Source organism: Lepidothrix coronata, unplaced genomic scaffold, assembly GCF_001604755.1.
Source record: "Lepidothrix coronata isolate B3197 unplaced genomic scaffold, Lepidothrix_coronata-1.0 Scaffold8, whole genome shotgun sequence".
Classification (NCBI taxonomy): Eukaryota; Metazoa; Chordata; class Aves; order Passeriformes; family Pipridae; genus Lepidothrix; species Lepidothrix coronata.
Genome location: NW_016690188.1, coordinates 11,078,961 through 11,151,049, shown reverse-complemented (window position 1 = coordinate 11,151,049; position 72,089 = coordinate 11,078,961). Strand labels below are relative to the sequence as shown.

Below are 72,089 nucleotides of genomic sequence, written 5' to 3'. Positions count from 1 at the left end.
GAGTTATAGGAGGTTCAGTGAATTATCCATAATACGTTTGTCATATTTTAGATTTTCAGACATGAATCAACAGAAAACCAAACTGGGTTTTAAACTCTTACTATCAGTTACTTAAAAGTAGAGTCTAACAAGCAAAAGCATAAGAGCACTACTGTAGGTACTACAGAATCTTCTTTGTCCCTTTTAGGCCTTTCTGCCATTCCTTGAAAATAACAGTTAAGAGGTGGTGAATTTATAACTAAAACAAGATTTTACTTCTGAGGGAGAAAGTAATTAGCCACTGGGTGTGGAAGTATTTTCCATTAGCAATTTTTTAAACTCAGACTGGAATGCAACTATGCCTGTAGGGACTGCTTGACTGGGAGAAACCACAAGTCTTCACTACAGAGAGATTTCTATAATCAGCTGCTGTAAGACTCATTTCTTAGTCAAGGAAATACAGGAAACAAGGACCGCTGATGCAATTAAGGAGTCAGAAATTTCTATGTGCTTTCTCAGGGTGCTGTGTGCTGTTCTGCTTTGCAGCAGGGCCAGGCAAAAGGTAGGGCTGCTTCTATACAGCAGGACTAAAGTTACTAAACCTGAGCCATGGCAGGTAGGTACATGAGATGGCAGTGATATTGGAAATTGATTTCTCTCCATTAATACTTCATTACAGCAGGACTGTTCAAGAATAGCTTCCCTCTAAGGAATCTTTTTTAGAGAAGAATTAAAGTAATCCCACTTACTGAACTACTTCGAAACAAGAATTGTTGCTGGGGGCCCCTGCAGTTTTTTCTAGATTTTGGGAAACCAAAGAGAGTTTGGCTTTACAGATACATTTTGAAATTCATTGTTGATTTTTTTTTCATTCTTTTACCTTCATCTGTTTTTTTTTTTTTTAATTGGGAGAAAAATTATGAGCTACAATTAACAGACAAGAAATAGAACAATATTGAGAAGGCAAATGGATCAGGAAAAGAGTCATAACTAAAATATGGGCTTTTTAGATTGGAAGTTAATGTTCAGCTGATCAGTCCTGCTACCCTCCTGCATTATGGCTTGAATTCCTTACAGTAGCCTCAAAGGTGCAAATTTTCCCACTAGTTATAAAATAAATAACAAGCAGAATGTTCAGATGGCCTTTCAAGTTCATAGCAAAATTGTGGTCCCAGATGTCTTTGCAACTCAGGCAGTGCAAAAGAGCTGCCAGCTATTAGATTACTAAGTCTGGCTAAGTTGGATACCAGAAGTAGTGGACATTCAATAGCATGGGCTGCACAACAAACTGAACAAGGCTGGTTGATGAGTGAGGAAATGCATCGTATCGTGAAGGATAGCGAAGGAGAGAAGGAATGTTCTGTAAGTGACAGAGGTTTGTGCTTCCAATCCTATAGTCACTTCCTATTCATGTGTGTGTAAGCAGGGCTTGTCATGGGCATGCATGACAATGAATGCTGATGGGAGGGAGAAAAGAAGAGTAATTTGATTCTGGATCAGATGACAAGGTCTTACAATGTCCACCTTGCATTTTAAATGTTGGTTGTTTCTGTGGACCTGTCAAAGCGAGATGTTTATGGGAGGAAGAGAAACTATTATTCCATCAGAAAATGAAGCATTGGAAATACAATGATACTGGTTTTGTCATTGACCCAGCTGAGGGAAAAGAGAAGTTCCCAGAAGAAGAGAAGGTATTTGTAATAACTGTAGAGATCACTTTTGTTGATGTAGGAAAAAAACAATGGAGAGAAAGCCCAGGCTGGAATTGTAGTTCCACTCTCCTTCTTAGGAAGAAGAATTGGGACCATGTAATCATGAAGTGATGAGTGGTTTCTCTGTGTTCTGTCTGCAGCCATGAACTTCTCAAAAGATATATACAACTCTTACAGATAACTCATACCTTAAAATGAATTCCAGTTCTAGATTGGAAGCTATTTTGGTAGGCCAGGAGAACACAACACTGCAGTGTGCAGGGCACAAGACTAACCAGGGTTACCTGCCGAGTCACAGGAATAATGCATGAGCTAATTCCTGAGCTGAATCACTCTATGACTGTAGTCAGTTTGTCAGGGCACCAACAAGTAAGGCCAAACTGTGTTTGTTCCTCTGCATGCCCTTGGCTGCTGTGTACACTGTAGGGACCAATGTGCAATCCCAGCTACACAGGCTGGGACAAACAGGCTTTGCTATTTTTATGGACAAAAATCTCTGAAGTACAATCTCACTTGTGAGAGCTGGTGCAATGGAAACCAGTTGCCGTACTTCCCTATGAGCAAGGTTGCAGAAATAAGGCACTAGGCCAGAGGTTCATTGATACTGGTCAGGATTCACTTTCCCAGATCAGGGATTTGTTCACCATAAGACCAAGTCATTTTGCATCCATGTGTACTTCAGTGTCTGTAAAAAAGCCCATAAATAATGCTCTCAGAAGAAAAATTATTTGAAGCCCTCCATGAAAGGTGCTATGCAAGCCCAAACTTGCCATAGTCAAGCCAGCCCCAACAATACCTCATGGAATGTGTGCCTTTCACATTTGTTCTGAGGCTATGGGGAACAATGCCCTTTCAGGACAAGAGATGTCTGCAATTCATGGTGAATTTCCCTCCCTTCTCTCATTAAAATCCATTCATTTTCAGTTCAGCCTCTTCATTCTCAAAAATACATCTTGGATATTTGTCAACTTCTATTCATCTTACTTAGTCTGTGCATCTAATCTCTTTGAGACTAAACATTCCCTCCAATGGCAGACCCTTAGGAGTGTTATTCTGCCAATTGGGACACATAAGGAGAGCCTCTTGGCAAGCTGGCTTATTCTTGGGGAACAGAGAGACATTTTTGATTAGTGAGACCTCAGGCATTTATGCTGTGCAGGACACCACAATGCTCAGCACTCAGTGAAATCAGAAGAGAACCACTGCCTTGAAAAGCAAAATGCTTACTGGCAAATGTTTTTTCAAAATGGGTATTGGAAAGCTGGCTTCAGTGCCCAGTTTAGTTCACTACTCCCTGTGCAGTTTCAGGCAGGCCACTTCATCTGAGCCTGTAGCCTGGAAAGCAGTAACACAAACTTCCTTCTTCTGCGTGTTATTCTATCTGCTTCATGCTCTGACATGAGGAGAGCAGAACTGTGATGGTGTTATTCCCTAGTAGTAAGTGAAGGGAGATTGACTCCTATCAGATTAAACTGATCCAACTGTGAAATCATAGCAGCTTCGGCTCACTAGCAATTTAGAAGTGTTTCATCCGCTGACAAAGAAAGACTGTCCTCAGCTCCTTACATTTGCTGGTTTACCCTGTCCTCTTTAAAAGGGAAAGAAACTGTCCATGACTGCCTCTCAAGCAGGGCGCTTCTACTGCCATTCTACTGCCCTACCTCGAGAGATTCTTGAGAGCTTAGTGACATCTGGTGGAAACTGGAAGGATCACAAGACTTTTGTGATCACTGAAGTAATTTATAAAAACAAATTTTCAGAATAGTCCCCGAAAAACAAACAACAAAAATGTATTGATTTTATTCTCAGAACCACAAGAGTAAAAAATCAAAGCACGATGTTATAATGATACATACCAAATATTGTATAGTTTGGAGATCAAAGTGGGTGAAATGCTGATGGGACAGAACAGAACTGAAATATGAAAAATTTGGCAGTGGATTTTTGCAGGCATGTAAATTATCAGCCTGATCAAAATACCAGTATAAAAACCAAATTATGCGGGTCACATTTGCTCATCATGCAGTGCCAGGCCCCTGTGATATAACCAGTCTCCATCATGTTTAAACTTTGCACAAAGCACGTGTGTGCCTTCGCCTGGAATGTACCATTGTGGGTTTGTTCCACAACCCACTTGTGAGCAGTTAGATTTGTGTGCCCAGAGTTAGGATGAGATGTGGGTCTGTCAATGGACCTAGTTAATGTTATGTTGAGGCTAATTCTGATAAGGAAAGAGAAAAGGTGTTGTATGAAGTTCATATGAATTATCTCATTTGATCTACACGCATATGCATGTGAATGGGTTTTTCCATTTTTTTCTAGATCTTTTAAATCTTATAAACATAACCACTATTGCTTTTCCTCTCATTTTTGTAAGTGCACTTTTTGGATCTGGCTGTGCACAGCATTTTTGCAGCTTCACAAGATGGAGCAAGTATTAACCAACAAGATTTTCTCCCAGTGTCTTTTAGATATTGAAAGATGTACTCTTCCAGTACATCCCCTGGAAGAGAGAGCATTCCCTGTATTTGCCAAAGGTTTTGTGAGGCCTTTGATAAAGGGGAAAAATCTGAAATATTACTAATCATCTCCTTTTCCCCTTCACCCCTTTTTAGAATTTGTAGTGGAAAAGAATGAATTTAGAAGGAGGAAATCAGTAAAATGATGGTCAATCTTTTCAGAAGCGACTGTGAAGGCTACAGCACAGATCCAGCTGCTGCTGAGAATCCAGAATGTGGATACACACTGAAGAGTGCTGAACTGGGATCTTAATGCTGCTGGTAAGTTTAACAATCACAGCCTGGTGCTACAACTTACCTTCTCATTCTCTGGTAAGAAAGAATTAGGTTAGAGGACAAAGGAGGGTGGATTTTCAGCCTACCAAGTCCAAAGTGGATACCCTCTTTGCTACTTAGGAGAAAATTTTTCAGTCTAAGGATTCATGTTGTCTGCCCCGAGCTCCTCAGACCTCTGCCTCCCTTCACATGCAAGCTCATCTCTGCAGTGGTGTCATGATGTATGGTATCACTGCTGGTAACCTTATTAGCAGAGCCAATTGTCCAAAGACCTTCATGGATGAGGCTGCTTGCTATTGTATGAGCTCTAACCCTATTGTTCATGACAGCACTAGGTGACCTAATTCACTCCAGTGGGTCCATCACACATATCCTCACACCCTCTGACAGTCCGTTGTCGCCATCCGTCCTGTTAGTGCTCTGCAAGCCCTCGCTTCATGTTCGTACAAGCACAAAGCTACACACAGATGGGGCCCTTACCAAAAGGCATACCAGTCAGTGGGGATTTACATGGGCACAGGACATGAGCCTAAAGCTGCTTGGGCATACCTTAGGCCTTTAACATAGCAGACTATATGGAGTCTTTGGAGTTTTGAGTAAGCCCATTATTTTAGCTTCCCTGACCAGCACTGGAGGAGGATAGAGTTCTGCTGATACTGAGGAACTCGTGGAACTAATATGAAAGAGTAATAAGCCATTAAGTCCATACACACAGAGAAAACCATGTTCAGCACCACACTATACACATGCCATCTTCTGAGGCAGAAAGATTGTCCTATACAGACAAGAATGAAGATAAATTCCCCACTTACAAAGTCTCTGGTAGCTGTAAAAGGTTGAATGTTTTTGATTCTTTTCTGTAGAGAGCAGTGTTACGTACATGCAGTCACACACAAGCACACACGTTGTAGCTTGCTTTTGTGTAGATTAGTCTCTGATTGGGCAGAAGGTGAGAACAAAGGAAAAAGAACATTATTACAAGAAGTTAAAGAAAGGTGGGAATTCTCTCTGCTTGCCCCATTTCCTGTATGATTTGTTGGCAGCCTGCATCCATCATCATCCTGTGTCTAGTGAATGCATCCACACTGATACAGATGCCCTTCCCAATCTTGCCAGTTTTCTCACAGACCAGTAGAGATCATGTATGTTTGCGATATGAGATCGATTGGGAATGAGTATATTCTCTCTCTTCCAGAAGCCAAGACAATTGCAATGCACAGGCTTGGCCCTGCCTGAGCTGTTGAAGAAGTAGTTGAGAGTTAAAAGCAGATCAGTCACATCCCAGTCAGTGTTCAAAGACCAGCCTGACAGGAAGAGAAGTGCTAACATTTTGGAGGAAACCACAAAGGGAATTGAATATGTGTATGCCCTGTGGCTGAAAGCTGTGGAGAGGACAGGATGTCCTCCCTTTGGTGGGCAGAAGGGCAGCCAGAATGTATCTCACAAACACATTAGTTACAGATCATTTTGGTGTAAATGGTGGAAAAGAAGAGATGGGGGTGTGATTAAGGTTTACCAACATTACATTGGTAAGAAGCAGACAAGTGAACAATACCAAATGTGCTTTGATTATGGGCCAGCCTCATCTATCAGAGCAGAGTGGTAAAAGTGAGGTGTGCAAACCTGTTGCTCTATTGACTGTGGAGCTGAGAGGGGAGAAATGTTGACAAAGGGGAACTAAAAAAGTTTTATGGAATGAATATTTTTAACATGTTTACTTGTTGTTTGTGCTCCCAGTTTAATCTGCGTCCTTCTCAGAACTCCAAGGAAGTAAGTGAGTTTCATCAGATGCTTTGATAGAGCTCAAAATAGTGTTGTGTAAGTCCCCAGAAGGACTCTGTGTAATTGAACCTGGCCTTTTGAGTCACTGACAAAGTCTAGCAGAAGAACATAACTCAGCAGCCACCCAGCTCTTAGCTAGGGATCTAAGTGAATGTTGATGAGAAGGGGAGTAGGTGGAGAAGTCTCTAGGAGATTGAAAATCTCAGCAGGAGCTGGCATGGAATGCTTTGGAAGGAGATGCTCTTGCCTAGAGCAATATTGCTCCGAAGGAGCCGGGCATTTGTATTGAGCTGAGTGGTGTGGTCATCCCAGTGCTGCTGGCATTCCAGGCTTTGTCTGGGCTCTGACTATGGGAACAGTTTTCAAACTTTTGATCTAAAATTGCTGTCAAGCAAAAGGAATGATGCTCACCCTGTGCTAAGTGACTCAAGTTAGGTGATGCTAGCAGAATTTCTATCTGTCAAATAACTGCTTTGTCCCTACTCACTTTTCCAGTGATACATTAGCAGAATCCTACTCTTTCCCCTAGTGAAATGTTTCCCTCAATGATGCAGCAATAATTTCCTAATAATAGAGATAGATATATGCTACATGTATCCTAATTCATGCGCAGAGGTGAAGGGGAATGTGTGGTAGCTGAAAAGTGCAAGAATGAAGAATATTTTATGCTTTATATTGTCTTTTCCTTGAGTACTCACTGGACACTTTGCAAGCATTGCCTGTGACTCATGCGTCTTCTTTAAGACAGCAAAGCAGCAGACAAGGAAATACTGTCAAGAAACTTATCTTACAATAAATTATCCATATGGTGAAGAGAGGAACCCAGGAGTTCTGGAGGAATATGTGGAATGCTATTACAAGTTAAATAAACTAACATTTTATTTCTTAGATCTACTGAAAGTCAAAATTCCCCAAGAGTCATTCAATTATTTCATTTTAAGATTAAAAAAAAAAAGGTCAGAAAGCATTGTCCATGCTCCTGTTGAATACTCAGCTACAATTTTTGCCTGGTTTCAGTGGATAAAAAAAGGATGAAGGCAGTATAGTTTAATGAGAGACCAAGGCTCATTTCCTGCTTCTGGAACAATGCCAGCCTCTTGAGCACCATGAGAATGTTACCAGGATGGTTCCTTTGACGACATAGTGCTAAACCTGCAGTAAAGTCAGGAGCAGTAAAACCAAGACCTGACTGAGGTTTGAGATTTTCTTACAAAGACTCAGTTTTGATCCGTTGTTTCACCCGACATTTCTGAAAGTGTGTGAGCTAAGTTTCTGTCTGCTACAGGTGCACTTTTGTTACCTTTTGTGGCAAGACTGCAGGCCTGGCATGCTTTCTCCTGATGCTGTAGCCCAAGCTCCTGCTTTATCAGCACTTTTACATACACAATAACAGCAGTTTCCTTGCACTCTTAGTGGGGATTTGCTTTGTGAATACTAGTGTTGCTATAGCTACATTTCCCTAATGTTCATTATTTCTCATAGTGTCCTTGTCACTCATCCAAAGATGCCGGCATTAAGCAAGCTCACAGCAGTTGTTTCTGCCTTGGGAGCTATTGGTAGGTGTACTGAATGAGCCAAGAGGTACTATAGCTCGTGCTTTGCCTGGGATAAATCTGCTTCAGTCATGAAGGAAGTGGTAATGGGAGTAGTTAGGAGCTTTTTTACAGCAGTGTGATTGGAAAGGAAAGCCTACAATCACTGGCACGCCTTTCAAAGAGGGTTGAACAGGAAGGAGGAGAAGGAATTGTCATCCCTCAAGAGAACAAATGCAGGGAGGGGAGGGAGCACAGGCAACTTCAGTTAATTGCTCAGTTGTGTAATGAGCTGGGGTGCTGGACAGCTACTGTATAGTCGCTATTGTGTCTGTCGCCTGGTTGGGGGTGTACTGCTCTCAGGCATTTTAGCTGCTTTTTGTTTTTTTGGTTTTGAATGGTTCAATGAGCAAGCTAAATAACACTGTAATTCAGAGCAGGATTGCAAAAAGTTCACTGTCCCTCAGGCGTGCATGTGTAGCTGCTGCTGTGCAGAAAAGGCGATGAATTCTGAACAGCCACCTACTTCATATGGGAGGACGCTGAAGAGTTAAGACTAACCAAAAAAGTAGAGATGATCATTGGCAGATCTTGCAGACTGGCATCCAAGAGATGATCAATACTCTGCGTCTTCACTTAAACTCTCATATTGATCAGTCCTTAAGTGCTATGAAAACAGCAAAAAGCTCTCAGATGTAAATTAGGCACCAAAAAACTATATCTCCTAATTTCAGTAGACATGCAGTTGTTGAATGGAATCTTATCCTCTCCCTATACAAGTACTGGCATATTAAGGCCACTGTGATGATTAAGAAATTGGAATGTCTGTCATATAAGGAGAAGTTGAGACAATTGTGTTTGTGTAGTTTGGAGAAGAGAATGCTCAGAGGGAACTTATCAGTAGATACAAATTCCTAAAAGGCAGGGAGTAAATAAGAAGGAGGAAAGAGAGTCCTCTTAGTGGTGTCCAGAGACAGGATAAGTTGCAATGGGTGCAAACTGAAATCCAGGAGGATGGTCAAATATCAGAACAGGTTGCCTAGACAGGTGATGGAGCCTCCACCTTGAGGTATCCAAAACTTACCTGAACATAGTCTTGAGCTCTAGGTGACACTGCTGTGAGTTTAAGGGTTTAGACTAGATGCTTCCCAGAGGTTCCTTCCAATCTCAACTATTTTCTGTCATGGTTCTTATTAGTTTTTGGTTGTTCCATCTATTGGGTCTGGAGATGCAGGAATGAAGTATGAGGTTCTGTTATTCCTGGTATGCACAAAGTAAGTAAACAAGGAAAAAAAAAACTTATGTCTGTATGGCACTAGAGAACACTCTTCTGGTTTCACAAGCTTATTTCTAAACCTGCAAGCTACATCAGTGCAAGATTATGTGCAAATCATAAAACTTTACTGTTACACATATCTTTATAAGTGCTGTGCCCTTCCATCACACACATTGCTGGACATTTAAAGATTCATCAGATATTGGACTGTAACCCTCAATATGCTTAGCCTGTAAGGGAGACCTCTCTTTTCAGTATAAAGATCTCAACTGACATCTATTTTTTGTAGTATTACAATGTATTTGGTCATCTTTGCAAGCAATAGGTAGGCAATCTTCATTTTGAGTCAGCTTTGTGATTTAACAGCTCTGAGAAATACCGTTGTCCTTCACTGGAGTGTTTAACATCTGGAGTTGCTGTTCCAATGTAATTTCAGTAAGTCAGGCACTCAGATTATGCTAAGTATCATTTAAAGTGCTATTAATTAGCCCTAACACTGTAAACGGAGAGACGATAGTATAGATAAACTTACATCCTCAAATGCTGAGAACTCTTCGAGTTGTGGAGCATCAAACAGGCATCTGGTCTGGGTGCAGCACACTGTGCAGACACTATGGAAGAATCACCTTGTTTTGGTCATTTGAACTATTGTATTATTTCCCAGAATGAAACAATTCCGTTGAGTATTACTACTGTCCACTAGAAAGAATGTTCATATGATGACTTCTTGCTGCGCTTTTAGGCAAAGGCAAGAACTCATGGTGACTTAATTTTGAGTAGCAAGTGAGAGCTGCCTACAAGCCCTCTGTTACACTTAACAGGCTATGTTTATTCTGAAGCTAAGAGATATTCACAGCACAGCACAGGCTTGGGCCTGCTCAGGTTAAGCCTCATGGGGATCACAGTAGTATGCAATGATCGGGGTTATCACACCACGGTGTGTGATGTTACCTCTAGCCCTCATTCTGGAGATGAATTTGCAATATACTGGAAAAAGAAACCAGTTTACAGAGATTATCTCACACTAAATAAACTCCAACTGAATTAGAATCAGACACTCACAGTGTTCTATAAAACCAGTTTTTGTAAAACTCTGGGAGGATTTCCCATTACTCACAATTTTCAATAAGAAAGAACGTGCTTCATTCCAAAAGCACTCCTGCTTTAAGGTCAAGAGCAAGGTTATTCATAATTTAGCCTCTTATCAGATTTAGACAGATCTTCTCCTGAGGCTGTCTGAGCACTTCATTATCATTACTTTAGGTATGGGTGTATAGTTGTCAGAAGCATGCAGCACCTGCCTGGCCAGGCAGGAATTCACCAGGCTGGAGCAAGAGCACTGCGTCCTGCCAAGCCTGTCTTGGTAACACTTTTGAGTGAACTTCACTGAAAGTTCATGGAATGGTTCTGTGCAAAGGGCACGAGCGACTAATTGCGATTAATGCTGTCACAGTGACAGTCACGATTCGCCCCTAGATGGCAGTGATTGCTGCTCTTTGGCAGTACGAGCCGTGTTTGCACGTATTTTTTCCATCACAGAAGGGCCTGTTCAGTAAAAAATCCTCATCTCTTGCATATTAGGATGTGTGCAAATTCCAGTCAGAGCACTTTATATGCTAAATAATATCTCATCAGAAATTGGCCAGAGCAGTATGATCCTATTTTCTGACTGAGGAAAGATAGTTTTATGTGTAGACAAAGAATCAGAGCTTTCATCAACTAGGTTTAGTTCCTAAGTTTTTCAAAGCTCTGTAGACCTTCACCAAATCACCAACCATTGCTTCACTTCCCTATGACTGAAATAGGACAGTAGGTTTTCCTTTCTTTCCAGTTTATCCTGATTTGTCAAGTCCTTTGAGCTCTTTAAAGAGTGGATTACCTTTTGTTCCAAATGAATGCATATCAGTGAGCCTTGATCTCCACAGGAGTTCTACGTGAATGAAGAAAGAAGGAGTGGAACTCTGATTTCTGCTGTGTAGGGGGGGAAATGCTTATCAGCTGCTGGATGTAGCCAGAATCCCCTATACTTAAATGGTTAGGTCTTCTAACTGTTCTCAGTTTATCTACACTTTGAGCTCAGTAGTCCTATCTACAAAGGATGTGAGTGTACCCCAGTAGTAGAGTGGAAAAGAAGAAAACTGTTAGGTGCAGATAATCCTGCTTAAGTGGTTTGGCCTCTTCAGGAAGTCTGCAGCAAAGCTGGAAGATGAATCCCTGAATCGTGCCTTTAAAGAGGGAGCTGACAACATATGGTTCCTTACCATCTCCAAGAGACCATATATAGCAATCACATCTGCCAAGCACTTTCTGGTGATGACTCATTGTTTATTTCTCCAAACATGGTGTCTATTGTAGGATGAAGCTGTGTCTATCATTTCAGTCCTTCCATCTCCCAAATTATCTGCTGTCTAGGCTTACTGTCAGCATGGAGATCAGGAGCAGACCTGGACTGAGGGGACCGCCTTTAGCTTCAAACATGTACAGAACCCTTGCAAAACTGCAGTTTTCTTAAAATATTTTCAGACCGTGGATTGAGAGACTTGCTCTGTAGGATTGCCCCAGAACTGTGACAGATGTAGGGCTTGTCACCCAGCATGTGGTAAATTGTGTTCATTTGGCTCTGCCTAAAGTTGGTCTCAGAGCCTAGGAGATTTTCTGTGAGTGAGAGTTTCTTTGTTATGAAACAGATTACAGAATATCTGGAAGGACAATTCTGTTTTATCTTACTCTGCAGCAGCCTTAGAGGACCAGACCTGTATAAAAGTGTATGTCTCATCCAAACCCAAGTCCAGTTTGAGGGAGTATGTCATTATGGGGATCATAACCATAGTATCTTTATCTGTATAAAGGTATTTAATTGTCACGTTCCCAAAGAATAAGATCATGACATATGGCAAAATTTCTTAGAGGTCAGTAATAAGGGCTTCAGAGGAATGTACAAAAGGTACCATCATCACAAAATCTACCTTTAGAGGAATTTTAAATATAAGCTCCAATTAATAAAATATTTTTCCCTAGAGCTCTTATTAGTTAGTAGTTAAGTATTGCAGCTGCTTTTTTATAAAACAAAATTGAAATTAAACAGATTGTTTTCAGAAATCTTTTTAATATCCCTGTAAAACAGGAAAAACTTATGTCAAACAGCAAACACATCTGTCAAACAGCTGCAAAGATGATGCACAAATGTGGAGAAACAAATAATGCTGTGAGGATTGTCTTCTAAATCCAGAATGCTTGTTCTAAACTACAGGAAAAAACACCTTTGCATCAAGTACAGGAATATTTTCAGAGATGCTTATTAAAATTGTTGTGGTACAAAAAGTCAATTGTGCATTCATGCGCAGTGTAGTGCATTCATTGCCTAGTACTTGTGCAGTAATTAAAGTCAAAGTGAAAGGCCAAATACCAAATGAAAGTAACAAAGGTATGAAAAAAATTTGGCTGATGACATTTGAAAAAATTGTGCGAACAGTCCCTTAAATGCAACATGAAGATAGTAAATGCAGAATGTATGGAAAGTAATGCTGAAAGAAAGGAACAAATGCAATGAATTTAAGACAAAACATTGAATTCTGCTTATATTTATACCACTATAAATCCAGGGTTACTCCTGGATTTATTTAGCATTATTCTGAAACTTTATCAATATGTTTGAAATTAACATCTGGCTCAAATAACAAACTGCATTTCTGTCTTTTGCTGCCTTCTAGCTGACTATTGGAGGCCAGAAAGAAAAAATGGGCCTTGGCCTTAATTATGGTTATATTACAGTGGATTTTTCTAAAAGTCATACTTTTAATTAGCATTTAATCCCCTGTTCTTTCTGAAAAATAAGCCTCTTATTCATAATGAAAATAGACAGGCATTTTATTGTCTTGCTTCTACTTCAGTTTTATATCCAATGCCTCTTAATATTTTTTTCTTTTCCTGAAATCAAAGAATTTTTAAAAATATGTACAATTCAGTCAGATTGCTAAAGTTTCCTGTGTTTAAAAGTTATTCTTCCAATGGACATGTAATCACTTCCATATACATCACCTTCTAGATAAAGGACTTAAAAGTAGTACTATAGAAACAAGTGCAATCTTACAACTTTAACAGCATATTTGTGCTCAAATCCATTCACATGAACAGAAACACTTTTTACAAGAGAAATAAACTGTACAGAGAGTTCTTTACTCTAATTTAAAGATTTGATTCAGCCCCTACTGAAATCAGTGGGACTTTCCATAGATCAGTTCAAATCCTAGGTAAGAATTACAAGATAGTTAATCAGTGGAAAGGATCAGGGGAAGATGAAATGTATGCATGTGCCACAACGCACATACAGTCATTTCACCTGGCTTAGTGTTGCATTCCTTTTTACACGGATGTAGAATGAAAGAATACTGTTCATCTACATCTGTGCATATTGCTGGGCTCTTCCTTTGAAGAGAACCAATGAGAGTTTAAAGGCATTCTATTTTTACTGTTAGTTTCTTGATTTAAGATGACTATTGAAGGTGGTATAAAACCCTAGGCTGGAGTGATGACTGGAAATGGTTCTACATTGTTCAAGCAACCAAAGGTAATCAAATTGAGTCCTTCCACACAAGAGCATAACTACTCTAATAAATACTGCTTTGCAGTCCAGAAGCCAATAGTGCATAACAATAGATGAGGAACAACTAATCTTCCACAAACACCAGCAAAACCTTAGATCTTTATAGTTGCTGTCTGGAAAGTAAAGCTAATATCCTTGACACAGTCCCAAAATATTTTCATAACAATTAATATATTATTACACAGAATGTAAAAATTGTCCATGGCAATTTAAAGCAGCAGTGTTGCAGTGCTGGCTGGCTGCTTCTCCAAACTTTGAGCCAAGATTTAAATGACTTACCCAGGATGCGTTAAGCAAGGTTTTGAAATGCCTTAGAAATCAGAGTAATCTAAAAAAACACATAATAACACTCATCTGTCCTGGCTTAACATCTCTTTAAAGTAACTGCTGAGTGGTCCCTGGAGTCCAAGGGGAAAGCAACAGGGAAGAGTCATATTGTAGTCAGTAGGAATCCATTGTTCGGAGCATCTGAAGGACTTCCAGCACAACTTCATAACAGAATAAATACTCATCCTGTATGAAGAGACACCAGTGTGAAACACCTGGTAACATTCAACATAAATTCTAGGCAAAGAAGGACAGACTAGTTGAATCGCTGTTTATAACATCATCATCTTTGTAATATGGATACAAACCCTTACATATTACAGAGAATCCTTGTTCTTTTTTTCCATCACTTGTAGAAGTTCAGGAACGCTGTATTTTAAGCATGTGTTCAACTCTCATTTAGGTCAGTGAAGGTTATCTATCTACTTAATTTTAGTCACATGCTCAATCATTACACTGAATAAAAATGTATCAAAGCATGTGCTAAAATGGAAGGAAGAACTTATCCTAGTCTTCTCTTGCTTTTATTCCCACCACCTGTTTTCTCTGAATTGAGTTAGCTGCATCTTGTCTTTTCCTGTGTGAAAAGTCTTTTTGAGAGTTGTTTTAACTCAGCAGTAGAAGGGTTTACTTGGTGATGATAACTCAGCAATAGCAAGAATTCAGCTGAAAGCTGCAATTTTGCAGGGTAGAGTTTATAGTATCTCACTGTTTTTATGAGCCTTGCTTTTCTTCTTGCTTTAGAAACAGAAAGAGGTGTATGTTTTATCTGTACTATACTACTGCTTGGCTTTTATTTCAATTATTTAGTGAGGGACAGACTTCTATATTTTAAACTAGACACCACTTGCCTGGAAGGCTGTTATTTTCCACAAATGAGAGCACTAAAATTATATTTTAAGCCCCAGATTTATCAAAGCATGTGGATATGTACCACTAATTGTGGCTTTTAAAAATCATAGTCTAGTTGAATATTGAGAACTTACCTTAGTTTGGATCATGCCAAAACGCTGATCTCTCAAATCCCTCACTATCTCCTTGATGTTGAACTATAGGAAGAGAACAATTTTTTTTGGTTGACATGCAAATTATAAAGAAAGATTTAAGCATATTCAGGTGGGGAAGCTGTGACACTTCTTTCAGAGACAGTATATTAACTTATCAACTTTGTTGTTTGAAACAAAAGCTGGGTTTATTCACCTGTTTTGTTAGGGTGAATTCTAAGAGGAATTACTCTGTTCTAAGATGCCCCCACCATGCTATTGACATCCATACCAGTTTGCAATACTTAACAATGATCTGTTTGATACTTACACATAAATCTTTTTCTATATAGCTGAGCAGAATTTCAATACACAGCAAAACTCCACTTCTTCCAATGCCAGTGCTGCAGTGAGCAACAATAGGTCCTGTACTGTGAGCTTTTCTCATGTGACAAATAAATTTTACAAGCTGCTCGGCCAGTTTGGGAATATTGTGGTCTGGCCAAGTGGTGAATTGCAAATGACTTATAAAGCGCTTCTCTTCTGTCTGGAAGAGAGAGACCAAAAAGGTTAAAAATTATCGGTCCTAAAACCAATTTTCAAGGAATTCCACTAAAAATTTTCCTTTAGCCTCATTCTTAGTCAATTGTTTGTGTACCCTGAAATTCTTCAGCTTTTTATATTTGGCTCTAATAAGATTTCTTTAGGTTTCCAGTAATGCACTCAGAAGACACAAGCCTAGGAAATTTACTTTGCATGATTTTGATGTGACACTGAAGTTATTCTGTTGCCTCAAAAGGATGTAGTTATCTCATTTGTTGTTTAGAAAGGAAAAAAAACCCCAAAAACATTTGTTAAATTGGAACATTACAGTACTGTTTGCTAAAACTGTTATTTTAGCTGAATTAAGCCTTACTAATAGAAGGGTAGTAATATGAATGCCATGATATTAAGATCATAACAGCTATTCTGGCTATCAGACATAAAAGAATAACTTCTGATTAGATACCCAACAGGAAAACTAACTAAAAAATGCTTACAATACTAAATAAAATGTAGATTAAATAAAGACTGATATTATTGAATGGTCCTGGGTCAATTCTTCTTGTTGCCAGCTCCTTAATGATAAAGAACTACCTGGATTTTTACTGTCAGAAGAATTTGAATGCAAATATGGATTTCTGCTGAAACAAACCCATAGCTTTCTGTAGTAGTTTGATATTGGTCCACTACAAACATAACAAACTTAAAATTGTCATTTAAACAATCACATATAACATACCATCTTCCCATCTTAAGAGTCTTTTGGAAAGATTCTCATCAAATGCTTTACTATGCTTCACACTCGATAGCATATGGTGAACTGTCTTTTCCTCAAATAGAAAAATTATCTTGATAGAAAAGACACCAAGTTAGTCTGGCACAGGTACAAGTCTTTTTGTTATTCCACTAAATATGTGTCCTGTAGAAAATTTTACAGAGTTACTATTGAGGCAAGACTGAGAGACTTATAGTTGCCCTGATTTCCCTGTTCTTACACCTGGATTCTGTATTTGCTAAGTTTCTAAAAATTTGCTGCTAGATTCATAATTTCACATGTATTCATGTCTTTTGATGAATGAAAAAAGTATCATTTGATCTAAATTCTAGGATGAAAACCACCTTCTTCCCCTCTTTCCATCCAGCCACCATTAGAGGATATGAATCTACTCTGGCACAGATGTGATTTGATGAGAACCATAAGCAATTCTGCAAAACACTAAACACACCAGCTCTGTGACTGTTAGAGTCACTTGTTCTTGTCTAAAAGTCTGTAATATCAGATCCATTGCTTGTGGAATGAGCAAAGAAATATTATCTCATTAACCCTAAATTCATGCCTGTTATTCAGATTTTTACATTCCTAAAAAATCCAAGCACATGGTATGGAAGAATCAAGCAGTACTACTGGTATCTACTAATTTTAAATATATAATCAATTTCATCATATATAAAAGTATTAAGTCTACTCAACTTACCTGCTTGTTGATCACTTCTATTTTTCTAATTACGAAGTATTCCAGAATCTGGTAATTGTCTAGCCTGAGATGGAAATTTGCCAGGTCTTTAGAATCATTGGGAGGCTCAGGCCAGTATCGATGACATTTGACTTCCCCTAACTCCACTTCTTTTGTCATCATGGCAATCACATTTGATTCACTCTCCCAGACCATTTGCCAGAAATCGGCCATAGTGGATGGCAGAGGCCCTTGGGTTATGATATAAAAATGTTCCTCTTCTCCAACTTTCATTCTAATATAACTTGCGTTAATGTAGCCATTCTTTTCTCCCAGAGGAACTCGTGTCTTATCATCTGTACAGAAACAGAAAGATCCTTTTGAGCTGAGAATCTGAAATGGAGTTCTACCATCTCCAGCACTCATGAGATAGGGAACCTCAGTCTCTCCATCAAAGTACGGCTCTGGATTCTAGAATAGAATTTGAGTAGTAGCACTGATATTAATCACTGCTTATAGGAATTTCCACAGATAAATTGTATTGTTCACTACAGCTTTATTTCTCTTAAGATCCTTATGTAATACTCTGACAAGACTTCTAATTACCGTGGAATTGTTTGGCAGTGATTCAACATAGTGTATCCAGTGCTGCTTTTAATACATTGCATAGGAATATTGACACTGGATTTTGGTGTTCTAAATCAGGAAAACTTTTAAGAATATATATACTGCATTCACTGATAAATAGAGGTGCTGCAAATTTTTGCATGTGTTGTCCTGCTGCTGCAGTTTACAAAGACATCAAGTGTTCAGAAAGTGTTTTCTTTCTGTCATGATACCTCTCAGGGAATCATTGAGCAGTACATTATTTTTTCTTGGATCCTTGCTAATAGCAGTCATTCAGAGCTTGGACCCAAATCTTCTTTCTAAAATGACTTCTCATCAGCGATGAAATTTGTTTCTGACTCTGACCAGAGCTGAGCAGCTGAAGGGTCTGGTTGGATAATATGTTTTCAAATACTTTTGGAAGAATCTTTATCTTTTGAAGAGTTACATAACTTCATGATTTCCACTGTACTTTTCAGAATTCCACTGTGTCACAAGCAGTAGATGTAGCTGTACATTTAAATAGGTTTAAAGAAATGGTATAATTCAATGTCCACAGAAATGTAGATCAATAACTCTGAGAACAAGGGAAGGAAACACCAAGACAACTAGTCCCCTACCAGACCAAGTCCTGCCTTGTGGAAGATGATACTTTGAATAGTTACATATTGTACAATGCAGACATACTTATGTGAACTCTATCTCTTTTGGAAAAATCTCATTAATCATAATGAATAAATCCATTATTAGCAAAGCTCTCTGTGACTATGGATGTGGTGAGATTTGCACCTCCTACGTCTCTGTTATAACTGTTTTTCTGTTTTCTGATGTCTTTGCTCACCCAGTGTATGTTTTTGTTACTGTGCATACTTACATGGAAGAATGTCTTGGTATCTGTTTTTATGCCGGTTTTCTGGTGCTTTGCCAGTTCTGCACTCATCTATTGGTTTCACATGTTCTAAAGCCTAGATCAAAAAGAAATAGTCAATCCATGATGTTCACATCCTCTATAGATAACTTTCACAGTGTCAGTGTGAGCAAACTTTACTACAGTATATGACCCAAGACTGGCAAATAGACTTCTTACAGAAGAGAATCAGTACACCATTCTCTAAACTCCTAGGCAAGGAATTCAAGTTGCTTTATATTTTCTTCAGCCTGAATAACATTTCTAGGCTTTTCAAGTGAGATTTCCAACCTTCATCCTCAGCCTCTGTCATTACAAATCCCTGTTGTATATTGCTGTATGATAGATGTTTGGAATAGTGTCTCGGCCAAATGTCAGCATTTATAATGGATAACCTACTGACTAAAGCACTATGTTGCACTATTAGCAGTGCAATAATGACAGTGAGTACTTTTCAGTGATAAAGTGATTAATATAGAGAACACCATCAATGGTACTGAGTGCAAATCATATGGTTGTTAAGTACTTCATAGTAGATTTAGGGGAACATAATGCAGTGTTGTTGGAAGCAGAAGTGTGGAAGTTCATTTCATTTACAGTTTTGAGTTACCTTGACTCTTTTTTACTCTTGTACCTATTTGATATGCATTGCATAATGCTCAGCCATCACATTATGCTGCTATCCAGCCTATATGAACTGAAATACATGTTACAATTCTTGAACACCTTCATCAGTTACTAGAGGTTTTACTCAGATAAAATATCCATTGGCTTTAGTAACCAGTTCCTTATTAGATCTTTAAGTGCAGACATATGACTCAGCTCATAGTATGCTATACCTACATCAGCAATGGAATAGAATGGAATGAATGGAAATTAATACGTGCCCTTGAGCCTTCAGGGAAAGTCAGCAAATCCTGTACACTTGAGCCTGTTGGATTTTTTACCCAGAAAGTCAGAGATATAAAGGCAAGTGAAAGAAACTGATAATGTTGCAATTACTGTGGAAAAGTGGCAGCAATCCATTTCACTGCTACATCCTTTTCACTGGTGCATCCTTCAAGGGAAAATTCAGCACTGTGTTGAAGAGTTATGAATCTATTCTTTGGGAATTTGATGATAACTGAGTACTCTATTTATGCCCTGAAACAAGCGATTTTATATGCCTTCCTAATTTTACATTTTTTCATTATTTAAATGCCATCAGATGTAATTATGTGTTTTCATTACCTTTCATTACTTTCATTACTTTTTATTTTAATTTCACAAAATTCCTGACTTTTTTAGCACCTTGTGGCAATGAGTTCCGTGGATAACTGTTGCATTGCGTGAAACATTTTCCTTTCAACTGAGTGTTTCTACATTAGTGAATCCCTGGAAGCATGGATTTCTTGCTTAGTGCAGCCCTTGGGATAGTTCTTAGGCAGATGTTCAGCAGAGCTGAGGGGGTAATGGGAAATCAGTCTAGGAAAAAGTGATTCATTACACATGGGCAGTATCTTTGGACAGAGAACAGTGTAAGCCTGACCTACATGGAAAGAGGAAGAAACAAATACTGCAGTATCTGCCAAACAGCAGAATAGAAACCCCATTCTGGCTGGAATAATTCTCAGGGAAAGTGGATTGAATACAAGTTGATCTCCCATACAGTATGCAGAAAGCTATTAAAAACCACTTTCTTATCTGTGCTAAACAGTTAGATCTTAAAAAGGAATCACACTTTACCATAAACTCCTTTAACACCTCTTGATTCTCAATCCGCAACTGAAGGCCTTGAATAAGACCTGTGATGCCAGTCCTTGGATCTAGTCCAGACCGTGATGGTTTCAAGTTAATTAACTGAGTCAGTTCATCTCCAGAAGCAAAGGTTCTGTCTATATATCAACAACAACAACAAAAACCACAAAACCAAAACACAGCAACAAAAAAAACAAACAAGAAGTTTTTAATTATCATTGTTCATAGTGCAAGGTCCTGGCCTAAAAAAACTAGGGAGCTGGAGTATGTATATACATTTTGATGCTTGTATTGTGGAAGCAAAATGTGAGAAAATGTGAGAAAATATTTTTGGGTTACTTATGTTCACAGCAGAAAGAAGAATAAGTCAGCACCATGGATACAACCAGCACTACATTTCATGTTATTTGGAAGTAGATCCAACTGTTGCAACTTATTGCCTCATACAGTTTCTAAATACAGTCTGTTCTAAATAAACCGTTCTTGCTGAATTGTAAACTTTAATGGTACTTTATACTGGTAGAGGAGACTGGCCACATCTTCACAGGGAATCATCTTCATGTTTCCAACACTTCCCTGAAAATTAGTATTGCCACATCCCACTGCTAGGAATAATCACTGCACATTCTTCTTTCCTGAAGTTAGAAAATATTTTTTCTTCTCATCTTATCTCACACTCCACTTCACAAAAAAGGTGTGAACTACCTTTCATGCACCAAAGTCAGGTTTCAGTTTTACTAAGTTGCTCATCCTGAAGTACATATTCTGATCCAATACTTGACAGATTAAGAAAATGGATAAACATTATCTCTCCGGAAATATCACTGCTCTACTGGAAAAACTTTTGTTACCATGTTGAGTAAGAACAGTAGCTTATTTGGTAAAAATTAATGGTTTGAGGTGGGGGAATTATGGAATTTGTCTTTTTTATTCATAGCCTACTGTTGGCAAAGAATAACATGCCAGCTGTCTCAAAGAAAACCTGATTATATGTTTCACGGGTTTGTTATAGGCTGAAGACAAGGAGCAATGCTGTGTTCTCCTCTTGTAAGATATCATCACTACTTTTCACTATTCTCTGTTAGAAAAGTGTTGTGCTTGCTATGTTTCTGTCTGGGCTACAACTTTCCTCTGCCTTTCCTGAGCTTCTAAGACACTTTCTGCTCACTTTCTGTTCTCTGACTCTCACAAGTGTGAGGGTGTTCCTATTAGCTATTCAAGAGTGCCAGTGAAGAGAGATCCTCACTCCAGACAGAGGACACTATTTCCCATATATCTCTCTTTCCTTCCAGATCAAATGGAATTTAAAACTCCTGAACTCTGAGCAGGTAGTAGATGATAGATCAGTTATAATTTTCTGTTTGCTCTCCGCATGGCTTGGTAGTGTGAGGGAGATAACTGTGGTTTGCTTCTCATAAGAGTTATCAGCAATTCATTGTTTCCACAGGGCAAAAAGAAGCAGAGAGAGAGAGACCTGCATTTCAGATAATCTATGGGATACTGCAGCATCCTGAGTGTGATTCCTTTCACAAATTATTCTCATCTGGGGCAGAAAGAGTTTAATTTCCATAAAGGAACAATTAGGCGGATTCTTTCTGTAAACTCTTCTGGTGTCGAAGAGGCTTTGGCACCTGAGCTGTAAAAGTGCTTCAGTATGTGCTTAAGCACATCAGTTCTAGAGGTTTTAATGAAGTTGTCATGTGAAGTGAAATTCAGTGATTCTGGGAACAAAGTCTTGAGATATAATTTGGCCCTTCATTGTGCGTTTTTGTTTAATTTACTTTTCTGAAAAGTTGTATGAGAGCAGTAAGGGAGATAGAAGAGAGCTCCTGCTGTATGTCTTCTTTTGGAGATGCCTTCATATGTGCAAGTGGTAAAAATTGTGTCTTGAGTGCCCTGGTTTTTGAGACTCAAAGAGCAAATCCTTAGCTTGTACACAAGGGACTACTGTTGTTCTCAGTGTACATATATGGAGGAGCTGGGCTATAATGTTAAAGAAACAAAAGAAGTTTTTGCATGGTTACTTCTAGGTAGAACAGGAATCCTGTGGGGCATAACATCATCTTCATTGTTCCAGCTGTCTGACTCAGACTGATGATTTTCTCTTCCGCAGCCTTCACATTCTGAATATTTCTGTGACCTGTAAAACAGTGTTAGTTGAAGTGGCAGAAGCTTTGATACTCTGAACTGTATAAAGATTCTAGGTTTAATATATTTTTGATCACTTTCAACTTTCTTGAGCAACTACTTGCAAGAATTAATCTGAACTCTAAAGAACATAAGTTCAAGGAATAGTAGGAGCATTTTGTCTGGAGTATTGTTCACAATTATAGCTAGTGAAAACCACTATTATTTGTATTGTATGTGGTGATTGTTGGGTTTTTTTCTCAGAGATAAGAGCATACTTAGAATAAAAAGCTGCTCAAAGTTGACTGGAAGTAACATTTCCCACAGTCATAGACAATTTTTCATGTATGACCTATTTCAGTTGTTAGGCAATTATAGCTTAATTGACTTTGAGTGTTAATTTTTCCTAAAATATTTAGAACATTTTAGGGCACTGTAATATGTTTTAGGTCGAAGCTAATTCTGCAATCCAGAATATAGCTATAACATGTGCAGCATGGTTTAAATATCCCTCTACTGACTAACTCAGATACCCTTTAGTAGGCTTAAGCATATCACAGTCTTACACTATCCTGTCCTATATGTGATCATAATGTTATAAACAGTAAAAAGGTACACTTAATAGTGAGGGGCATCGAGTCTGTGTTCACATGGATGTTCTCAATTGCAGATACTCTCAGAACTTTAAAAACTTATCTCTGCAAGCAGATAGGGAAGATTTTCATCGCTAATTGACTGACCAAATAATGTTTTACCAAATTTTGTTTTAAACGTGAATATTTGTCCTTTTTTCATTTATTTGGGTTATAAATGCTAAAAAAGATCATATTTCATATATTTGGCATAATTGTAATAAAACTGTCCACGTATTACCAATACTCAATTATTTTTAGATTTCCCATTATCCTAAAGATTTAAAATTTGAAGTAAAATTCTTCCCTTCTTGTACTATGTACTTGCTTTGGAGTAACATCCTCTAATTCTCTGGATTCTTGTATGTCTGGACTTCAACATCTGTATCGTTACAGCCATAGTACCGCAGGGTCCAGCCCAGGCTGCAAGATCTGCTTGGAACTCTTAGTAAAACCCATGGGGACCCTGCCCACCAAGGTGGCAGTGCTACCACTGTTCTCTCCCCTCCTCAGCTGGAAAGGCCAAAGCTGGTTTAGGCAATTCCTCATGAGCTGTTACACCTGGAAGCTTACATTCCATTTGTCTTAGTAATTGTGTGGAAGCTGTTTAGCAGCTCTTGCTGCAGATGGAGCTGCATTCCAATAGAACTGTATTTCTGTCATTTGGGACACGAGTGCATTTGCATACCATTATTAGGACAGCTCTGGAAATATAAGCATAAATTATCCATACTATTTATTTTAGTAGTTTTACTTCATTTGAAAGACTTACCTGTCTGAAATGTTACTGATGATATCCCTATAGTCTTGTCCAGCCAGCTGACCTTGAAGAGAATTGTGTGTACTTTCTGGATCCTGCAGCTGTGAAAAAATCAGTACACAGAAACATCAAGAATATAGTTACTTTCATCAGCATTCTTTCTTATTTCTGACAAAAATGTGTCCTTCACTCAAGAAGGAAAATAGTTTCCTCTTTCAGAAGAAAGTATGTATTGCAATATTTGCTGGGAGTAAAAGGCCCTTTCAGCTGCATTTGTGAGTTTCAAAACAATACAGTCTTCAGACATCTCTACAGCTTAGCATGCATGACTGAACTTTGAAAAGGTTCATATTTGTTATATCCTCTTTGACCTCATAAAGAGAATTCAATCACAGGAATCAGGAGTCACACTCCTCAACAGCTCTTGGCAGCAGAAAGCACGTGTTCAGTGTCTGAGATGGAACTGTTGGCAATAATTTACTTTTTTTATCTCAGACACAAAGATGCCAGTGGAAGAAGTAGGATGCAGCTGCTCTGCTGGAGAAATGCTCAACTAGCAGAGAAGACAGACTCTTGATCACCCTCCATATGCAGTAGAAGCAATAGTATTGGTGGTTGGTTTTCCATCCTAGAGAGTAATTCTAGGTCCTGCATTTAAATAATGATGCAGGACATCTGCTGTTGGTATGTGAAAGAAGTTCCTTTTCAGCTGTAACAGTGATAGAAAATTATTTAAATATTAGTTCAAAGTGGTGTTTCTTCTTTCCTTGCTTGATATTCCAGATGCACTCAGAAACTGCCCTGGCACACTACACAGTATAAAGTAGTGAATGCCCCACAGAATCTTAATGGTAGCCACCACTTATACATATTTTCTTAGTTTTGTGCATGTTTTTCCACACTAGAATGGGGACATTCATAGCTGCCTATTTAACCATGAATTCATCTACCCAGTTTCTGCACCTTCTGACTATATAGATTGGAGACTGTTAGATTGATTTTTGGTTTTAATTTGCAAAGGAAAGGTATTTTACCGCTTCTCTTTTTTTTGCATATATATTTTTTCAGTAGTTTGTCATTTTCAAAGTCTACATCTTTGGAGTAGATGATAGTTGTGCTCTACAAAGTAAAGCATAAATAGTTTCTATTCATAGGAGACAGATAAAGGTAAACTGGAAATAATGAAGAAGAGAGAGTTAATGGAACCAATTCAGCAAAAACACTTAGCATGTGCTTTAGGTTAGGCATGTGCTATGCTGAACTAGACAGACTTAACCCTATCTACTTTAAAACCACTTTAAAACTAAATTTGTGCCCTAATACCTTATAACTCAGGGATCTGATAAGGAACCTGTAACCCTACCGCTATCTCCTACTTCCGATATTATTTCTTGGGTGTACTTTTTTGTCAGATCTTAGACATGACCTTGTTTTGATATTAAATTTCACCTATCTCTAAAAGTTTGGTTCCAACACCCATTCCAACACTGTATTTAAAACCTCCTCAAAGAAATTCCTCTTCAAGGTTTTTTCAGCTTATTCATATCAAGGATTTCTATCACTTTTTCTAGTTTGATTATATTGGTTGAATCAGGGTTTAGTTTTTTTATTTGAGAAGACCTAAATTTCTCATATTTTCTGAGGGGCTTTACAGTTGTAAACTTAGAAATATTGTGAAATTTGATGTGGAATGTTTTTGTGGACTTATTAAGATTCAAAACATAACCATGTTTGAAGAAGTTTAGATGCCTTGGACTCATGAATATTAGTGGAAGACAATTGAATAGAAATCTTTTAATGTATATACTTTAGAAATACTGAAAGGATAGTAAAATTAATAAATTATTTATTTCAGTATTATAAAGAATCAGAACAAGACTTGCATATGCAACCTTCCTTCCCCCCCACCCATTTTGCATATGTATTATATTAATAATATGCTCTTATTTCAGTCATGTCAGCAGCTCCAGTCATTGCAGCACATTTCCCTCACATTAATCTTTTTTCAGCAAGAAGGTGTGGTTCTTGCCCACATTGCAGCAAACCCATTTTGTAAACAAACATATGAGTACATTGCCCAATAACTTCTGATAACTTCTCCAATTTTACCTTACTGCACATCTGGTTGGAGCCTTCTTTCTTGAAACTGAAAACAGGTTGAGCTCGCAGACTTTCCTCAGCACTAGCTGAATACCAGAAAGCAAAATCAAAACAAAATGTGTGAAAATATAGATCCATTTCTTCTCTGACAGCTACATCAAAGGACTTTGACCTTGGAAGAGGCAGTGAGATAAGTGCAAGAAACTGGCGTGGAATATCCCTTTCATGGATGGTCTGAGAGGGTTAGTACAGCACAAATGCCATGTATCACCACTGAAGAAGCCAGCATAATTCAGACTTGAATGATACACTGAAGTACAGCCCTGTATAAACAGCAGTTTATAAATAAAAAAACTGAAACAGACTTTAAATCTGCCCTCCCTAACCCAGCCCATTCCTTTGCAGTGCTAAGGGGCAAATACCATAGATTAACTTTGGTGCCAGTGCTTCTATAATACCAGTGGGTTTTGCTGGTCCAGGAAATCAGTTTAAACTTCTCAGAAACTGTGTAATTCACCAATGCCATGTAAGATGAAAATAGCAATGGCAGTGTCTTCTTGACTGAGAATACTTGAAACAGAAGCTCCAGTTTGTACCCAGCAGGCCAGAAGGAGGAATTCTATATGCTTCCCACTGGAGTTTGTCCACATTACAGGAAACATTTCAGTATTCAAAGAAATAGGAAGTTGAGGACCACAATCTATTGGTAATATAGATTGCTTCCACTCCCAGCTTTAATTAGTATTTAATTTCTGAGTATTCAGTAGAGCAGAGCATAGAGCACAAGTTTCTTCCATAGAGTTAGTCAGCTCTCTTAGTACTGCCCTGTGCAAGATCGGTGTGCTCTCAAATTAATAACAATCAAGCTGGGAGCAGAGGCTTCTGGATTTGATCAAGAATAAGCATAGAAGAGAAATTGTCTGCCAGACAGAACAGGAGGTGTAGTAGGAATGTAGGAATGGTGGGATGTGAATTATTGGGAAATGTATTTTAGCAGCTGGCTGTGATTCCATCAGTGAGTTGTATAAAATGAGGTAAAATCAGACCAGGATTCATGACTAAAAAACACAAGCTGAGTTAAAGCATTTTTGAGGGCCTTGCAGCTTTGCTTCCACTGTTCCTAGACTTAAAAATCACACTTGGATATTCCTTTCCTGTGGTCCTGTGTCTTGAATAGTTTAGACAGTGCTGCAGATCAAGGTGAAGAATGTGTTTGTATCTACAGCTATGAATCAAACTAACTGCAAAATTGAACTGTTTTGCTAATAGGAAATATGAGTTCAGGCAACACATAATCCCACTTTTATCATATACTGAGTGGATGTAGCTGCTTACCAGGCTCTGCTTTTGTGTTTGTGGGGGAAGGTCTGTTACTCTGATTGCCTGAATAAGCCCAGTGCAAAGCCACACTTCGACAGACTGTGAGTTGGACGGTTCCTTGAGCCTTGCGCAGCAAATCCGTAACTGTTTGGCGTGGCAGACCAGAGACAAAAGTCTCATTCACCTGAAAAATACAATGATTTGTATTTCCAGACTCCTGTAACAGAAAGATTTTTTTTAATCACATATCCTAGCCTTGAGCAATCTTTGCATAACTTCTTTGCACTTCATGTGCCCTCATTTTCTCCAGTTTTTGCTTGATCCTCTCCTCTCTATGTCTTATAGTATAATTGCCAGCAGGACACCACAAAAGTAGTCTGAGACAGTAAGAGGACAGTGTTTCCCCCATTCTTCAGACAGAAGATGGAGAAGCGAAGGAAGTAAGTGAAAAACAGAAAAGCAAAGAGAAAATACTGAAACTCCTGGAGAGGGAAGAAAAAATAATTTGAGGTAAAAAAGAAAAAAAGGATGACTTATATTAAAAGCTGGTAAGGTAAGGTGGTTAGGATAGTAAGATTTTAAATAAATAATCAAAATCTCTGTTTTCAGCTTTGCTTGTCTTCATAATACCTAACTGGCATCATGAAGGTTCTTCCCAGTGTCCTCATGGTTAGCTGTTACATGCAGGCTTGGTCAGCTAACAGTTGTTTCCCTGATCTTTTCATCTGTAATCTTCAGTGGGCACAAATACAGTATGGTGTAGTTACAGTTTACTGCTTGCTTTGCTATTCTGGGTCAGCCTCTGATGGAGTGTCCAACTGCCAGCTGTGGAGAGGCCCAGTCCCACAGGAGGCTGAACTCTAGGAAAGAAGTAGGGGCCCCAGAACAGTCCTCTGACCATCAGGAGGCGAGGGACATCACCTTCTACATATTACTATGCCAGGCAGCACCAGATTTCCAATATGCACAATCTTTATACTGAACAGAGGCTCGTTATAGACTATATAGAGAAAATGGAGGCCAAAGCAATGAAGAACAATCATTACCTTAAGTAGAATGTCACCAACTTGAAGCCTCCCATCTAGGTCTGCAATGCTGTCTGGGCTGATGGCTTTTATTAGGATGGCCCTGCCATTTCTTCCACCTACCAGTGCAAATCCTAGGCTTCCATTTTCTGCTTTTTCCAGCTCGATCTTAATAATGAAGTCCTACAACAGAGAAGGATGCAGTCTAAAGTGGAGTTTATTCAGGGCTGTGGTTTTTTTGCATTTTTATTACCAAGAAATCCCATTATACTTCACTGGCTGATGTAGATTATGGGATATATCCTAGTTTTGAATAGATGTATAGAGCTTCCAGGGATCAACATAGCAGCTCCATGTATGTATCAGAATGAAAATAGTACATACTATTTTCATAATCTTTTTAATAATTGCTGCTGGGGAAAATAACCTCTTAGGAGCAAAGAAATGTGTACTTCTATAATCCTTTTATAATATATCAAATAAATCACCGTCATTGACAAACAAGGCACTCCGATCTCCAGCGTGACATTAATGCAGTACGTAGTTCATTCTTTTATTGTTCTATAATGAAAATCTTAATCTTGCAACCTCTACATTCCATCTCTTTGGCTTTAGCACTTCATTTGGTTTTAAAATCAGCTGCCTTTTTAGGGTCAAGTACTATGTCAGAAATAGCAGCAAACTAGAAATGTTTAGGACTTGCAGCATGACTAGTTCCAATGTCACAAATATCAATCTTGGAAATTATTTTTGCAAGTTGAACAGATAAACCATCATGGATTAAATGGTGCAGAAGAAGCAGTAATAGGGATGACTTAATCAAAAGTGAGGAAATACGGATGACTTAATCAAAAGTGAGGAAATTGTTCCAATTTTTCTGCCAGGTTGGAGGTCTAATTTTAACAAAAGGCAGCCTTTTTTGCAAACCAAGATCAAGAGAAAACTAGTACATCTATTCACATGAAATATCAGTCCATGTAGATAATTTCAATTAACATTGTTTTGCATATGTTTTCACAAACAGAAATTATGTTTGGACTTGTAAGAATTTTGAAGCACCGAATGTTGGTATTTTCCTGAAGAAAAATTCCTGTGTATTTTAGGAATTCATAATTTCAAAAATGGCATTCCTCTTGCCAAATTCAAACCATTACGATCTATGTCAGTGCTGCATAATAGTCCAAAGGCTGGGGTAATTTTACCCTCTTTTCAAATGTCCATCTGGTAATTTCAGAATGAAACCTATTACAGAATCACACAATCACAGAAATCACAGAATATGCAGAGTTGGAAAAGACCCAACAAGGATCATGGAGTCCAACTCCTGGCCCTGCACAGGACCATCCCCAAGAGTCACACCATCTGCTTGAGAGTATCATCCAAATGCTTCTTGAACTCCATCAGGCTTGGTGCTGTGACCACTTCCCCAGAGAGTCTGTTACAGTGCCCAACCATCCCCTGGGTTTAATCTCAGGTTTCAAAGATTGTTGTGGAAAATGTTTCACAATTACACCTGTTTTCTCCAGAATCCCATGCTATGACATTCTGTGTCTTTTTCCTGTGCTACTTTCTTTCTAAGCATTGAAAAACAGCAACAGAAGAGTTGGCCCCAGGAAGTGCTTAGTACATTCTAGTCCATGAATGCTGAAGCAATTCCACACTTCAAAGTACACTCTCCAAGTGTATTATATTCATACTTTCAAAGAAACTGGAGAGGAAGAAAATACATTAAATACCACTATTGAAAAAACCTCCCCTCTGTATAGCCCACTTCATTTGATGGACCATCTCGCACTTAAAGTTATCACTTACTTTACATTCTGGAGAATCAGGAGTGTTTTGCTCAGCACCACAATTTGTTTCCTCCAAATGTTTCTCTGTGAAAAAAGCAGCAGTAATTTTTACGTAGTTGTACTGGTAAACTGTTCTATGGTATAACACTCAAAATCTTACTCAGAGACATAATAAAACATTTTATATTTGATATATGAAATACAAAAAAATCTGGTGGATTTCTGTGGGCTCAAACTCCTGAACTGTGAACTGAGCCTTCTGTGCATTATCCCTGGAGACTTTCTACCTTCCTGTGAGCAGGTTCCAAAACAAGCTTTAAAAGCTGCGTGTTATAGCATCTAAGACACCAGATGGACAACAGGTATAAATGTTCTTTGCAACTCCAAAGGAGGCGGGTTTTTTATGAAGCATTAATCTTTCCCAGGTGCTGCCAGTACCACCTAGAGACTTAGTTTCTTTCAGAGAAGGCAGAAAATTTTACAAATTCTAATTGAAAAATGCAAAGTTACTTACCATGTTGATGCAACAGATGCTGTTCTCTGGAATTCAGGTTTTCATTTGACAAAGAAATATTGGCTTTCTCTGTCTCAGCTAGTGGCCCTGAAAACATATAGGTATGTTTGTTCTGACAGGCCTCCTGCTAACCTTCATCTACACATGGGAATGTAAACCTTGTGCTTAGATTATTAAACAAAGCTTCAAAATCCAGTATTGATAGTATATAAGGCAATTTGAGACACTTACTACTGCGTGATTAAGTTTGCCAATTTGCGTATGGATATAAACAATTGCAAAGATATTCCATCTCTGCCACTGCTGTTTTAAAAATTGTAACAACAGTCAGAGAATAGACTGAATCATTCTAAACATGTGGCAATGATCAGGCAGACAAAGAAACACACCTCTACCCACCCACACCCAGTTTTGAGGTTTTGCTTTATCATATCTTGGTGATCTTAGTTGACTTCCACAAAGTACTCTTAATATGTGAATTATAGAAAATGAAGAATGTTCTGTTGTTTAAAAAAAAGCTACCTGTTGCAATTGCAATTTTAGTATGCATTTTTATAATTATGAGAGTCTATAAAAATGAAGGCTTGCTTTCTTAATAACAAATTATTACCGATTTCTCTATAAATCTATCAGTGATGATAGCAAACAGAACACCAAATACCAAAGTACTGTAGATTTTTTAAAGAGAAAAATCATAGAAGAGTTTGAGTTGGAAGGGACCTTAAAGACCATCTAGTTCCCACCCTCTGCCATGGGCAGGGACACCTTTCACTAGGCCAGGTTGCTAAAAGCCTCATCCAGCCTAGACCTGAAGACCTCCAGGTATGGGGCATCCACAACTTCTCTGGGCAGTCTGTTCCAGTGTCTCACCACCCTCACAGTAAAGACTTTCTCCCTAATATCTAATCTAAATCTGTCCTCTTTCACTTTGAAGTCATTCCTCCTTATCCTGTCACTATATGCTTTTGTCAAAAGTCCCTCTAGCTCTTCTGTAGCCCCTTTAGATACTGGAAGGTGCTGTGAAGTCTTCATGGAACCTTCTCTTCTCCAGGCTGAACACACCCCAACTATCTCAGCCTGTCTTCATAGGAGAGGTGCTCCAGCCCCCTGATCATCTTCATGATCCTCCTCTGAACTCATTTCTTTCTTGAGGGTCCCACAGTCAGATGCAGCGCTTGAGGTGGGGTCTTACAGAGTAGAGAGGCAGAATCACCTCCCTCAATCTGCTGGTCATTCTTCTTTTGATGCAGCCCAGAACGTGGTTGGATCTCTGGGCTGTGAGTGCACATTGCTGGGTCATGTTGAGCTTCTCGTCTACCAACACCCTCAAGTGGTTTCCCTCAGGGCTGATCTCAATCCATTCTTCACCCAGCTTGTGTTTGTGCTTGGGATTATCCCGACCCAGGTGCAGGACCTTACACATCCTGTTTTGTAAGAGAGGCAGGTAACTGTACTGGTGTAGAGTCCATAACTCTGTATCAGAGGAGGATCAGACCTGGTTACTTATTTTGAAGGTGTCTTGAGAAATCTTCAAATCTGCAAAGCTCACGGAGCAAGGCTGTATAACCAAGGTCCTACCAGGATATACATTTGCCATGCTTTAGTTATACCACATTAACTGAGAGTACACATAGCTTTATTCATGTCTTCTGGTAAACCGCTTCAGCTGATAGAAACAAACACATGGGTACATGTGGTAGAGTAGGAAATCTGTAACTAGCTTGACTTGGAATAATTTCTTCAGGTAACCATATGCCAGTATTCAGATGAGTGTAGGCATGTGAACAATTCTGGTCCAGAGTTACTTTTTGAGATCATCTTTGCATGATTAAAAAAATAAAAAATTCAAATATCCAGTCAGGTAAATGAAACTGGGGTTAGGCCTGACTTAATCCTGCAGCCAAATGTACACTGGAATTCCTACTTTCATAGCTAACACCCTTTGCATGTGGTGACCTAGATATGATACCTATCCTTCCAACTGATGGTGCAGATGCAACCTCTGCTTGCTGAGGGTCCTTCTACTGCTAGAGCAATACTGGTCAAGTCTTTGTAGTGAAGATGTGTACTGAAGTTTTGTATCAGTTATAGTATTAAATATCTCCTGACAAGAATGCTCTTATGTTAACTGAGAAATATTGGTTCTGCCTCTTTCTGATTTTCTGTAGTTTATTGATAACAGTTTTGAAAGGTGGACTAGATGATGAAGTAGTGGCTCATAGTAAATAGTGGCTCAAAAAGGGTAGAAAACTTGTTAAAGAATAGTTTCAGTCAAAACAGATGTTGAAATATGACCACATAAAATTCCCATTTAATAACAACAAATTAGAAATAGAAACAGACTATGCAAAATGCAATAAATTATTTTTTTTTTACAGAGAACTATCCATTTTATTTCTGTCTTTAAATAGCTACCGAATTTTCTTCAGAACCTTAGAATGGCTGTAACAGAAATACTGAATGCCAAATTACAATCTGTTAATAGCTTTTTAAATGCAATGAATCAAGAGTTTATGCTTATTTTCAAAATCAGAAGCAAGTTTTGAACTAAACCCCAAAAATATTAGCCTTACTTACTATTTTCCTGCTCTATAGGAACCACTGGATTGCCATTTCTGAGGGCAGAAAAAGTGAAATATGTGAGCCATTAAGAGCTGCATGCTTCGTAAAGCACATATTAAAATTATTTTTAGAAAGGTAGTTGTCTAAATTGTAGTGCTTCTATGATTTTGTAAATGGTGCTTTTCTAAAGAGCATTTATATCAATATATAAAATATTTTATTTTATTTAACAGTAGTGAAACGTTTTATTTAAGTGGTTTTGGGGAAAATGGGAATGTTAAATCACCTGTGCCAAAACAGAACTGCTTTCTGGTACATTTGGAATTCAGCTTCAGTTACTTCTTTATAAAGTGGGAATGCTCTTTTTTAAGTTCTTTTACCCTGTTTCTCCTATTTGTCTCCTTAGAATGTAAATTCTGATGATCAGAGTGTGCTACCTATGGACTAAGTGTAATGAGGCAGCAGTTTCTTCTGCTAGACAAGTGAAAGTTAATAAAACATTGATAAAGGTTTGAACTATGTTGAAACAGAGATGACAGCCATACTATCACTCACTCTGGTTATGTAACTTAGTTTTTCACATGCTTTTGGGTTAATATTTGACTTTTCCTCTGAGATCTTCGAAAGCTATTTCTGTATCACTGCAGGACCTGTGCTGGTGCTATACCAGACTGTGGAACATAATTAATCTGAACTGCAGCCATGAACTAATGAGGGAAATCCATTACTGCAGGTTGTTGTTTAAGCCTGGGATGACTTTTTGTTACATGCTGCAGATTAAATGCTGCATTTTTAGTACCTAACTAAAATGTTTGGCTGTTAGAAGGAACTCAGAATTTCTCATCAGAGGTAGTTTCTTGCCTGTAGTTGTGTATCTGAGATTGTATGGAGAAGATTGACGCAAGTGGTGTAAATATAAAGATTTTCCCTAGAGAATGAGATACATGAAAATGGTGGTCAGCCTCACAGTTAAAGGGTTCACATTTGTATTTGGATGATGAAATTTGAAGAGTTCTCATTTGTGGTGCGAGTCTACTTGTACTCGCTGTGTTAGTTGTAATTACATGGAGTTAAGATATTTTATGAATGTTATTTATCAGGTTGAAAAATTCAGACCTTTGAGATAAAGCATTTTTCTTGTAGTTTGTCTTGTGCTGACTGACTTGCTGATGCAAAATTTAGAAACCTGCTTCACCATTAGGACTGAGATTGAGTATGCACAGATTTACCTTGTGGCTTTGATTTGAACATTCTGCGTGGCAGCTTCACACACTCTCACTGCATCATCCAGGCTAATGCCCTCAGTCCATAGTCCACAGATGTAAACAATCTGATCTTGTGGCTGCAAACTGCCTTCCACACTGGCAGGAGAGCCGGGCACTATCTCTAGCACATAAATACCTTGTAACTTGCTTCCAGCTCCTCCTGTCAGCTTCAAGCCTAGAATAATGCAGAGAAAGCATCTTTTGTGGCAGTGTGCTTGGAATTTCACTGTCAGTGACATAAAGTCTAGCGGAATTGATGTGAGTCATTAAAATATAGGCTGAATAAATCACTGACTTTATAAACAACAGTTTTGCCCCAATAAGATGGGGTATACAAGCTGGACTGGGAGAGTGAAATGCCATTAGATGTTAGAAAAAGTATGGAAAAACTTAAATGATGCTGTCCATCTCTATGCTTCAGTGATTCCGTAGTGCTTTATTTCACCTGATGTTCAATAGTCATTTCAATAGGACTCTCAGCTGCATAGCAGTAACTCCCTCATTACCAGAGCACTTCAGTGCCTCACAGTCTTCAGATAGGGAATGGAGGCCTATGACAACTGAGGAGATACCTATACAATGGAAGTCTGAACGGTGCAGTGACATTCAAGGAATCTCTGAAGAAAGTAGTTTCTCACCTGAAAACAGGATTTAGTACCTGAGCAAAGATAGCCATACTGTTTCCTGAGTCTACAGTTTTATCTGTGTCCAGTACTCACCACATTCTGCAGAAATACCAAGATACATTGTGGGGATTTCCTTTTATCATTTGTATTGCACAATACCTTATGCCTGCGGTGAATCAAGGATTTGAGTGGAGATTTTTTTGAGTAGCAAAATGTAGCCTTAACCTGTGGCTCATCCCTCTCAAACTTTACCTTTTTTCTTTTTTTTTTTCTCTCCAAATAGATCTTTATGTATTTCCACAGGTAGTAGACATTATTATCTAACTGTCCACAACTTATGTATATCAGTAACATAAAAATATGAGACTGAAGGTCTGCCAGAAACTTCAGCTGATAGGGTGATAATGCAAAGATAATTTTTCCAACTCTCTTCACTGGTCTAATAAGAGTCTTCCCTCTTAGGCCTTGCTCAAAATAAAGCTCATGGGTAATGGCAGAGACCATAAAGGTGTCAAGGTCACTCTGAAACATATTGATCCAAGACCACAGTTGCTTATGATTATCTTATGAATGCTTTAATCCCCATCCAAAATAGAAAGCACAGTATTTACTACACACCTAGCTGTCCATTGGCACCTTTTGTGAGAGTAATTACAGGAATCTCATCTGGCCTAATAGAGGGATGTGGATCATTTTCAGCACGACCAACCACGAGGTGCAGATCAGGAGGAGAGCTTTGCAGTAAAGTCAGGACTTCATTGCATGGTAAAGATGTGACATCAATTCCATTCACCTAAATGACAAACAAGGAAAATCATGTCATAGATCTCATTGATCATCATGTACTTCTCCCTCCACTCTGAGTTTTGCATATGAACTTAAATTGGTTTTCACTTTCATGTTACTGCTTTGCTGTGGTATTCATTTCAGTGAATGCAACAGTTAAAATTGCAGTAAGATTTCCTTCTTGAACTTTTATATTTCTGAATGCAGAGCTTTCATAAAAATAGCTTTTTTTTTTTTTTCTTGAAACTCAAGGTCTTCTTGCAAAAAAACAAGGAAGAGAGTCTAATGCAACAAATTGTACATGAACCAGGCTGGAAAAAAAGGGTTTATTCATACATTACAAAGGACATAACTCCTGCATCCTTTGTACGTCACCTATCTTATTACACTAATTCAGTTTATGTCATTTAATTGGGAAGGCATTTAATGTCTCATTTGTCTTGCGTTGGTGCTAGATGATTCATGTAATTTGCCTGGTCATCAAATCTATTTGGTCTGAAATTTATCCAACTGAAGTCAGCAGAATTAGGTTTATTATATGATTCATTTGCACTTGTGTACCTTAATGTGCAATAAACTGGATGCTACCAAAGGAAGAATGCCAAAGCTAAATGAGATTGATCTGCAAATATTTTCTCCTCTGTATAAACTCCAACAGTTACTGTACCATAATGATTCTGTCTCCCCTTCTCAGTCTTCCATCAGAAAGAGCAGGGTCATTCAAGATTTCATCAACATACAGGCAGGTATCCACTTTGTTAAGAACTACAGAGAATCCATACCCGTTGTTCTCTGACTTGGTCAAAGTCACAAATATCTCCGTTTCCTATTAAAAACACGCACAAGATATGTTTGATGTAGGCTTTTCTGTTGCTTTATTAACATCTTCCATTATGTTTTATATGCAGACAGGAATCAGATCCTCAGGCGGTATAAACAAGAGTATACATAAGGGTTTCTCTGACTATGTTCCAGAATTAGTTTTCCTTCTTTTTACCTTGTGGAGTTTCATGTTGATTGATTGATAGGACCTAATAAGGCAGAGAATGCCACCTGGGCCTGGAATTTTGGCTTTTGAAATATGTAAAGAAAGGCCTGGAGTCCTCTGAGCTGACAAGTGTTGCAATAGGAGGGTGCAAAGATTATTGTTGTTATTGCTATTATTGTCCCACTGAAGGAAATGGATGGAGCTAAATTTTGTCCACAAAATTTAGTGCTCCCAAATTAATAGGAATTCAAAGCTCATTAGTCAGTAGGAATGCAAGATGTTCCGCATTTGGCAGGAGATTGAGCCTTATTGAGCCTTTTGAATAGTAATTAGCACAAAGATCATACTTTCTTATCGGAACATTACAGTAATATCAGTGTAACAAAGTGATTTTCCACATGGGCTTTAAAGATGACAGAAAAAACCCAAGTAGCTGACTCCAATTAATTTTAGAGGCTACTAGAGGACTTTTAAGCCCTTGTACACTGAGAATAATACTGCAGAATGCTGGAAAGTTGGAGAAATAGTAAGATGTAAAGACCAAGGAAATGGCCTTAAGGCAAATAGTTAAGAATTCTGGAGAGGTAGACTTAGTGGAAGGTCTGCTTTACTTGAAGATTGTGGATATTCAGGAAAGAAAAAACAAAAATCACATAGAAATAGCATAGAAAATAAGTTAAAAGTAATGTTTAAGAATGTAACACTCTTAAAGTTGTTTCTTTTCCCTTGTATTCTACTGGTTAATAATTTGGTACCTATCACAAACCTGAGTGCAATCTTCATTTTCTTCCTTCTCTTCCTCTGGTTCCTCCAAGTCTTCCCATTCATTATCACTGTCATGTGTCTCTCTAGCAGGTGGGGATGATGATAAGGGACCACAAACACGTGCTTGTGGGGTCGCAGTGGTCGCAGAGAGAGTCTCAAAGCTTCCTCCTCGTGAAAGTGGAGCCGCGGGCATTGAGCTGACAGTGAGATACTCTTCATCAATAGGGGTTAGAGAGAGAGTTTCAGGCATACATTTTGTGTTCGATAGGTCATCATGATTCTTATTAAATACGCGGCTGGAAAATAAAAAGATTGCAGTGCTGGGGTTTTCCTCCATATGCTTTATTAAATGGCCACTGAAAAGTCTACTGCTTATGCATGACCTTATTTTCACTTTAACTGAAGTACTAGTTATGATATTGAATTGCTGTCTGAATTCTTCAATGTTAGTATAAAATGGGAAAAAAAAATCAATATTTTGCTAAGCTACTTGAAAGATTAAAAAGCTTTTATAATATGAAAACTGCCTTTGCAAAATCTTGCACTCTTTTTTTAAGGCATTAGTTTGTACTTGTGTTGCTTCTTGAAAAAAATAATCAGACAATGCCCAAATTACTTATTATTTCATCTTCCATAAACAAATTAACTTTTCTGGTAAGTAGTATGAACATTACAATACTACTACAATTTTTATATTTTCATTTTTCTTGAAAAAGGAATAATAGCCACATTTCTGGTTTCTACTGGTCTTTCTTGGTATCTGAGCAAAGACCAGAAACATGAAATATGAAATGATTCCCATCTCTCCATGAAAAATATAAATCCTAACTTCTTTCTGTAAGCCTTGAAGCATACGAGTTGTCCTACAGAAATCAATGGATTTATTCAACTACTAGAACTAAAATTATTATTGATTTAATTCTACTATATTGCAGACAAAGTATTCAGCACTTCTGATGTTCCAGCCCAGACTGTAATCATATATGTTGTGTTTAATATTGTTTTGGCTGTTGTCATAAATGAACCCTAATAAACTACTATGACATTGTCTCCCATTAAATTTATCATTAGAGCTCATAAAAATGCTTGAAATACTATTTTTTTTGAAGTAGGTTTTCTTCATATCTATCCTTATTGAAATATTGCTAAACCTCATTCATCTTAAAAACACTTAAAATGGCATAGCTTTTATTAATGCCATGTCATTTCTTATATAAGTCACCCAGGATCTTTTGTTCTTTCATAAAAATGAGTTACCATCTCCCAGGCAAACACAGACAACTAAAAGAAAAACTAATTGCGTTTCTCGTATGAAATCACAGAAGATCCCCGTTGTTAAGCTTTTGATTCAAAAGTTGTCTATAGTCAGAAGGAAACTATAAAGCAGAGTAGCAAAACATGCACTTTGGTTGGATGTAGTTGGGAGCCTTCCGTGGTATTTTTGAAATACTGATGGAAGTAAGGGAAACGAATGGGCTGGTGCTGTATGCCCTCAGTGAGGGAAGTGATCTAGTCTGGTAGCATGTGTCTGTTCAGGGAGGAAATGAGAAGCTGGACATCTCCAGTAGCACAGGGGAGATGAGAATGAAGTTGACGGTTTCTACTTTAATAACTGGACAAGATACTTAGAATAGTGTGGAAGAAAAGTGTGATAATTAAAAGAAATGTTTATGGATAGCAGCAAATACAGTCTGCTCCTTTCGTTTGGAGAGAGGAAAGAAAAGAGTGTGTTCAATGGACGTTGGGCCAAGTGGATGTCATAGAAGATGTCACATGCTAGTGAAGTGCTGACTGACCTTCAGAGGGTGTGAAGGGTGTTTGGCAGAGCTACACAAGCTCAAGGCAACAAGCCAGCAGTGAGTGGCATAATCATAGCACAGCTTCTACCACAGTTCTGTATCATCACAGGAGATAACACAAGTCTTGGTTCTGCAGGCCCACACACGGGCTCCGCTGAGATGCTTGAATTTCTTTTGGAGTCCCGTGACCCCTACACAGGACTTCACAGGGAAAGCTATGGGCTGAAGTTTTTTCTTATTGATGGTGACAAAGAGTGAAAGGAATTTTCCATGTGAAACTCTGAGCGGGGAACTTCTAAAATTCATATCAGAAGATTTATACACTTGCATGAAATGTTTTGAGCAATCTGAAGAAATTTCTTCATTAATCAAAAGGAATTCCTTTATTAAAGCCTATTTCCTTCTGGGGGAGTTGTGTGTTTTTAGCTGGAAGGATCGTTTAGACTGAAATAATGTTTAAAATATTGATAAAATGTATACCATCTTAAACTGCTCTGGCTGCCTTTTGAAAATGCAAAAGCTGAAACTGAATAATAATGAAAATCTATCAAACAAAAACATTTACTCAGAACTTCCTTCTTGGAAATAATCCAAAACTTTCCTTGGAATTGATATTTTCCCACAATAAATGTAGTTTTGATGAATCTGTATTTCTTGGCGAATATGTTTGCTACAGACATATTTCTGCTGGTTTTGCTCTCAGCAGTAGAGAAGCAGATTTGTAAGCAGGAGCTTCATTCATTAATCAAGCGAAGCTTGTCCTTTCAACAAAGAGAAGCTAAAATTATGAAGTGCCATTATGGCCCCACCTGACTTTCAGTCACCTAGTGCTATAACTTCCTAGACACTGGAATATCTGTCTGGGTCTGTGCTTGATGAGTGTTAAAAGTAACAAAAAGATTTCAAGAGACTGTGTGGACAAATAGAAATTAGTTTTCAATAAAATTACTAAAGTTGTAAGTTAAAGGCCAGTAGAAGACCTTTAATTTGTCTTTGCACCAGTCTTTTCTGTTCTGATAATTTATATTCTTGTGCACTGGGAAAGATGATGAAAATGAAATGGATTGTCTTCCGTTTGCCAGTGTCTGATTATTGTATAATTCCTCTGTATCAGGGCTGCTATTGGCTTGTGAAGATCAGAAAACAGAAAATAACCTTTTTTTTCTCCTTGATCACAGTTTGTCTTCTGATTTTTTTTTTAATTCCTATGAAAAAAATTTGAAATTAAAAGATCACACAATAAGAAAAAAATTTCATGCCTAAGTCAATTCTGAAAAAGGTTGAAATAAAAAAATTGTATAATAAATAAGAAAGTATTTGCTTCCTATTTAAGTCAAGAGTCTTTTCACTAATTTCAAATGGTAACCAGATTCAGCTGAACAACATAAATGATTACAGCAGTGTAGCACTTGTAACAACTGTCTTGCAATGCATACTTATGCAAAATTCTAAGAAAATGACAGTAAATAGGGAAAGCAGATTAGGAGAGTCAGAATAAGATGGTAAAACAAAATCTTCAGTAATCAGTACGGATTAGAAGCAGAGACCCCTGTACTTAAACCTCAGCAATTCACTTTCAAAATTCTAAGAGTCAAAGGAAAGATTGCAGAGCAGATTTTGGTATTTCCTACCTTTTTACCTGTCCAAATTCACATGGTGAGTAGCAATTCTGCTTCATTTCTTCCTCTAGGGAGTGTAATACTTCAGAACTGGAAGCTTCTTGATGAAACTTCCAAAGATGCTTATAGAAACTCTCCCTGGAAGTCGTGAACTTCTCTATGGTCTTCCCTTGAAACTCAGCTTCCTGCTCTTCATAAGCTGAGCTGTCATCTTCAGGAGGCTCACTGAAATCTTCTGCCACTGGAGAATCCAGGCAGTCTTCCAGGTCTGGAGAGGTACTACCTCCATCACTGGTAGATTGATCCATGCTGTTTCCACCTGGCATTTCTGCCACAAACTCCTTGACTGGAGATGGTGCTGGAGTCTATCAAAGTAACAGAAATGTTAGTGTAACTCCTTTTTAATATCCTATCATTTTCCCTTTAAGAGCAAAATATTTTGAAAAGGCAACATTAATAAGCTTCTGAATCGGAAAATATCAAATGGTAGCTGGAAGGGAGAGAAAAGTGTAAGGGAGGTACTCTCTCACTAAATAACTCTTTTGTCTTTATGCTTATCTTTCACCTTCTTCAGAAGTTCCAGGTGGAACTACTACACAAGTTGACAATAAATTATTTTCTAGAGGTTCCTTTTTTTAATTTATTTATTTGTGTTAATCTCATGCCTCAATGCTCTGTCTATATGCTCTTCAATCTGTAGAAGTAGCTTCCAGACTTGACCCTTCTACAACTGACCATAGAAATCAGCCAAGGACATGTTGCAGGGGAGCAACAGGAGACGGTTTGTTATCTGGAGATGGTTCTGACAGTCATTTCTGTCTGTCCATGGACTGCTATAAATCCTAGTGGGACTGGAACCATAAGCAGGCCATTCTGCATGGAGCGTGAGTAATGCAAATGCATGTTCATTTTAAGAGTACTTGTGTATGTGTCTATGAGTTGTGTTCAAGAAGCAGGAATAATAATGCTAGCACATCCAATGGCACTGTTTTAGCTCTGCAGTCTCTACTGTTTGGGGGTTTTTCGTTTGTGTTTTGTTCTTCCCCCTGCAGAATCTGTTAACTCTCAGTAGGAAGCTGGATAACCTGCTGAAACCATTATTTCATTTATTTAACTTCATTAAGAGATAGTCTGGATAGGGAAAGCTCTTTAGTTTCTTCTCACTTTTGAGTAATATAGCTACTCCAAGCCTGTGAGTTACAATAGCTTCTGGCTGAGGATCTAATAGAACATTTTTAGAACCACCACTAGAAGACCTGCTTGGGCATGTGCTGTTTCATTCCAATGACAGTACTGCAACTCAAAAGTTGTTGGACTGGGATAAATATGTTTCACATCTGCCAGATTTGTATTATTTTGTTTGCTAAGGAAATATCAATTGAACTCTAGAGGTTGAGTTGAAGCCAGGAAGGGAAAGAAATGGAATAGAGGGCCTTGAAGAAAAGGGAAGGTTGCCTTATTCAAAATTGGATAGTAGTGCCTTTCCAGGTTTACAGAAGTTTCTGTCAGAAGCTTTGCCTTACCAGGGCAAACTGCTCTATTTCTGGAAGAACACCTTTTGGTGGTCTGCAAAGTAGCAGTGTGACTTCTCGAGGAGCTCCTCTCAACAAGTGCAGGACATCCTAAGCAGAAAGGAATAATATTTCTGATGGAACACAGTCAATAGTACACATCATTTTACCAACTGAGATGAAGACATTTTTTATTGTGAATGCTAAATTCCTGGTGTTTGTGCCTCTCAGCAGTTTCTGAGGGCCAAAATTTTCTACTGAAGGATTGTCATATATTGTTATAGTTTATATGTGAACATGTATCTAGTTAATTGGTTTTCAAGTAAAGTTAGTTTTGTTTACAAACCTCTGATCCACCAACAGACACATAGGTTTAAATTAATTAATTTTCTTTCTTGAAGAAAAACAGAATTTTTGGACAAATTCATTCTAACCATGTGTGGCAGTGACACATCTTCGGTCAATTACATCAGCACAGCTCCCCAAACTGCCATATTAGGATGAAAAAAAATAAATCCATATGTAGCCTACTTTTACCATTTAATTTCTTCATGTAAGTGTGGAATTTTTCATTCCAGGTAAAAAAATTACACTGGATTTGCCTCACCAGGTGGAAATTTGAATCTGGGACATTTGAATCTGCATGACATTACAAAGCACAAATGATCCACAGGGGGAAAATGCTCCAATCATGCGTAACAACAACAAAGATTCCAACTAATTAACAACTGGTGTACATCTAAAAATAGAATTCATGCATTAGTGGTAGAATGTTATGAATTAAATAGCAGAAGAAATTCTCTCTAAGAATTTTTTAGAAGAAAATTCTCCATAAGAGTTCTAGAGAAGAATCCTACAAAGAAATCAGATTATATGCAAATTCTGCCACCCTCCGGTGAGAATGAAGTTTAAATAGAGTTTTATCTCATTGTCTTTATTAACCTGTTATCCATCCAGAGCCTCAGTAATAGTACTGCCTGGTACCTGATACAAAAGCCCTCGAAGAGGTTTCCCATTCACAGCTAAAATGATGTCTCCAACTTCAATTTCTCCGTTCTCTTCAGCTGGCTGCCCTGGAAACAGTCTTTTGATCCTTACAATAGCTCCTCCAAGGTGTTCGCAAGAATCTTCTTCCATTTGCAGAACACTGAATCCAAGGCCTCCAGAATTCTTTGTTAATCTCACTTCAAATGTATTATCTGTTCAAAGCAAAGATTGGAAAGAAGTGGGAACCATGACATATGTACCCCCTAAGGAACTGATGTACTATACTCTCAACAGACATTTTCCCTCTGTGCTGCAGGGGTAGGTCTACTCCTAGTAGTGGCAAAAGAAGGGTTTGGTGTTCCTTTATCTTACATAAGTTCTTGAAATCTCAGTAGCAGAATAGGGAGAACTGGAATCTATTCCACCTTTTGTGTTCAATCTGGTACAAAAGCAGAAGCCTTTTGTACCAACATAAAGAGTTCACATGCTATCCTCTTCTGACATTCTCCTGTAAATGTTGCATAAATTTTACTATTCTGTAGCTGCCCAAGGTTAGTTTATTTCCAGCACTAACTGGAAACTGAGCTGGAACTACTGCTCTTTCAGTTGAGAATGAGAGATCAGGTCATTCCCAAATTCCATGCTTGTAGCTGAATTCCATTCTCCTAGGAACAACGTAGAGGAGTAACTTCCCAGTGGAAAGGTATGGTTCAAACTTAGTGTTTATGAGACAATCTTCAGTAAAAAATCTGGCGTTTATTTGTTGGCTAAATTCTGTGAAAGTGATCTCTGAATCTTCTGTTTTTAAGAAATTAGATGATGACAGTCTCCAGTCCTGCCCTGGGGTAGCAGTTCACCCCAGCTTCATCACTGTCACAGCATGAGCAGTTGTGCTGGCGATGCTCTCTCTGGGTAACAACCTGAACATATTGACACAGCTGCTTCCTGCCTGAGAGTGTCATAGAGTACAGGCAGGGGCGTTCCCTTGCCAGCCCCATCTCACCAAATCTGAGATACAGTATTTATATCTAGGATAAGTTCAGCTACATTTAGCAGTTGTAACTCTATGTACATCAGAAATCATTTTATTCAGCATACAGTTTACCTTCCAACTCACAGAAAATTCACAGAATTGTTTTCATTCATTCCTTTCTTGTACACTGTAGGAAGTCACCCTGAGTTCCTTTTTTATGACTTACCATCTGTCAAAAAGCAGTAGTCCTTGGTACCATCTGTGAAGGATGTTGCCACAGAAACAACTGCACATTGGTCCTCCTTTCTGTCATTAGCAGTCACACCTGGCTCTGCCAGTTGGTAGTTTCCCCTTTCTAGAACCAGCTTGGCAATCTGAAACAATGATAAACAGGTTCCAGTTACACAGTACACAGTGAGCCCTAAGTCTTTTTACTTTTCAGGAGAATGGGGTTGGAGGGGGAATGGATTGGGGGGGGGGGTTTCCTTTGCTACTGTGCTTCATACTAAGTCCGGTTTAGTCTACTGTGTATCTTATTGAGCTCTGCTGTTGTACAAACCTGGCCAGATTTCTTCAGGTGTTCCACAGCCTGTTTGTGGGTGATGCCACAGAGGCTGATGCCATCTACTTCCAGCAGACGATCACCTGAGGCAAAAGGAAAAAAAAAGGGTCAAGTTGTTTTGATGTTCAGGTTCAGAGGGTATAAACCTTGAGGCTACCCATGTTACAGTAGGACTTCATGCTTACATGTGTCAAATTAATATTAATTCATAGGAAAGCAATACTGCTTGTTGTACAGCATTCTATAACTAGCACATAAAACATACCAGGGTATTCTCTAAGTAAATGCAGTGATAGCGTCTGGTTATACCAGTAACACTGAAAGTAGATGTCAGAGTCAGTAGTCTGATGGCACCTACGGAGAGTAACTCTACAGTGTTGGTGTGAGGCTTCTGATTTTTTCAGTGGGATATCTACATGTAGTACAGGGACAGGCTGAGGAATGATGGAGTGCATATTACATTTCACAATTGTAAAATCTCTAATCCCAAATGTGTTTCATTGTCCGCACTAACATTGAGTTCTGCAGCCCAGAGTTTTATTGCCAGACACGTTACCTATCTTTATTTGTCCGTCTTTATCTGCTGGTCCCCTGGGAATAATTGACTTCACGTATATCCCACCATCACGCACACTAGTGTTAATTCCACCCTGCAAAACATATGCCCACAGATTAGAGTGGAGTCTTCATATGTTCTTCCTGCGATAAAAATCAAAGCAACTTATACATGCATTGCAAAGCGACTGCTTCAGCAATTACTTTTTTTTTTTTTAATATAGGAAAAAGGGGAAAGAGGATGTTACTCCAAACCCCCGTCTAGTTGTAACATACTTCCATAGACAGTAATCTTATTTTATTTTCTCAGGAAAATGCTATGCATTTCTGTGTGGCTATATAAAAACATTAAATAAATGTTCATAAATTTTTCCCTATGCTCACATAAAGATGAGGTTGCATCTTTCAGTTAGTCTCCTGCCCAGCTTCTAAGCTATGCAATATCCATTCTGCAATTATTAACCTTTCTGACAATATATAAAGCATGGACCTCGACTTTTGCAGCTCAGAAAAATTCTAGATTAGCCTAAGAATTATGTTCTGTCCATCTATATCCTCTGGCCAAATTCAGATGAAGAATTTCTTCTGCAGGCAATGGAGTGGCTGTTGCTTCCTACTCAATTTCAGCAAAGACTGTGAAGACATCTCAGCCTGGAGGGGTAAATTCAACTTTGATAGGCAGGACAACTAATTATTATTCAAATGTGGCAGACAGTTTTCACTGCTGCCTTCCCCAGTCCTGTAAATACACAGAGAACTCTTTTTCCTTATATTACAAAATAAAGTTGTCTAGGGCCCTTTCTCTGGCCTTCAGAGTGAGATTCACAGTTTATCTTGAATCTACATAGCAGAACTTTCAGCTCCCTAGCATGGGATGACTTCCATTATACTGCTTGTTGAGGCACAGGCCAGAGCCATGTCAGGGGCTCTCAACAATTAAATAGTGCCTGTGGCCACTGCTTGAGCTCTGCCATGGTCCCATGTAATCTGCTTACGGACACAGGAGCTGCAGAGGAGCCACAAAACCCATCATGACTTGGAGAATTCTTTGTGTCATGTTTTCTAGAGTCTCTAGCTATATCCCTCCCTGACCAAATTCCACTTTCAGTAGTAGATCTTGTTCTGAAATTGAGAAAGGATGAAAAGGGTTTGTACTGCCATGTGCTTTATGCCAGGACACTTCTTTCACAGATTGTGCAGCTAAGAACCGGGGAATGAGCAGAGCCTTTGTTCTTGATCATGAAACAGTTTGACAGACAAAATGAAAGATTAACAGTAACACTTGCAGTCACACTGATTCCGAAAGTCCCATCTTCTTTAAGAAGCTCCACCGTGTAGATTTCCTTTGAGTTCGTTTCTGATGGAGATGGTAAGTGGGCAGAATCAGCTACCTGTCTCAAAAATATAAACACTAATGACATTACAGTATCTCAGTTTAAAAAGAAAAAAGCTGGGGGGGGTGGAAATGAAGAGAGCATTTGCAGAAGATATAAAGGATTTGATCCTGCTGTCACTGCAAACCTGGAATGACACAATTTCTATCTCTGATATTATTTGAAGCTTATGCTAATGGTACTCAAAATACAATCTGTCTATATGTGCATAAGCTGAGTATATATAGGGAGGATGTCTAATAGTAGGAAATTAGACACAAAATGTTGTTGTTCTGTGACTGGTTGAAAACTTAAAAGAGAGTTTGAGAAAATAATCAAAACTTTGTGCCTCCACTGAAAAAGGAAGGAAAATTTTTAATAACATTTTGTAGAACAGTTTCCCCATTCACATATTTCAGACGTGTCTATGATTTTGACATTTCCAATGTAATTTATTCCAAGGTTTTCATTCTCCTTTTCACATGTTTTTAATTTCTCAATTACCTTCCATTCTTAACAGCTGCTATGTTGTTATGTGTTATATGCTGGGTGTAACATTACTGAGCAGCATCAAAATCTCAGTTACCTCTGCATCCAGGCTATCAGCTGAAGGAGCTGGAATCCTAGAGCCCAATTTTGGTGCTATACTCCAGGAAAGAGTCTTTTCAAGTTCATCTATGTTTATGTCTTGTTCTTTGGGGAGAGCTGTATGACAATCCTGAATCTTTTTTCTCCCACTGTCTACACAAGAGATCTCAGATCCACTAGTACTGTTTCCTCTTGATAGAATCTTTTCTTCATTTAATCCTTCTTCATACAAGTCTGTAAAGCCATACCAAAATAAAACATTGCTGAATGTAAGTAAATTTGAAGGCAAATACTGCTATACCCCGGAACAGAAGGACAAAGTAACTTCCTATTTCAACTGAGTGTGAGATCTGATCCATAAAATGAGTTAGTCACCATACAATGGAGTGCTGCTATTATAAGTGTGGAGAAATGTATTTGCTTCATCACTGCAGAGGACTATGACTCTCCATCAGATAAAGAAATGCCAAAATTCCCTTAGTGTTCAGCAATGCAGCTCATAATAGATTTTTTCACACTGACATAGAACAGAGATCACATGATACCTGCTAGAAGTTGACTATTTTCACTGCTTGCATGGTTATTATAACTGGCACTGAGTAGCAAGAACCTACCACTACATCCCAGTGCCTAATAAATATGAGTGTCCTGAGTTAACTATTAGCGTTCCATAGATAGCAAAGGCATTTGCCTTTATACCTTTAGGTTGAGAGATGATGAGCTCCACTTCGTCAGGAGAGTTCTGTATGATTTTAACTGCAGTATTAAATGAAACACCCTCAAGGCTAATATTATTCACAGAGATGAGTCGTCCGCCTTAAAAAAAAAAAAAGGATAAAACCAAGACAAAGTACATCTAAATGAGGAAATAAATCCAGAGTAGCTAACTTTAAACTATGCAAGTATTTTAATTCTAATTAAAAACTAAAGATAATGACCTGGTTTGATATTTCCAGCTTTGTCTGCAGGTCCACCAGGGATAATTGAAGCGATAAAGATACCAAGGTCTAATTTTCCTACATTTTCTCCTCCAATAATTACAAAACCTGCAAAAATGAGATAGCATGAAAATGCAGAGACACTGGCAGTATTAGAAAAGATGAACCTTAGGAGCACAAAAGGCTCTTACTCCAATGTTTTATACATGGTCTGAGGAATAGGGAGCTCTGATTTACATGGCATCAAGGTCTTGATTTGGGAGAGCTTTAAACTTACATTATAATTAAAGTGTGCTGGTGACTTTGGTCGCTATTTAAATATAATTTCTCAGTAAGAATGCTTTCCTAGTTTTCTACTTTTAAAGACCCCCAACTACTTTCTTGTAAGAGTCATAAATTAGGTGGACCTGCAGTGTTTAACACCTGCAGGAGCAAAATGGTATAAAAGCTCTTCAGATAATTTTTAACATTATTCTACATCATGCAACCAGGAAATCTAAGGTGGGCCATGTAAACTTCTAAGAGATCTAAGAAAATTAAATCTATTGTCAAGTAGTTCAATTTCACTATCCTAGCTCTGCCTATTGCAGAATATATTCTTCTCACTGCTATAAGAGTTGGGTTTGGGATTAGGATATTACCCACAGACCTGCACCATCTAGAAATTTGATTTTTAGTTGTATTAATGGTCAGCTGTGAAACCGGATGGTCCTCTGAACTCATCCACAGGAACAGGATACAGTGTTATTACAGTATTAGATAACTAGATGGTTATTATCCAAATAAACATCCAAAGGTTGACAAACATTCACGTTGAGTTTGTGTACATATTTTGCACCCTCACATGTAAAACCTGTGAGGCTTAAGATAAATAAAATCAGTACACATGTATTTCAGATACAAAACTAAACCCATGTTCCTTTCATTCTACTCTTAGCACTTGGTCCCCTTGATCTCTGTGGCCTTAGTTAGTCCTCTTAAAACATAGTGGTCTTGAGTTATGTGCTTAGTCCTTTTCAGTCTTGGAAATTCTAAATCCTTTACAAAGACTGGTAGTCTTCTTCTATACGAAGTATAAATGGGGAGAACAAGTTTACAGTCTTGCCCAGCTTAACTCAGCAAGTATCAGTGTTAGCACCAGGATCTGTTAGTCCCAGGAATATGTTCCTTACTTACCAAATCCATTCTTAGGGTCACGTTTTAGGCTGACACAAATGATTTCTCTTTCTAGACCACTTAGAAAAACTTCCTTTTGAATGGCTGGTGATGCAGGTGCTGCAGAAACAAAACAGCTAGAATAAATGTAGATTAATGCAGGGAGACAGTAGATTCATATATTTCACAAAACTGGAGCTCCAAAAATTAAAATATATCTTGTCCTTGATTTCTATATTGCCACTACTTCTGAATTAGTATAATTCAAGAAGCTCAAACAAATGTTCGGAAGTTTTCATTCTTTAGAAAAGTCTATGTACAGAGTTGTGCAAGCTCTTCCTATAATATTCCTTTCTGTGAGACTGCATTTTTCTGCAATGTTTTTATTAAGGTTAGGATGTTTAAAGAGTCAGGCATGTAGTGCCCATTGAACCTGGCCAAGATTTGGACACAAAATCTTCTATGGCTTCCTTTGGAAACTCTAGCCTGTGGGCACTTTTGGCTCTGAAGGTGCAATTGAACCAACACTGATTGCAATGGTGACTTCAGTACTGTTACCAGTACTTAAAATTGTGCAATTGCCACAGTGTTTTTGAAGTACAGTTCTATTTTTAAAATGGACTAACCAATTAAGCATAGCTTCATATTCCATAGATCTGCTCACGGTGTGCATGCAATATGGCTTCTGTTAGAAAATTAGGTATCCAGGCCTTAGTCCAGTTAGTGTCACACAAATGCAAAAAGAGAGGACCACCTGGAGCCTGTGCTGTCTTATGCATTATATATTGATTTGTAGATCTCAACTGCCATCCAAACCTCTGCAAACCTCTGAGCAGAGGGACACTGCCCTGTGCAAGAGTCTCTGGGTGTACTGAACTACGTCTCTGTAGAGCAATAGGCACTATTATAGAATAATTTTATCATGAAGTCCCTTATCACTGATCCAGACAGAAAGCAGGAGTTAAAGGGAAGAAAACAGCTTGTCTTGCTAAACTCTGGGTTAATTCCCAGAACTAGAAGTACAATAGGCTATTCTTTAATCTGTAAGTAGAATATATCTTGGTATCCTGATATTGAAACAGCAAATATGGAAGGATAATGTCTCCCTTTATGATTATTATACTTACCACTGATTGTGTTCTGAGTTGAATGGATAGAGAGGTAGTCATAGCTCCTTTGCTTTTCATTCAAATTGATGTGCATTTCTGACTGGGATAGGCCTGATAAGGACCTGCAGGAAGGTATGTTAAAATAACAAATCAGCAAGGGTATTTAGCACCCTTCATTGTCAGTTTGTCAGCGCCAAGTTGGGAAGGCACATGTTTATATCTTTTCAGCAAGCATTTCATTGTAGGGGAGAGGTAATTTATCCTTGCCAGCATTTACTTCCAAATAACAGCTGCCATTAGACCATTCATATGACTGATTTTGCCCTGTGTTTTTCTCTGAGCTGAGTGCAGGCATCAGGAAAACACAGCATAGTCTCAGCATGATTCATTTAGCCCTGCTGTTTGTTTAGACAAAACTGTGTCTAAAAATTTTCCTGGTAATTCATGTTCTTCTTGGCTCTATTCTAACTTCTAGTATTCTAAAAGGCACTAGAATTCATCAAAGGCCTTGAGACTGGGTGCAGCTATAGTAACCACCTACACAGGTGAGTGTACCAACACAAATGAGGAGAGGGAAGTTCTTGTCCTGTTCCCTATGATTTGCACCTTTAGACATGGAGGAATCAAGTTGATTCCTCCATTCCTGATCAGAAACAGCTTCCACTGTGCATTTAGTTCACATATTGCCATTTCCAAGAAGATACACAAACAGATTTTACATTTATTCTCCCTTATTTTTATACTTCCCCATAACCCAGTAAATGGTTCGTTCCTGAGTCTGGTACAAATTTAAATGTCATTCTTTTTCAAGTTCTTATCTGTTGGTCTGTTAGTTTCCTGCCTGTGTTTGCGCTACTGCTGGCACCATGGAGCCCCGGACTTTTGATGTGACCACAATAAAAACTTTTAAAAAAAAAGGTTGCCTCATAGTTTAGCACAGAGGTTTGCAATTATATAATTACGACTGAATATTCTTACACAAGTTTAGAGGAAAAAGCAAACCTACCTGCCTAGATTGCTTTTGTCTCTCATCCTGTTGTTGGTTTCCACACTGAGGTTATCACAAGATTTGCTCATCATCCCAGCAGAAAGGTTTTCCAGATTTGCTCCATAGAGCACATTCTCTGAACGAGACAGTCTCTGGATAAGAGCAAGGTGTTCACGCTGAGCTGCATATGCAGAATTTGATTTGTCTATTTCCACAAATTTACTGTCCTCTGAATAAGAAGGGAGAGAGGGAAGGAAGGAAAGACAAATCCACTGATATTGTCCCATCTTTTTAAGCTCAAAGGAACTTTCCATCTAACCTTTTGAACATACCAAAAAAAAATAAGATCCACATTACAGATATATTTTTCTTGTATCTTTGAGAATACCCAGGCCTTGGAGTGAGTAGTTTTCAATCCATTTCTTTCACAGAAGGCATATACTGTATTTAGGTTTCATTTCTGTGAATTATACTACAAATTCACTTTCCACAAAGACAGATGAAACGTACAACTCTATATAATTTAAACCTGAATATCTCTGTAAAGTGTATTTTGTAAATATTTGGTATATGAGACATATCTGTCTGTCAAAGTCTGAATTAGCCATCTTGGTAGTAATTTCTGATCCTTCACAGGCTCTCCCCTCCATTATATGTATATCTGAGAAGACAGGAGCTCTACTCACACGTACTTTCCAACATTCAGAGAGGTGCCAAAGAGCTGAGTGATTTGCACAAGTGAAGTTAATTAGGGGACTATCTTGGTGGCCAGTTTTCCACTTTCCTGTGAAATCTACTACTTGCTTAATGACACCTGGGCTCTACTATATACAAAAAGGATTTTATTTTTCTGAAACAAGACAGTGCTTAAGGAGGCATTAATTTATTTAGGTTCTCAGCTGGTGGTCTGAAGAGGGAATTTGGAGGAGAGAGGGAGAGCAGAAAATTGAAGCCAAACCCAAAAACTCTGCTTGATACAGGCCAGCATCAATATGGGCTTTAATTCTGCTTATAAATGACAGCTAACCTCCCGTGTGTTTTCCTAATAAATATTAACCTGAATACAACTTTCTGGAACACTACTCTGCAGCATTAAATCTAGGCTCCTCTTTCCTTGGTGGCTTTGATCAAAGGCATTTCTTAAGGCATCAGAAGGCTTAACTGTCCACAGTATTAGTGCAGTCTGGAGTTGCTATGGTGATTCCGAAGCAGGGGGTTGCTATCAAGTTTTGAAGTGATGGTGACTTATACATCTGAACAGTGCAACAGAAGCAGAAGTGTGCAGAAAGAGTCTCATAATCTTTTACAGCCTCACTGTGTTGGCAAAAGCAGCATTTTGTACTACTGTCTGTCATTGCCTTCACAAAGCTTTTTTTCTGGGACAGCAAGCACACACTGAACCTCAGAACCTGTGGTCACATGCTTTGTGTAAGTCTGGCTTGTTTCAGTGGTTTAGTGTACTTGTAATCAGGACTTGGGTTATAATTTTCTTAGTTCTCAATCATTTATTCTGTTATATATGGAATGTAATAATTTTTATTAGGACATATTACTACAAACAAATGTGACACAGGAAACTGTAGGATTTACTACTAGCACTCATTTGCATGCTAAAAAGCACAGTCCCACTAAATTATGTTTGAAGCTACAGGCATCAAGCAACAAAAGGTGCTTTGAACCTAAATGCTATCCTAGCATTTTTTTTTCCATGGGAACAAATTTGTGCTGGTGGAATTTCACCTTTCATTAAATGATTTTAGTGAGAAGGAGGCAATATTTCAATAGTCCTGTTATATCCCATGGTATAATTTGTTTACAGTTTTACTGCAGAAAAGAGTATGCCAACAGATAAGGCGTGACACTTGACTCTCCTATTAGGACTTACTGGGTCAAACACTCAGGGGTTGTAAATGATTATGGTTCTGTTCAAGGCAGTGAAATGATGAGCTAGTGAAAATTCCTGTTGCTTCACTGAAGTCAAGAGTGATGACAGTGGTCAGCTTAGACTGTTATTTCTTATGTGCCTCAGTTTCCCCATAATGATCCTCACCCATCTTTACAGAACATGCTGAGAATTGTGGGTGAGAAGTGCTATGTAACTGCCCTGGGTTGAGCAGAACCTTGTCTTAGAAACTATGGAAAATCTGAAGTCTTAAGGAGATATTAGTAATATCTTCCACAGACATGGCAAAATCTAAGATAAGAGCTGCTAGCAGCTATGTAGTTGAGAGGGTATGACTCATGTGCCTTTGGTTTAGTGGTTTTGTCCTGGGACTGAACCGTGGGGTTGAATCCCTGTTTTATGCAAAGATAACTGAATTCAGCTCCAGCATATCTGGGCACTACTATAGTTCTAATTTCTGTGGAATATTTTCATGTTACATTTGGGGTATAATTCTAAGCAGGTCTCCTGAAGGGAAGTGACATCATGCTTATTATTTTTTTTAAATCTGAGTTTAGCTACATAGTTGTTATTATCATCAGAGAACCCCTCTTCACCTGCTACACCTACCCATTCACATGCACATGCCAAGTTAGACTTACACTCCTCTAACTTCCAGTGTAGTAGGAGGCATTATTTTCTAACTGCAGCAGATTGAAACTAATGTGGCGGGTTCTAATTCTCAGCTTTGGTGAATGCACCTTTCCTAAAACCTAACCCTGTCCTATGGGCCCAGTAATGAAAGTGCATTTATACCTCACCTGATGAAGTTTGCCGAAGTTGCCTAGAATTCATCTGCGCATTGAATTTGTGCTGGGCAGAACAGAGGTCCAGTAGATATTTACATGTCTTCGCTGTATCAGTAATGAAGGTGTGTTTCTTGCCACTGAAGCTGCTTTCAATCATGAATTTTTTTCTCTGAAGGGAAAAAAACCAGCACAGTTCGCTTTATATATCAGTCACTACACTGAGGTACTGAAAGTTCATTTATATAGTCTGGTTTTGTCCAGTTGTATTTATGCCTGACTGCAAGCCTTTTGGGTGCAGTAAATGCCTGTTGTAAATTCAACAGTCGTTAGCAAGATGTCTATGTATCTTCTATGTGACAAGTCAAGAGCCTTTGGACATTGAATGCATTGAGAGCAGGTTGCTAGAACTGCAAAATTTGGCCCTACAGATGTTAAAATTATTAAACAAATTTAATGTGAAAATGAACATATCTTCAAGGAGCAGCAGGACCATTTGAGGAGAGCAAACAAGCTGAGAAGTATGTGATGCAGTTTGACACACCTAGACCGTACATCAGTAGATGGATATACCTCTAATGTCAAAATCCCACTTAGAAAGGATCACAATCTTGTCACCAATACTAGTTTGTTAATATACTCAGAGATAGGGATAGGAATAATGAGATCTGGAAGCAGGAGACATGATCCTATTACCTGGTGTAGGTAAGAAAACAGAAGAAAAAAGAGAGAGCAGTAAAGACAAGAGAGGAATGAATATGCAGTATGCCATAGAGAGGTTTGACATAGTCTCTCTGTAATAGTCAACACCAGATTAGTCAGTGTTATAGTAATTTAACTCCAGTTTTGGCAAAAACCCTCTAGAACTATACCTCATGAAGAACTGGGTATCTTCATATCCACATCCAGATCCAGCTTTGATTTGAAACTATTTTCAAAAATGACTTGCCTGTATGGAATGAGTCTAATTCTGGCTCTTAATGCAAAGTGTCAGGAAGAAGAGGAGTAAAGTCATGAAGTGGAGACGAGGTTCAGTTAGTTCCAACTCACATGAGCTGAAATTCTCTCTGTTTCACGCCACTGGAATCGTAAACTGGCAATTCTTGTGTGATTTTTGATCTCATAGACAATGATGCCTTTGGCACAGATTCCCAGGATTATGTCCCCTTCTGCTCCTTTCTTCTCTTGGGACACACGATAGAATAGCACTCCATATTCGGGAAGTTGCTGAGTCACCTTGTAGAGAAAAAGGACTTTTACCATGCATTACTGAAAAACATTAATTACTGAAAAGGCAGGTAGATGGGAGAGGAAATGTTTTTGAGTCTCTTTACTGAGTGTTCTTTCACTCTGTCAAGGATCCTTTGAAAACCCTTACCAAATTTGCATGCCTACTGCCTCACAGAGTCATCACCTTACTTTAGGATGTCATAGAGTTACTACATACACTAATTTTCCATGTGTAAAATTGAAATAACACTTCCCACATACTTCACTTGAAGATGTAGGGGTGTTTTGTAGCTTCCTGCACAATCATCTAAATATTACAGTGGCACTGAGGTACTCAGCGTTTCTGCCGCTGCATTTCTGAATAGAAATCCACACAGGATTAGTGCAGCTAACTACTGTGAAACCTTGTTTATTTCCATTTTCTTTTCTATTTCCATGAGCAAACCCAGAAACCACGAGGTATAGCAAATATGATTATCTTAATAAAACTACTAATATTTTGGTGCCAGGGCTACTCTGACATTATTATGGGGTTGTGGGGTTTCCTCTCTACAACATTGACGGTCAACTGGAAATCTTAACTGCAGTGACATTACAGCTCCCAGCTTGCACCAAACTCACTCAGGTATGTATGCCCATTCCTTCATGGCTATCATCTTTGAAAATAAGACATTATATGTTTCCATTGCCAACATCTTAAGTTACAGGTTTGGCTAAATTGTACCTCAAAGTGTTTCACCTAAATATAGTGGTGTCTTTGGATGGAATTTCACTGCCTTAGATATCCCTTCAGTGCCAGACTTTATAGTAACAGATCTTCAGTGTCACTTCTTTCTTCCACAGTGCTCATTTCAGGGCAAAAAGTTAAGTAGGATTAAACTGCAGGGGACTGAGGAGCCAGCTTCTGCTCCAGCCCTCCAACTGTGCCAAGAATACTCTGAGGAACTCATCCAGACTCTCTGGGTGTTGATGCTTGTCTTTCTACCTCCTGTACTTGGCCTCAAAAATGTTAAAATGTGACTATAGAATATGAGGAGGGTTTGCTGTCCTCTTTTGTGATCTGCAGATCAACATGAGTTTGTGCTAAAACTTTTTTTTCATTCTAGGAAGCTGCTGTGGAACCCCCAAATGACTTTTACACCATGAATAGAAATTTTCAGTGACCAAAATAAAACACTTTAAGAAGATCCGTTTTTCAGGAAGTATCCATAGTACAAATGTTCAGGTCCTGAAAACTGGGGCATCTATAATCACTAGCTGAATCTGGATTTTAATTTTTAATCCCTTTCATATTTGGAATTTACATGTTCTTGCCATGGGGGCTATCTTTCTCACTTTGTGTGATGTGTTGGCTCCTTCTATAGACTTATTCATTGAAACAGATACTAACAAAGCTACTTTTCTTCACCGGATTTGCCACACATGATGGGACTGTCATTTCTTCAATTCCACTGACAGTGTTAGATGGGGAACTAATATAATTAAATAGCAACTGAAATAAAATGATGCTATAAATAAAAGCATGTGGCACTGCAGCAAAATGGGTGCTAATATTTATCCCTTATTTAATCTCGGATATTATTCATTTGATGGAAAGCAGAGAAGTTTAGGGAGAAGTAGAAATTAGCAGGAAAAAATTAAATCCCACATCATCATGACACTTTTGAGCCCTAGAGATATAGTCATGTGAGGAAATACTTCAGAGAACTCCTCCCTCACTTCCAGGGTTCACAGATAATTTTAAACAAGCAATCACTACATGTTTAGAAAGTGGCTGAACAGCTGCTGTAATTTCAGAAATCCAAAAAAAGGCTTATTCCCATGTTTTATAATCATCTTGAACCCAGACATGTTAGTAACATGCCAAAAATTTGCATCAAGCCTTAGGATGCTGAAAATACACTAAAATGTGCTTTAACACTTTATATAAACTCTCAGTGAAAGTATCTACAGCAGAATGAAACTCAGAGTTTTTTGTTGACTATTTAAATTTATTCACCATATCTAAAATCCACTGTATCAGGCAAGAAGGAAATAAGAGAAAATGCTAAATAGAGAGGGGCTTTCCACCTCAAAATAAATAAATAAATAATGTTCGGGGTATGGCAAGTTACCTTTAAAAATTCTAGTTCAGCTTCATCCTCAAATAGGGAACGATTCATACGATGTAATTTAGCAAGCTCTCGCTGTACATACGCCAGGGTCATTTTCTCTATTCGACTTGCTGGAACGTAGTCTTCGACACGAAAATAGTTCTTTCCATGCATCTGTGGGGAAAAAAAACAAACAAAAAACCCAGAGAAACAAGAGCCTTTTGTTCTTACTTGACTTTTCTTATTCTTTGCATTTCATTTTCGGGGTGGCCCATATGCAGAAGCCACCATGTTTCCTAGAGGAAGGTGGAGAACAACAGGTAGAGAGTCCTGACAGCCTGTGTCTCTTGTATCTGTGCTCAGCCAGGTGCTCAAAGCACATACCACTTCTTTGTGCAGAGAGGATAAAGGTGTGTCCTACAGTATGTTCCACACTTAGAGCTGACAGCTACAGTGCATCAGTGCAACCTACACTGGGGGACCATGGCCGTGATGGATCCGACCAGATGGATCAGACCACTCAGAGTTCAATTAGTAGAGCTACACTAATTTATATAACTAATTTATACAACTTAGGATATGGAAGAGAACATAAATGGGCATTTTCTATGCACTTCAATACTAGGACAACTAGTTCAGATATACTGTCTGTGACCTTCCTGTCTTTGTGGCTTCTGGATCTGAGCCTGCACATAAAATAGCTGTGAATTCTGGAGTGTTCATTTGTTTTTCTCTTCCATGTTTACTACTCTCTAAGCCCCTCTGCACATCCATGCTGTGCCTATGTTGGAAATTTTCTACAGATTTTCTGGGGTTTCTAGGATATGTTATCAGTTATGAAGGATAAAGAATCTCTCATCATTCTGCCATATTTCCTGCCAAATTCACCTGGCTCAATACTGCTCCTTAATTGGGAGAATTTTGTAATTTTTTTAATTAAATCTGAAGGATTTAACTGAAGGACTTAAATGAAATTCTGTGCTATTCACATTTCTTCTTTAAATGCTATGTGACAAACAAAAGCTGCAAAAGTTCTTGAGAGAAACCTCAGAGAAATATTGTATTATTTATCCGCACCTCAGAAGCATAATTGCCAAGCTCTGCCTGTAAAGCCAAAGCGCCGAGTTTCAGGGCAGTCTCGTCATTGCAATATAATCGTTCTTCCAAAATGTCTTTACGAAGCTGCAGGTAAAACTGATGCCTTGTCAAGCCGTGCCTGGAATACAGAAGGGTTTAGGAACACAGGAGGAGCTTTAAAGGGTATCCCTAAAAGTTACTGTTTTTCCTGCAGCCAGCAGAACTGTGCACTTACTGGATAACATGAAAGTGGTTGACAAAGAATTTTATCCTTAGAAAGAGTGTGAAATTAATGATGGAGGTTTTCTTCTTGGGTTGGTCATTCCAGCCATCTGGGGCCACTTTGTAGAGTTTAGTCTCCTCATCCAGAAAGAAGAATTCTTTACCTGAAATGAGAATGTTGGGTTCTGTAATAAATCTGGATATACTTCAGCAGCTCAAAGTTCTGCTGTCTTCATATAGTGCATCACCAGCATTAAAATATAAAATGGATTGTGGATGTCAGTGAGATTTACGTCTCTGTGTCATGGCTTAACTTTCTGCTCTTTGATGGAGAATTAAGATAACAGTATGTAATTTAGGATTACAATTGTTAGATGCTGGATTAGTGTGGTATCTATGGAATCACATAGAATTGATGGAGCTTGCATTCCTAGGCACAAGGTATGCTTCTCAGCCATGCTTGCCACCAGAAATGGACTAGGGAGAGGTGGGTCTTGTAGATGACATAGAAGCTGTAGTCCTATCTAGGGACAAAGATAGTCAGCCTTCCTCAGTACAGTGCTTCCTGGAATTTCTGCTGGAGCTACATGGCTCAGTATTATTCCAGGTCAAGGCTGAGACACAGCCTTTTCTGAGTGGGAATATCATCTAGTAATATGCACAGTTCTAGGATAGACATGCTATAACTCAGTGCAGTAGAGTTTAAACCAATGTACCTTACTTTTGCTTAAGCTTTTTGTCTGCTTTCATCTGAGGATCTTAAAAGATCTTACTGGAATTCATTAATGAAGTGACTACAGAGGCACAGAGGGAGAAAGCTGTTGCTGTATTTAGCTGTCTCATTACCTTTCAGGTAAGCCAAGCCAAAGTAGAAATGTTCCACCAAGTTTGCATACGCCACCACGGTGTTGAAAACATCTCTTGCCTTGGTCTTGATGTCACATTGCACCTCGAGGCACTGCCCATTGAGTAGAATCACATTGAGATCCCTTTGGGACAAATAGGATTTCCCTTTTTTAGTCTAAGAACATACAACAAAGAATGAAGAATGAGTGCCAAATACAAGCAATTCAGGTTCCACAGCATTGTATTACTGAGGTCCCTTAGTCTCCTATCTCTACATAACCTCACGAAAATGGTCACAACATTATGCTGTTCCCTGTCTTCTCATAAATTAATATCACAAACATTTATAATTTTTAAAAAACCCAGAGAATCCCAACAAAACAGCTGACCGTATCCAGACTCTATAGTCACCAGGGCTATTCTAGATTTGGGGGTAATTCCAAATTCTCTTTGCCCTCATTTTTATTGCTGTATGCTGTCACCTTTTTACCTTATCTCAATGAAAGTTAAAGGATGTGGCTGCAAGCTGGAGAAGTCCCATACATTGGCATTAGATGTCACATTGCATATTTGTTGTATAATCTTTGTCTCAAAAGTCTTGGGCTAAAGTGAGCATTCTTAGCTGAGAAGGATAAATTAAGCTAATTTTAAACTAACAGAAATAACTAAATAGCAGTGAGAATTAAATCACTTCCTTTCAAGTCTCAATACCTCTGAAGGTAATATGTTTTGAGAGGAAGACATGGCGAGAAAACTGAGTTGGGACTCAGATGCAACTTACAAAGAGCCCCAACTAAAAGGTAGCTAGATTAGTCCTAAATTCTTGATGTACTTACTTACCACAATTGATCCAGGCAGCTGCAAGGTCACTGGTGGTTCACCAGACAAAATAATAAATTCTGGACCTGAAAACTTCAAGGAGGAAATTTAGAAATTTAGTAAATTGTCTCCATAATGTAATGAAAATCCCAAACACAAGTATCAATGAAACCCATTTCTGTTGATCTACGGGCTGGAGCTAATTGACTGCAGTGTCCAATAATGTGCAAATGCTGCCTGAAGACTTCTCTCTGTGTGAGGTCTCTCCTGTGTGGAGACTCTGTGGTCTAAGTGGGGGTAAGCTCATGCTGAAGCCTTTTCTTCTGTAAAGGCACTTAACCAAGATTAATTTCCTTTACAAGGCACCTATTTTCATGACACTTATGGAAACTTAATTTATTCTGAGACCTTTTCCCATTTGATTCTCAAGTTACTCTGAGGACAGTCACAGGCATGTAAACACATACATACACACCACTGTGATTTCATAAGCCTGGTTTACATAGGAACCAGACTGAAAAACAGAGCTGCTTTCTTCCCTATAATAAAGGTTGAGTGATAGTTCTTATTAGTAGACATTTAATTAATTTTTTTTTACTTCAACAAACTTTAACAGGGCAAGATGGTTTTTTTCTTGCTGAGTATCCACCTCAGGTAATTTTGCACATTGGGTTTTCACCAGATTTATCTATGCTTTTAGATACCTTATGCAGAGAGAAATAACTAAATGTCTGCAAGTGATAAGATGTGAATCCTTCCAGCCATTGTCCATGACTTAGTAACTTGACTCATTTAGATCCTTTTAAAAAAAATTTAGGGTTTATTTCATAATAATACTATTGTCCTGCCAACAGACAGTGCACTTTTATATTACATTAAAGAGGGACTAGCACTTTGTTATAACGGTTGCTGAACTCCTTCTGAGAAACTCAATTATTATCTCAACAAAAATCATATTAATAAAATTTAAAACCAAATTTATATGTAAAAGGATAATTTTCCAAACTACCTAACTGCAGCTCTTGACCAAATGTCTGCCACTGGTCAGTCCTGAGCTTCTGAACTGAGACGAGGTGAAAGAGCTCATCAGCCTAAAACCTATCCCTTCTTCCACAACAGAAAGCTCCATAGGAAAAATCATTGTGGAGTTTTCTGTGATTCAATTATTTCTGGACTTTTGTGATTCAGCTGCCAAAGAAACATTACCCTTCACATTTAACATAGTCTTACAACAAATTAGCAACTACAAATAGACAGTTAGGAAAACTATTGGTTTGGCACACTCGGTGCTAGCCTATGATTTCTGTAACAAAACTTTTAAGTCCTTGGAGCACCATTGACCAGCAAACGTTTGGATTCAGTAGCTTTGTAAATTTTGTTGCTGTTCTGAAGCTCCTCTTAAAGTGGTTGGTGAAAACAGTCCATATGGTGTTTGATGCTTGCAGAAATCACACGTAGTTAGAGAGGGTTCAATTATCAGCTTTTGCATAGTCTTTACGAACATGAGCTGTTCACTGTTGTCAGTTCTGAGATATCACAACTGGATCATGCCTGATTTGGAGTCTGTCAATTTAGAATACTCATAGAATGAGATGATTCAGCAGCTAATATGCAGGTCGCTGTTGAACAACAATTAAATGAGAGGTTTCCCTTTAGTGATATTTACATTTTGAAATCAGCCTATATGTTTTTCATCATTCACCTTTTCCTTCCTGTGGAATAAACATTTCTGTGATGAAGCAGCTGCTGTGTAGTCTTTTGTAGACACAGAGAAAGTGGAACCTAGGCTTAACAGGTTCTGTCGGTTGTTCTTCTGAGTTCCACCAGGGATTTCTTCTACAGCACTGACCGACCTTCAATGGAAATGTCACAGTGAGCAATATATATATAGCATGCAATCACAACAGCACCGACTTGAGGACAAAGAGCTTAAGGTACATTAACTAGGAATATTATGGGATATTATGAAGTCCAGGGAAATGTCAATTATGAGTTCTTAAATGTTTCTTTACAGAAAAAGAAAAATAATTTAGCAGGAATAATATTACTGATGCCCTTTGTAAATAAATCTAAACTCTGCTTTAATTTGGTAACAGTCTTTTTTTTTTCTTTTTTTTTTTTTCATTTGGTGAGCCAGATCTAGCTGGTTTAAGTTTTGTGAAGCCAACAGGCAAAGAGTTTAGCCCCATACCCTTCTTGGAATTCTACAGGATTAAGTAAATTTCTCATTTCTTATATTCTCAAGGAAAAATCTTCAGAAAACCTTATAATTCGTTGTTACATTATTCAGAATTTTCCAGGAATGGTAATTAAATTATTTGAATACTAATCCATCAGAATAAATTAATGTCTTAGGGAACTGAGGGAATTTTCAATTTAATTACTAGAAAGATGTGTGAAATCTCAGATCAGAGAGCTGTCTTTGTACTACAGTTTTAACACATAAAGTAATGGTGTTTTCCACCTGAGCAGACACATGTACCCTTAGAATAAACTTAAAATATACTATGTACTCTTGTCAATGAGGAAAGAATGATTACGTGGCTCAGAAGGAAAGGTTTTATTGAGGTGGATTTTTGTTAATTACATTTTTTAACAAATGCCAAAGTCACATGGAAGCTTTTTCATTATTTCAAAGTTTCATCCTTTTCTTTTGCATGTTGCAAACTTGCTTCAGGAGACTATTCAGGGAGTTTAAAAAAAAATTTAACAAATGTACTTGAGTAGTTGCTCATCTCTTGCGCCTAGTATCCAGTGTCAGGGAACATGGGAATGGTTCAAAGCTACATTCTGTGGGGTTCAGACATCATATTAAGAAGCATTTCTTTACTTAGAGGGTGGCCAAACGTTGGCACAGGCTTTCTAGAGAGGCGGTCATTGGCCCATTTTAAAGGCATTTGGACACACGCTTAATAACTCACTTTAACTTTTGGTCAGCCCTGACGTGGTCAGGCAGTTGGACTACGTGATTATTGCAGGTCTCTTCCAACTGAACTATTCTGTTCTGTTCTGTCATATCCTAGTTTACATTCTTCTGTTAATAAACATATCTAGGTATTTTTGTTTCTATCAATACAACCTCATAAAAATCAACATTTACCTAAGAAATATGCCTAAAAATTACCTGAAGTGACTTTTGTGAGCATAAAAATACTATTAGCTCAAAAACCAAGATTCTTTATTAAGAAGGCTTTCTTTTCCTGTGGAAAACACTTCCAGTTATTAGTCCTGTGAGGTGAGAGATGCCAGATTTGACAGCTGTGTCTTCTTTATATATAGCCCAGAGCCCTGCATATACTTACAAGCTTAACATGTAAATGTCAGTTGGACTGCCTACAGAACTGAGCATGATGAAAAGCTTTATAGCTAGTAAATCCATCACTAAGTTTTGTATTGGTTGTCCTTCTGCATGGCAAACTGGTGTTTTCCGAAGTGGTTATTTCATCTCCATTGCTGTTCAGGTACTTGCAATAGGATGGTGACCTTGGTAGAAATTCAGTTGCAGATGCTTACAACCAAAAGTGGGGTTTACAGTCCTCAAAATTCTATGGGAAATAGCTTGCTGGAGATTTGGAGAAGAGAGTTCATATTTCAGCAGAGGAGGGGAACTTATCCTTGGCATCATGATTTTAGATCAAAGATATCAAGATCATACCCAAGTTGTTAATCAGAGGCATGGCTATTGCTCCAAAATACTTGGAAAATAAATCCTCTGTTACTGATATAATTGCCAGGTATAAGATGCATATATAGATGTCTATATACACATATATATATGTGTGTGTGTAGTTAGACAGGTACACAGAGACTTCTTTTTTCACAAAAGCAGCCACTATCCTGCAACCTGATTGTTATTCGTTCTTGTTGCAGTTTTAGAGGTGTACTGGGGTGTCTCATATCACCCAGATTATCCTGGCTGATTTATCGGGAATTTCAAACTGTCTACTTGGGATACATTTAGCTGGGAATTGATCTAAATGGAGCATTTCCTGTGGGCCTGAATTTCTCATGTCATGATTAAAAGAAGAAACTCCTGCTTAACTGGGTCAAGAACTCTATTAAATGGGATGTCTGTAGGGATTACATGGTGCTTAACTATGGGATTCTGGTCTTTGTGGTGCCTAGAGGCTAACAGTGCTGACATCTCTTCTTCATTTGGAAACAGCCATGATTATAGCTGCACTGTGCTAACACCCAGTCTAGAAAACTCTTGTTTAGCAGCAGTGATGTGTCCCTGGCTTTTGAAAAGGAGTTAATATCGGCTGTACAATTCTCAGTTTTCTTTGTCAGCGTCTACAGGACTGCTGTACATGCCATGGCTGAAATGAGGCTAATCCTCATGGCAGAGCAGAGGTCTTTACTGCTTGTGTCCCTGGATTACCTATAACTCTTCAGTAAAGTAGTGGTGCAGGGCTGGATATGGCTGACACAAGTGAGAAAAATCAGTCTAAGTACCGAGATGGAAATGCAAAAAACCACTGAAAATTATGGATCATGTGGTCTGCCATAACCACTCCAGAACACGTAAGGCCTCTGCTATTGTGACAGCAAGGGAAAACCACATCCAAATTCTGAATACAGAAAAATAAGGACTCTGCCAGAATGCCTTGACAGGAAAAGTGATGACTGTTCATACCTTTTCAACAGGTTTTTCCCTTCATAGAATCATATAATCATTAAGGTCAGAAGAGACCTGCGAGATCATCAAGTCCAACCTTCCACGGTCTTTGTGGAGCTGCTTCCCAGTTGTTTCAGTGACATAGGGCTATTGCTGCTTGCCTGATTCTGATGGAGACACAGCCAGGGGCAGCTGTTCTGGGAGGCCCATGGCATCTGGCACAGTGGTAAAGGTGGAGATCTTGAACACGCTTTTTTTGTATGGATTGTTCAGGGCCCAAGTTTCAAGTTTCATTTCACTAGAGCATTTGGATTGTTCCACTTGGAACCAAATAAAGTCTAGGTGCACATTATTTGTTTATTCTACATAGTAGAATATGATGTATTATTAAGGTATTTATTCTACATAAATAGTATCTATTCTCAAAACAGCTCAGATGGCAATCCAGGCATTTTCTGCTAGTGGCATTGCCACACTAGTTGTCTGTTTCACTTGGTTATAAAACAGTTTTCATCTTGTAGAAATATGACTTGAGATTACCTGTTTATGAAGAGCTTGTAGCTACTTTGTGTCCTTGACCCACTAAGTGTGGGGTCACATGACCTGTGCATCTCTGGAACTTTCCCTAAAATAAATAAAGGAAATTTCACAATTGAAGCAGTTGTAGCAGCACTTAGCATCCGATGCTGGGACAATTAAAACAGGTAAGAAATTTATACTGCTTACTTCCTCTCTTTTAGACTGGTTACTGTCCTCACTTGGACATAAATGGCTATTTAATAAGGTTAAGTGAATACTACTAGCAGTATTCCCAGTTCCCTAGTTATTGTTACTTCCTCTTCATAATCCTTCATGTAAATGTAATTTAGAAAATAACTGCATAGGTACACTGGCTGTCATTTCCATCTGTATGGGGGTAATTTGTGAAACAGTTTCTTCTCCTCAGAAACTATGCCCAATTTTTGCATAAAATTGGGTGGGAAAAGCCATGACATTTCTCTGGATTAATCAAAGTAGGATATAAAATCACTGAAATGAAAATATTTGTAAATATTCCACCAGTTATTTGGTACATTAAATATCTTGTGAATGTTTTCACATCATAAAAATATGATGGGAGTATAGGATGGTTTGTGAGTTCTTAGCAAATGAGATTTGTTCTGTTCTTCACCTTCAGTAATCTCTGCCGCTACAGAAAGGATAGGTGTTGCATTGTTCAAATACATGAAAGTTGAAATTTAGAGGCAGAACCAGAAAGGGTATGCAAGTGGTAGCTCTATTAATGATTTTTGTAGCAGCAAAGATGTTTTAAATCATGCTTTCATGCACACAGTGTGGCTATTGGGGATGGTCCTGTGCAGGGCTAAGGGTTGGGCTCAATGATCCTTATAGGTCCCTTCCAACTCAGCATATTCTGTGATACTATGATTTAGGGAAGGAGGGAGAGGTTAAATTTTACTTCATTTAGATAATTTAATTGGTCTTATTTGAAGAATTACATATCAAACTATTACACAGGCAGAAATATAGTGTGATAAGATGAACTATGTGGAAGCAATCATTTAGGTCAGCTTTTTCTCCAGATGAAATATTCATGCACTACACCCTGAGACCTCACTTCAAATTCCAAATGAAAATGTGACATTGAATTCTGGTATACCAACCAACCAAGTACAGTTTTACAAACTAGAAAATCTACAGTCATATTCCTAAAATAAGCACAAACATGTGTTGGTTTTTTCCAAGCTGCAGATGGTAGTGACAAAATGTGAGATTTGAGATAAACTAGTTACCAAAGTTAAGATTCATTCTCATCTTCTAAAACGACATGCTTTTTAATGAGAAAACCTTGCAAAATTCTCTCCTTACACTGTGCTTTTCACATAATTGTACAAAAATACTTTGACAAGGACATAAAATTCCCCTTAGTTTTTCTGTATTAGCTGTTATGACAGTGGGACAACTTGGCTAGTTTCAGTGGCCAGATTGCCATGCTTTGATCACAGATTTAACACATTTCTGATGTTAAATTAACATGTGGCCCTCAAAGTAGTCAATCCTGTAGATTATTATTTGATTATATCTTTAAAAGTACAGTCTTGATAGAGGTCCTGATCTCCATTGATAATGGTGCTCTACTAAATGGTAGCAGTTCTTTTCAGAGAAGAATGCATTTTCTTAATATATTATCTCATGAAAGAATGTCTGTGGCAAACAAGTTCTCACATTCCGTGTTGACTCATGTATTTTTAGAGTCCTGCATTACAAAATCTTGAGTATGAACAGCTACCAGTGTTTCAGTGGAGACTGAGACATACGCAAAGTCACTGGAATGAGCCTTTGTCCAGTTTATGACCAAATCATTTTTTTTGAAAGGGCTTACAAAACAGTAAGTTTACCTTCACTGTGTGCAGTTAAGTATGTGAATGACACATATGAATCACACAGCGAGAAGCTGCAGTCTCAGGTTTTTATTACTGCTGATATTGACTGCAATTCTGGAGCTTCAGAAAAGTGTCTTTCAGGAGAAGAGCATTAACAGCAGTTGCATAACTAACCTCACTTTCCTCATTCTTGGAGCAACAGCAACTCTTTGCTCTTGGGAAGTATGAACACCTTCTCTAGGTGATCCTAGCTCAGACTCTAATTTATACATAAAGATAAACATGCACAGCAGTGCTCCTCTTTCTGCTAAATTCCCTTCTTTGCTTCATAGCATCCCCCTATGTGATTTATATGCCTTGGGAAGGAACTTGAATGATGTCTAACACAGTGTCTTCACTGAATGAATTCTCTCCTAAACAGTTTCTTTCACAAAAGGATTGAAAGTGAAGATAAAACTCCAACTCTGATATCTCCAGACAAAGTAAATCAGAAGAACAACCTGGCATTTAGTACAACAAAAACAACACGCTGAGCGGGACATATAAAATGGTTCTAGGAAAAAAATGAAAAGAAAACAAAGGGTTTTTTTGTTTTTTTCCCTCAGCTTTCAGAATCATTCCCTTTGTTTTTTAAAGGGTTTGAAGAAACATTAATTTCCACCCTTCAAGACTTAGGTATTACTTATAGATTCAACTGATTTCAGTGCTGCCATCTTGACACTGCCCATCATATGCATTTGTGGGGTAGCTCCATCATTTCTCATCTGTAGCAAGACCCCATGTGCTATAAACATACTCTCAGGCTTTGTGATCTGCTGAACAGCTTCACCTCAAAAAGGGGGCATAAAGCAAGAAAGAGGTGATGGTGCTGCATGGTAACCAGGGAATATATAGCTTTACATTAGGACACAAGTGAAAAAGAAACTAATCTAAGTATCTTTCTTCTCTACAACTTAGCAAAAATATACTTCCCAAGTTATATAACCACAAGTTGCACTGGAATACCTATCACCTGGTACACCTATACGTGGGTAGTGCCACATATACAAACAAAGGACAAAAAAGATCAATACATAATTCATAAACATAATCTTTCATAAAAATCTTACCTCTCTTGTGTCCTCGGTTAGACAGTATCAAAGATGCACTTTCAGAAATACTATTTGAGTCACTATAGTCCGCAGAGAGTTGTCTGTAATCTTCTGTTGACTGACTATAATTCATTAATCTGGACCCTTTATCTGGAAACAGAAAAGGAATATGGTGAATCACATACTTCAGTTATAAATCATTGTATTTGCATGATAATAATGTTTGGCTTAACTAATTTTTATATAGTCCACATCTGTCTGTCTGTCTGTCTTCTAACACTGACCCCAGTCCTTCCTTAAGGACTGGGGAAAGCTTGATGACTTCTATTATTTTCATAATCATATTCTGACCAAAAAGAGTTTTCATAGTTCTCCTCAACCATTCCAAATAAAACAAAGCTAATACATTAATTCTAGGCTATGTGTTTAACTGAAAGGTTAGAAAGTGCAGATAACCTGCAAAGTTTTCATTCCTTATACTATGAGGCCCAAAACCTTCTGCTATAAAGTATCCTTTCTGTGTGCTGGGTGGACAATGCCTAGACACAATCCCCTACCAGAGTCAGATGCAGAAATTCCATTAAGGGGTCATCCTAAGTCATAAGGATGTACATACTTCTCTTGCATACTGACTTTTCTTTGGTTGCATTGTCTCTTATCCTTTTACAGAATCTCTGAGGGTAATAATTTTTAATTAAAAAAAAAAAAGGAAAGAAATGGAAGGCTGCCTTGCAAAGTGTGGCTCACACATTTTCAATGTAATCAACATCCTAATTCATTGAAGTCCTTCAGCAAGTGTAAGCCAAGTGACCCAAATTCCTGGAAAACACAGAGATCACACCAGATACATAATCACTAGAATGAGTGTAGGGAAAATGGCAGGAATTTGGGGCTAGTAGAGGGAGCAGCAGAATTTCCACCAGCTTATGCAACTGTGAAACTGTAAGCTCAGTTTCTGAGTGAGTCAATATGTTTTGAGGGGTGGTTTCTCTGTATGTTTTGAAAAGAATCTCCTTTTCTTATAACCCATAATACCTCATAGAAATGTTCCACATGTATTTAAGCATGTGTTTGATTTCTAACTGATTTAATGGAACATATATGTAATTTGCTGAATAGGAATTGGACTGCTCATATGCCTAATGTTGAGCATATCCAAAACAAGCCTGCATAGCTTGGGCCAACATTTCCCTTGCTCCAGGGTAACAGATCTCTGCTGAAGTGAACAGTACAATACGGAGACGAGAAAAAAGATAGAGTTAGAGAATTACTCTGAGAGGTAATAAAATCTTGATCTTAGTCAAATGAAATGCAAAGTTGGTATATACTGCTTTATTTGTATAGTGACCAGGATTTGGCCTTGTGTCTTGAAATCAATCCAGCAATTCATGTGTGTATTTATAAAACATCTTTTGAATAGAAAAATTAAATCAAAAAGAAACCACAAATCTTTGCATGAATAATCAAGTAGGAAGGATGACTATATATTCCTTAATGGCAACAGGATAACCTCACAGAATCCAACCTTCAAAAATACATTGGAGTGTACAAAACACAAAAACAGTTTTGAAAGTAGAGGTGTTTTATATGCACAGGTTTTATGCAAAGAGCTTTGAGAGTCGAATCTGTGCAAGGTGATTCGTTATCATTGCTTTGCAGCCCTGAGAGTACTGTCCTTTGTGAAACAAGGAAAAGAAACCTCGCTGACTTGCCTCAGAGTCTTTCCATCATGAAGTAATTTATATGTAAAGCAATAACTATCCTATCCAACACTACATGTAATCACTACAGCATGAAATTAAACAATTCATCTAGCTTGGGAAAGACTCAGAAAAGGCTGGCTGTATCCTTATTAGAAAGTTCAGCTTATAAATCTTTCTTTACCTTGATGAAAATTCATCTGGGAGGACAGTGGTGAGGTGTCCGGTATTTTCTCGTGCAGCCTTTTCCTTATCACATGACTCCTGTTCAGCTGGGAGGCTGTGCTGTCTTCGGTGACCACCTGCTCTATCTAGAAGACAGTAATCTTGCGAGTCAATGTCATTTGATATGTGGACTTTAGACTCTCATACTGAAGCGATCCTTGCCCTCTCACTGTCAGAGGCTGCTGATTTGCTTTGTATAAACAACTTCATCTCAGATTAACACAAAGCTGGACTGAGTATTGTTGGCTCCATGCTCTCATGCCAGCTGAGTTTAAGAGGGGACACCCTCTGTAACAGTAGTAAATAGAGTAGTAAAGAGTGCAAGTGGAAAAGTCATCTCAGAATGTTAATGACTACTGGTTGAAAACAGAAAAAAATTGTGGTGTGTTTTCTTCCTTTGTCTTGCAGTCAAAAAAAATGTTTTTTGATATTTCAAATTTTGAAAAAGACTCAGGTGTTCACATACTAAAGACCTCATGTGGTCAGGCTTGATTGCACGGCAAATGTTCAGTTCCACTCAAGGACAATGAATTAATTTCTCAATATGATGTAAATGTGATTTCTTTGAATTTCACAAAGTCTGAAACCAGAGTGGCAATGGAGAAATCTTTTGTCTACAGTCCATTCCTTTGGCCAATATGAAGTCCCTGTAAAGGTTATGATTGCTTCAGTATTAACCAAAGAAATTAAGATACTGTAAGTGCAAAAGCTGGATTTGTATCACTTCCCAGGAGTGTACAAGTGCTGTCTGAGACAGCTTCATTGCTTCATTTGCTTGTACACATGCCCACTCAATTTTCTGCTTAGAAGTTTTGAAACAAATCTCACTTCCTTAATCCATACAAACATTAATTTCAGACAATTGTTTACCTATATTCCATGTTGCTGTCGCCTCTCTCACCAGAGAAATGGAGATGATTAGAGTATGAGAGTAGTACCTACCTCACTGACACTTCCCAGTGCAAACTGGACCATTTTCTTTACATAGACATTTGCTGGTAAGGAAGCAGATTCCTTCTGATGTGCCTCACATGCTTCCAGGATTGATTCAGGAGAAAATCTTTTATGTGGCAGATCTTCACAAAGTGTTAGAAGGAGTGTGTGTAGTTGGTCACTCAGCTGGAGGGACTGAGCCAAAATAGAAGTATTGTTAAATAACATCTGCCAGGCGATTGAAATCCTGTGTAAACTGGGACCAGGAATTTCTGTAAGCCTTTCACCCTGAGTGAGAAATGGGCACTGAATTCCTTTAGACTTTGGGAACATTCCAGACAAGCAGCCAAACAGCACTAAATGAAGCCTCTAATGGGATCCAGGATAGCCTTGGAGAGAATTGGCAGTTCTAAGAAGTCATCAGCCCAATTAGGCACTTCTTGGTGACAGACAACAGTTCAGTTTGCTCCAGAGCTTTGCTAATTAGACTATGAATCAAAGATCCTT

General features: G+C 38.3%; 1 protein-coding gene across 1 annotated transcript; it reads right to left on the bottom strand.

The window, feature by feature from the left end:
* Nucleotides 1–12,165: 12,165 nt before the first annotated feature.
* FRMPD2 (FERM and PDZ domain containing 2) lies at nt 12,166–71,684 on the bottom strand. The gene is made up of 43 exons (XM_017803836.1): nt 71,592–71,684; nt 70,609–70,735; nt 68,743–68,874; nt 65,790–65,874; nt 62,334–62,484; nt 60,653–60,724; nt 59,813–59,987; nt 58,980–59,130; nt 58,745–58,883; nt 57,689–57,841; nt 55,395–55,580; nt 54,360–54,516; nt 51,675–51,885; nt 50,687–50,790; nt 49,581–49,679; nt 48,405–48,512; nt 48,166–48,282; nt 47,465–47,700; nt 46,792–46,896; nt 45,507–45,600; nt 44,948–45,033; nt 44,615–44,762; nt 43,413–43,627; nt 42,441–42,539; nt 40,930–41,282; nt 37,501–37,696; nt 36,414–36,572; nt 35,579–35,753; nt 34,299–34,509; nt 33,085–33,122; nt 30,508–30,594; nt 30,013–30,077; nt 28,222–28,383; nt 27,191–27,359; nt 25,865–25,941; nt 23,768–23,856; nt 22,261–22,376; nt 20,225–20,373; nt 18,467–18,557; nt 17,008–17,342; nt 15,321–15,536; nt 14,993–15,055; nt 12,166–14,192 (listed from the first exon to the last, which is right to left on the bottom strand). The coding sequence occupies exons 1-43, from the start codon at nt 71,622–71,624 to the stop codon at nt 14,121–14,123; spliced, it is 6,006 nt and encodes a 2,001-aa protein (XP_017659325.1). The 5' UTR covers nt 71,625–71,684; the 3' UTR covers nt 12,166–14,120.
* Between the last annotated feature and the right edge of the window lie 405 nt (nt 71,685–72,089).

Coding starts and splice junctions, on each gene's coding strand:
- FRMPD2 (XM_017803836.1), bottom strand. CDS start 71,624: ATGGTCCAGTTTGCACTGGGAAGTGTCAGTGAG. Junction 51,886..54,359: donor ACTTCGGCAAACTTCATCAG/GTGAGGTATAAA, acceptor CTTCTTATTCAG/AGGACAGTAAATTTGTGGAA. Junction 47,701..48,165: donor CATCATCTCTCAACCTAAAG/GTATAAAGGCAA, acceptor ATGGCTTTACAG/ACTTGTATGAAGAAGGATTA.